Source organism: Castanea sativa, chromosome 6 (genome assembly GCF_040712315.1).
Source record: "Castanea sativa cultivar Marrone di Chiusa Pesio chromosome 6, ASM4071231v1".
Lineage (NCBI taxonomy): Eukaryota > Viridiplantae > Streptophyta > Magnoliopsida > Fagales > Fagaceae > Castanea > Castanea sativa.
In genome coordinates, this window is record NC_134018.1 from 33,224,504 (window position 1) to 33,296,592 (window position 72,089).

General features: G+C 34.6%; 5 protein-coding genes across 6 annotated transcripts; 4 read left to right on the top strand and 1 right to left on the bottom strand.

Annotated features, from left to right (window-relative positions):
* The first annotated feature begins 11,037 nt into the window (after positions 1–11,037).
* LOC142638539 (uncharacterized) lies at positions 11,038–13,441 on the top strand. The gene is made up of 3 exons (XM_075812563.1): positions 11,038–12,018; positions 12,167–12,697; positions 12,811–13,441. Exons 1-3 carry the CDS (start codon positions 11,227–11,229, stop codon positions 12,922–12,924), a joined length of 1,437 nt encoding a protein of 478 aa, XP_075668678.1. The 5' UTR covers positions 11,038–11,226; the 3' UTR covers positions 12,925–13,441.
* A 4,852-nt stretch (positions 13,442–18,293) lies between these two features.
* On the top strand, positions 18,294–20,244 carry LOC142639818 (cysteine-rich receptor-like protein kinase 25). Its single transcript, XM_075813956.1, has 4 exons — positions 18,294–18,759; positions 18,801–18,955; positions 19,085–19,163; positions 19,664–20,244. The coding sequence occupies exons 1-4, from the start codon at positions 18,294–18,296 to the stop codon at positions 20,242–20,244; spliced, it is 1,281 nt and encodes a 426-aa protein (XP_075670071.1).
* A 9,588-nt stretch (positions 20,245–29,832) lies between these two features.
* LOC142639819 (F-box protein At3g07870-like) lies at positions 29,833–30,880 on the top strand. Its single transcript, XM_075813958.1, has 2 exons — positions 29,833–30,778; positions 30,864–30,880. Exons 1-2 carry the CDS (start codon positions 29,833–29,835, stop codon positions 30,878–30,880), a joined length of 963 nt encoding a protein of 320 aa, XP_075670073.1.
* Positions 30,881–33,290: 2,410 nt separating this feature from the next.
* On the top strand, positions 33,291–34,611 carry LOC142638236 (uclacyanin 1-like). Its single transcript, XM_075812256.1, has 2 exons — positions 33,291–33,915; positions 34,084–34,611. The coding sequence occupies exons 1-2, from the start codon at positions 33,750–33,752 to the stop codon at positions 34,536–34,538; spliced, it is 621 nt and encodes a 206-aa protein (XP_075668371.1). The 5' UTR covers positions 33,291–33,749; the 3' UTR covers positions 34,539–34,611.
* LOC142638235 (transcription factor ILR3-like) lies at positions 34,029–39,337 on the bottom strand. Of its 2 annotated transcripts, XM_075812255.1 has the most exons (6): positions 39,025–39,337; positions 37,636–37,698; positions 36,133–36,210; positions 35,890–36,052; positions 35,418–35,702; positions 34,029–34,591 (listed from the first exon to the last, which is right to left on the bottom strand). In XM_075812255.1, the coding sequence occupies exons 1-5, from the start codon at positions 39,171–39,173 to the stop codon at positions 35,436–35,438; spliced, it is 720 nt and encodes a 239-aa protein (XP_075668370.1). In that variant the 5' UTR covers positions 39,174–39,337; the 3' UTR covers positions 34,029–34,591; positions 35,418–35,435. The 2 variants fall into 2 exon arrangements, with proteins under 2 accessions (XP_075668370.1, XP_075668369.1); XM_075812254.1 differs by lacking the exon at positions 34,029–34,591 and having other exon boundaries at positions 35,090–35,702.
* Positions 39,338–72,089: the final 32,752 nt, after the last annotated feature.

Here is a 72,089-nt window from a genome sequence, read left to right on the forward strand (position 1 = left end):
TTTTAAATATACAATGACAAGTGGTAGTGAATATTAATCTTCACTTTTTATTTAGTTAGTGGGTGATGTGACAGTTTCTCATTAAAATAAAAGGATATTCTATTTAAAAAATATTGAAGGTAAGCTAAACTCATAAACAAATATTTGTGAAAGTTTAGGGATGAAAATAATAATTTACCAAAAAAAAAAACCCTCAATCTCTCTCTTGCCTCATTTACAATGAAAATTTTCATTTGGTTTTCTTTGGCTGGAAAGTGAATAAATTACTCGTGTTAGCATTCAAAAATGCAGCCAAAACGTACTGACTTCATTTTTCAATTTGTATTTATTCTCATACCTGTGACTTTCCTTTTGTGTTTGATTATCTCGTCACACGGAATAACTTTTTGATTTCGTGGTATTTCTCACCGTATATGATTGGTGGTCGTCCCTTCCCTTCTCTCTTCTTTTTTTTTTTTTTTTTTGATGGGACAGGTGGTCTTTCCTTATTAAGAAATTTTAAAGTTTATTTGGTAATCATAAGTATCAATAGTTTTGTCTCAAAAAAAAAAAAAAAAAAGTATCAATAGTCAATAAATGGATTTAATTACTCCTAAAAATTGATAGTGTTATAGACATTTCTTTTATTGATTTATTATAAAATGCGTTGGAAAAAAAAAAAAAACACAATCAAGATAAATTCATGAGTTCCAGTTAGTTCAGTTAGTAAAGTTTCTGATAATTGAATAAGAGATCTGCGATTCAATTCTTGCCTACATCAGAAGTCACAATCAATTTGGTTTTTACATTTTGGTAGCAATCAATTTGATCCATGATATTATCAACTTGCACTCAATTTAGTTCTTATTTTTAACTTACCAACGAAAAATGCATACGTGGCAAATGGTATGCATAGTTGGCATACTTAAAACTTAGGTGGCAACTAAAATAATAATATAAAATGACACATTAGCATATGAGCAAAAATAATAATTTATCAATTTAAAGAAATTAAAAAAATTAAAAGAAAAAACATGAATTTAGATCTACTGTTGAACATGAACCCAGTCAGAATCCAAAAAATCAAACCCAAATCAAATCCACAAATCTCATCTCTTTAATTCAAGTTGGAAGTTGAAGTCTAAAAGAAGAAGAAGGCGAAGAAAGAATAGACAAAGATGAAGAACAAGGTGATCTTACAACTTCTCAAAACCTCTGACTCCAAACTCTTCAGCTAAAATCTATTTCTATCCACTCATACTCTCTCCTCGTATTGAAAATTCGAAACTGTTACTCTCTCGCACAAACCAAAACATTAATTTTTTTAAAAAAAGTGTTAAATCCAAACTCTTCAAACACAAGGTGTTTTATATTTTGATAATAATAATGCGAAAACAAGGGGATTCAATAAAAATTTTCTAATATTTGTTTGTGGGTTTTAAGTGTATGCAATTTGTATTTGTTTGGATGGTTGAGATCCATTAGTTCATGTGTTTGATAATTTAAACCCAGTGTTCTAAATTCTAAAAGTAACGTGTGAGCGAATAAAAACAGGTCTCGTGAACCTCCATGGGTTACAACTAATAAGTCTCACACAATTTATTTGTCATTAAATAACTGGGAATAAACACTCCACAATGATTAGCTCAAAAAATTGATTTCATTGATTACAAATATTACAAGTAAAATTCAAATGTCCCCCCTTCCCCCAAAAAAATTCCCTTGTCCCCTTGGTGTTGTACACTCACACTTATCAGATTGACCACCTTTTTTTTCCTTCAGAAAGAAGAAGCTCCACTTCTTCTCTTTCTCCCTCCTTATTTATAGGTATACTCCTTGTTCATATCCTTACAGCTGTCCTGTTGCCAGCTCAATTCTTAGGGATATTTTTATTACTTTATTGGTTTCCACCGTTTCCTTATCCTTGAATTCCGTCATTTGGGGGATATTTTTACTATTCAGGCTATCTCATATGTATTTAATGCGGCAGAGGTTAGGTAAGGTCTCCCTCATTAATGTGGAGGTAAAAATCTTCAACCTTCTTGCGTGTTCTGAAGTTTTCCGTGGTTCTAAGTACCATCAAGGAGCTACATGTGGTTCATCCGTGCACCTCGTTTCAAGAAAGGTTAGTTCCTCACCTTTTCCACGAGAACTATTTTCCCGTGGTGTTTTGCCTTCTTGGGTATAGGGCATGGTTCAGCTTCCTTCAAGCATGTAGGTTAGGCCCAGTTCGTTCCCGTGGCCTAGTCCGTCATTGGGCTTAAGGCCTGGACGAGGTTTTTTCTACTCCCCACTTAATGTGTTGGGCTTTTTTGTAAGGAGTGAAATTATATTAAATGTGGCTGGTTGGTGGTGCAAAATGGTGTATGCAAGAACCTAGCATTTAGGTCGCAGTTCCATGCAATTCATACCAAATTAACCCACAAACCTTCACCTTGATCTTCATCTTCATCTACTCCTTCGCTCCTTTTTAGGCTTCCATTTACGACATGGATTGAAGAGTTGAGATTCGTGGATTTAATTTTTCTGGGCTTTGGGTTCATGTTCAAGAGCAAATCTAAATTCATGTTTTTTTCTTTTAATTTTTTTAAATTTCTTTAAATTGATAAATTATTTTGTTTACTTATATGCTGATGTGCTTTTATATTATTATTTTAGTTTCCGCCTAAGCTTTAAGTATGCCAACTGTACATACTGTTTGCTACGTAGACATTTTCATTAGTGAGTTAATGGCATGGATCAAATTAAGTGCAAGTTGAAAATATTATGGACCAAATTGATTGCTACCAAAATGTAGGGATCAAATTGACTATGACTCCAAATGGTAAGAACCAAAATGGTGTTTTCACCCAAAAAAAAAAAAATTGTGAGCCATAATTCTTTTTGTTTATTTAGAGTCCAGACTAGGGGTGGCAAAATCTGACACGACATGCAAACTCGACACAGCTAACCCATTTATAAACAGGTCATGGGTTGAGGCTAAATAGGTTCGGGTTATATTTGGGTTGACACGGCTAACCCATTTAATAAACGGGTCGGGTTCATATTCAATATGCGAACTCGTCTGACTAGTTTAGCTTATTAAGTTATTAGTTTTTTTTTATTATATATTATTGCTTAATTTATGGTTGTTTTTATATGTTTATTACTATATTTATTGTTGTAATTGTATTTTAATTTTAGATATATGGAAATTGATAAAATTTATATAGATTAGGTATGACCTATTAATCAAATAGATTATTAAACGGGTTATTTGTATTGACTTATACATGACTTGTCAATTAAACGAGTTAAATGTGTCGTGTCGGGTCAAGTCGACCTATTTAATAAACAGGTCGTGTTTTGGTTGAGGATTCCTAACACGTTTACTAAACAGGTCGGGTTCGAGTCAACTCATTTAGCCGAATACTCATGGCTTGACACGACACAAACCCGACCTGCAAACACGAATGACCACCCCTAGTCCAAACAAACTAGGTTTTCTTTTATAAGGTAAAAGATAAGGGTTAAAAAAATAAAACTCAGAATTAGTATATGGAATAGTTCAATTACTAGTAATTTTGAAGTTATTCACGGATTAATCATTAATTTTTATTTTGCATTGGAATTAAGATAATTTTACCTTCTTTCTTTTGTTCAAAAAGGATAATTTATATCATGAACGTGAAATTGAAAAAATGAGATAATTATACATGACTCTAGAAGGATAGAAATTGGATTTATTAGTTGCTTTTGTAAGTTTTTTTTTTTTGTTCATAGCATTGTTATATATTCATTCATAGTAATTAAAATTTTAATTTCCTTTTAGTGTTTGAATAAAATTTCTTTTTGAAAATTAAAATTTCTTTTTAAGTGACTTCTTCCTGCATTAAATCTTAATTCCAAATTATAATTCTATTTTGAATTTGGTCATTCGTGGCAGATTATGAATTTAGCTAAACTAATTAATTCCCAAACTCTCTTTCTCCCCTTTCATAAATTAATTCACTACATTCATGGGATATGGGTTTACCACTAACATCACACTTTTGCTTACCAATAATTATTTGGAGAATGATAAAGCTACATCAACCATTTGTAAAAATGTTGTAAAATAGTTCGTATTTGTAGCATTACTCTTCTTATTTCTTTTCCCTTTCTTTAATGCAATTCCCAAGTCTTGTCATCTCGAATTAATTTTTAAATGCTCATAATTATTGTTTTTAATGCATCTTTTGTATATGTCAAACCAGTGTTATTAAAAAAAGAAATTATGAGCATTTAAAAATTAATTCTAGACGGCAAGACTTGGGAATTGCGTTAAAAGGAAGGGGAAAGAAATAAGAAAACGAATGACATCATATCCAATGAATGTAGGAAGTTAATTTATGAAAGGGGAGAAAGATGAGAAATTATTAGATTCATCAAGAGGACTGTTAAAGTGGTCCTCCTGATTAATGAAATAATGCCACTTATACAAATGTGTGAGTCACTAGATAATGTCATATTTGCATAAATAACAACATTTTATTAGTTAGAAGAATCAGGAGGACCGCTTCACCAATCCTCCTAATGAACATAATAATTTCTCGAGAAAGAGAGTTTAGGAATTAATTAGTTTAGCTAAATTCCTAATTTATCAGATTTTCCATTAAGCACATTGACTTGTTTCGAAGAAGTTTGCGCATAAAAGACAATTTCTTTAACTAGGGTGTTAGTAAATGACTTAATTAGTGGGGTATAATATATAGCTGAATTCTATATAAGTATGGTATAATATATAGCTTCAGGATGCCAAATGAAGGTCATGGATAGGATTACCAAAGAAATTTAAAGTGAAAAGTTGTGACTCTTTGGACCGCTAAAAGACTACACCACCATCCATCTAAAAATCAGCAAAGAAACTCTTTGAACTGCTACAATTGGTTCCTTTAATTGCACTCTCTCTTAGTAACTTCATCATCTGTTCATGTGCTATACTGCCACGAAATTTTCTGTTGTGGGAAAAAGCTTTTTAGCTGTAGAATTGTAACATCATGATGACCTTAACATAGGTAAAGACCCTTGTAATAGTTTTCACATTATGTTTCCTTATTAAGCGTTGAAGTTGATCTAGGCACCAAAAAGGGAAAGAGATATGGATTTTTGTAGCTATCATATGCTATCAAATGGAAGGCAAAATTGGTTAAAGAGATTTTCAAATTAGAGTATGTGCTTTGTGTTGATCCTCCCATGCCTTAGTATTCACTAGAACATCACCAAAGTGGATATTCTTGGCGTTGGAATTTGGTGGAGTAGTAGAAAGTGAAACCATTGTTGACAAAATGTCACCCGATTGTATTACTTTTGATTGATGACGGTATTTTTCATTAAATTTGGTTGAATGTACCTTTTGCTGAAACTCCCAGTGGTGATTTCTCTTTGGATTGACTATTGTGTTCTGAAAATCTATAGTGAATTGAGTTTGCTGATGTTATAAAGTTTGACTATTTCCCACATTCTTGATAAATATTTATAGCATGGATCTATCCTTGTTCACCAAAAAGTTCAAAACTCTTGAAGTAGCAACACTAAAAAACAAAGTACCACCTTTGTTAGCAACAGAGGTCTTGAGCTATTCCAAAACATTGAAGCTAACCTTACTCGGCACTTAATTGATGTTAAGCTAAGCAAAAACTATGCACCAGAAGTAGACGAATACTATCAATAAAAGATAAAAGACAAATATCATACTTTAAAGGCCAAAAACGTATTGACCTCTTGTGATGGATTAATTGATTAATTAGCCAAATTTATTAATTAATCAAATTAACATGCAAACGCGTGGTAGCACAAATAAATCACCAATTAAACTAAATATGCAGTGGAAAATAAATGACACGGTGATTTGTTTACGAATGGGGAAAACTTACACGACAAAACCCCTACCGGGTGATTTTAAGGTCACCACTCCCGAAACTCCACTATTATCACAACAAGCAGTTACAAGTAAAGGAATTCCAAGTACCTTACCAACCTACAATTGAACCCTTACCCCAATACCCAATCGGACTTGTTTTGTAGTGACAGTTTCTCCTTTCAATGCACGGCTCCCAAGTACGTGACTAACCAATTGCGTGGATTCCAGTACATGACTTCAATCACCAACCAAAGAAGATTGTTGGCTGCAAAGTTTTTCAATTCATCCACACGATGAAAATCAAGAAGATGCTCAGTTACAAAACCTAATGGTATAAAGACACAGCAACTTCTTCACAAGAGAGATAAACTAGGGCAAGAATTTCATCTCAAGTAACAATTTGCATGAATAAGGATTTCTCAATGCTTGTGCAACTTGCCACCCTTTGACGGCCCTTAGAATAATCCTTTTATATGTCTAGGGTTAGGAGAAAAGAAGACCCAAAGACACATCCACGGATTAGAATAAAAACAGAACTTAGAATCTGTTTTTCTTAAATCTCGACAACTACAAGTGTCGAGCAGTTGTCGAGCCTCGAGGCTAGAATAGCTTCTTAAAGCTCGATAGATGCAACTGTCAAGCCAGCTGTCGAACTTTAGTGAAGAGCACTTCTAAGCTTATTTCTTAGACAGACTTGCATGGTTTTAACACTTGATCTTGAAATCTTATTTCTTGAAGTATTAACCACATCCTAAACCTACCCAATTACAAGTAAAGTGCGTTTTGATAAAGGATTAACCAATTACATAAATAATGAACAACATATGTTTTAAACAAGTGAAACACATATGTCGGCAGTGGTGATTTGGTGATGAGTGGGAGAAGGTGATAGTGGCGTCTGAACTTGCTTCGCCAGTAGGCTTTATGCTCGGCAGGGACATCCCCTAAGTGATGTTGCGCATTTCGAGCTTAACCTGCTCGGATGACGTATTTGTTGGAGGGGGCGTGACTTCATGCTTGCCGGCCATTCCGTAGACGTTTTTACATATGATCGACATAAGGCTTCCATACGTGTTATTACCTCCCTGGACTTCTAAGTAGGTTTGAAGGGGGGAGCCGCCCGTACAATGTGCATTCTTTTACTCTATATCTATATTATTATTTTTTTTTTGAGAAACATATTTGTATTTAATTAAGAGGGGAATAATGGTAAGGAATTTTTTTTTTTTTACATATCAACGGAAACTAATTTTTTATTTTGCCTATTTGTTATGTTAGTAATTTTCATTCAAGAGATAATTGTAAGGATTAAATTAACATAACATTGAAATATTAGGAACCAAATTGAAATATAATATAAAGAATAGAGATTAAATATGCAGTTTTATAATAAAAAAAGAAAAGAAAAAAAAAACTGTCCAACTTGAGACTCAAATTTTCGGGTTGGGTAAAGGTTTCAACCAAGCAGACCCAATTTTTATCAGGTTGGGTTGTGGTTTGCCGACCTGACCTAAACAAATATCACTCCCAATATTATTATTATTATGGACCAAGTCCAATTATAGTGGACTAAGTCGGGGGGATAAAACATAAAATTGTACTGTACTCTGTACGCACAAGACCACAACACATGTACTAATTTTTTTAATATTAAAAATAAAATAATATTGAAAATGAAGTGCCGTATCGTTGGTTGGAAATGTTAGTCGGTGTTCCATATTGAGGAAAATGAGCCAGGTGGATTTGCAGATTTTGGACTCATCTCAACGATCCAAGGGGCTTGGATGGACGGGCCCAACCCAGGAATGACCTTGCACATGGGAAGCGGACTCTGGCATTCGCAAGACGCAACTACACGCTACGTAACACGTTGTACCCTTGACTTAAATTTCTTTCGATAATTAATAAAGTTCGTACCCCGACTTTATTTATTTATTTATTTTTTAACTTCCCTTTAAATTGTGCAAGCAAAAATATTTATTTATTGCTCTACTCTGTGGCGGAACGGAAGATATCTCATCATAAATTCTTACGGCTTATCAAGCCGATTTTTGGTTTTTTTCTTAAAATAAATTACAAATTACATTTTTAAAGTTTAAGAGTGTTTGAATTTTATATTTTGAAGTTTTAGAATTTAAAATATAACTTTTGAAGTTTGGAGATATTTGAATCTCACACTCTGATGTTTTAGGAAGAGTCAAGCTTATAAATATATATCAATTATTAAAATATACGTCCAAATTTAATTTCTTATACCAAAAATACAAAAGGGAGAGAGGATTTTTGAAAAGTCAAGGGCCCTCCTAGACTCGCCTCCGTCCACCTCCGTATATAACTTTTTAAATCCTCTCATTTTTAAAGTACAAGTATATATACTTTTAACACAATAAACTAAATAAGCTGATGTCAAACGCACACTAAGGCCACGTTTTATATATTGAATGAAGATTATAATAGGAACTGTAATATTTATTATTGGAAATAAAATGTATTGTAATGGAATAACTATACATTTTCATAAGTTTGGTTATGAGATATAATATTAGAATAAAACTTAAAATATATTTTAGGAAATATCTTACTCATAGAATTATATTTCCTAAAAAGTAATATTTTTCAATTAGTTATTTTTTGATAATTTTTGTTTTTATTGTGTGCATGTGGAAATTAAGTTTATTTATTTGGAAATATATTAATTTTGAAAATTATTATATATACTATGGAATAATTATTACAACTTTTTAAGAAAGGAATGATTTTTCTTTATTTTTAAAAAATAGCTATTCATAGGGAATGACTATTTAGTGTAATAAAAATATAATTAAATTATAGGAATAACTATTATATTACTGTGCCTATTACAATTTGCTAAACATACCCTAAGTGTTTGTTTGGGATGCACATATAATTCACCTTGTTGCTTATTTTTTCTACTATTTGTAGGTCTCATGTTTAGTCACTTACTTATTTTATTTAACTTTTGCTTATTTTTCCTACTATTTGTGGATAATGTAAGCTACTTACTTATTTTATATAACATGTACCTTTTTATCTACAGTATTTTCAGCAATAATTTAAAAAAAGTTGTTTCTAAACTGACATTAATTCATTGACAATTTTGGACTAAGTCTCCTTAATTCATTGATTTTTTTTTTTTTTTGAAACTTGGTATCTTGAGTTTAAGTCGTTGTTCTCTAAATTGTGCAAGAAAAAAAAATTTCTTTGTTGCTTTACTAAAATTTCCTTAATTCATTGACAATTTTTTTTTCAAAAATTTTAAATTTAAACTTCGTACCTTGAGTTTAAGTTGCTGCCCTTTCATTTGTGCAAGTAAAAAGATTTCTTTAATGCACTACTAAGTCTCCTTAATTCGTTGACAAAGTTTCTGCCCTTTAAATTGGGCAAGCAAAAATATTTTTTTATTGCTCTACTAAAGTCTCCTTAATAATTTAAAAAATAATTTTATATTTAGAGCCCGTTTGATAATGTTGTCTTAGTATCATTGTTTATGCATTATGAAAATACGATTGGTCAAAAAAATATTATAAAAATACGTGTTGTATTGTTTAAACGTTACCAAACAGACCCTTAACTTCAGGCCTTGAGTTTAAGTTGCTGCCCAAACAAAAATATTTCTTTATTAGTCTGCTTAGACTCCTTAATTTATAGACATTTTTTTAGAAACTTCGTACCTTGAGTTTAAGTTTAAGTTGGTGCCCTTTAAATTGTGAAAGCAAAAAAATGTCTTTATTTCTCCACTAAAGTTCCCTTAATTCATTGACAAATACTTTTTTTTTTTTTTAACTTCGTATCTTAAGTTTAAGGTGGTGCCCTTCAAATTGTGCAAGCAAAAAGATTTCTTTATTGCTCTACTTAAGTCTCCTTAATTCATTGACGCATACTCTTTTTTTAAACTTCGTACCTTGATTTAAGTTGGTGCCCACCTACATTTTTTTTTGGGTGAAACTTTGCACCTTGAGTTTAAGTTGCTGCCCTTTAAATTGTGCAAACAAAAAGAATTTTTTTATTACTCTACTAAAGTTTCCTTAATTAGTTGACAAATACCATTTTTTTTTACATTTAAATTTCGTACCTTATTGGGTTTAAGTTGCTGTCCTTAAAATAAAAAATTATTAGGTCCTCTTAAAGTATGATAAATGCGTACTCCTCATTCTCATATGAATGGTAGGTCCTACCATAAATTTAATTAGTGAGACCCACCATTTATGTGAGAGGAGGAATTACGAATTTATAGTACTTTGAGAATACACAATAATTTCCTCCTTAAAATTGTGCAGGCAAGCAGACTTCTTTATTACTCTACCAAGTCTCCTAAATTCATTGACAATTATTTTTTAAAACTTCGTACCTTGAGTTTAAATTGATGCCCTTTAAATTGTGGATTTGGCTTATCTCCATTCTCCAGTCCTCTGCCAATACTTTGTTAACAAAGTACTGACAAAATACTGGAGGTAAGCCAATTAGCCAAATCCTTAAATTATAGATACAAAAAAGATTTCTTTATTGCTCTAGTAACATTCTGTTCGTTCAAATGGAAATACTTATGTAAATATATTTTTCTATTTTAGGTAGCATCAGAAAAAATGGATTAAAGGAAAATTATTTTATAACTTCCTTTACTTAGCTTGGGATTAGATAGATTTGTTTTCCTTTATCTCACACAAAGCTAAATAAGGAAAGCCAAGATATAGTTTTTCAACTCATTTTAAAATTGTTAACAAATATAAGAAAATGAAATAGTTAAAAAAAAAAAGGCTTTTTTGGAAAATTAAGGAGATTTTTTTAGAAAACTATCTCATTTTCCTTAATTCATTGACAATTTTATTTTTTGAAAATTTGTACCTTGAGTTTAAGTTGCTATCCTGTTCCTTCCAAAAAAAAAAAAAAAAAAATGTTGCTGTAACTTGCGCAATTAAAAAGATTTCTTTATTACTCCACTAAAGCCTCCTTAATTCATTGACAAAAAATACTCTCCAAGGCCTACCTCAACAAGAAACGTTTTCCTCTCTCTCTCTCTCTCTCTGTCTGCAACCAATATCATCAATAGTATGACTGGACTAATTTTGTTTAATCCACCATCTGGACGGCTCTGATTGGCAAAAGGTTGGACTCTGCTGCTTGTCAAGACCTACCCCATATGTTTCTTTCCCCCATTTGGAGAAGTAACAAACTTAACACGACTTCAAGATTTCCGTCTTGCTTTCGCCGTTGATTGCGCTAGTCAACAGAAATTACTAAAGTTTCTATGCTTCACCCTTATAATATTCTGCTTTTCATTAAGAAAGCTTAAAGAACCTTAGTTCCAAGGTAGCAACAACCATCACCTCCAAGCCATTTCCTTTCCTATGATCTCCTTACTAAACATGCTGTTTGTTCAATCACCCTCCAAAAACCAATCATCTCGTTTTATCAACCTCGTTATTGTCTCGTCTTCTGTCTGTATAATCTATCTTCTTGTGTCACTATTCCTCTCATGTTCTTCAAACTTGTTACATACATATTCTTCAACATCTGAACATGTTCATGCACCCACCTCTCTTGAGCATATTGTGTTTGGGATTGCCTCTAACCGGAATTCTTGGACTAAGAGGAAGGAGTATGTTAGGCTTTGGTGGAAACCTCGCCAAATGAGAGGCTGCGTGTTCCTTGAAAGCCCTCCACCTGATCATGAACATGCCAACAATGATACTTCTGTTCCACCGGTTTGCATCTCTGAAGACACTTCACGATTTCGGTACACTTACAGGAATGGCCTCAGGTCAGCGATTCGCGTGGCACGCGTTGTTTCCGAGACTGTGGCACTCAATCATTCTGATGTGCGTTGGTTTGTGTTTGGGGATGATGACACGGTTTTCTTTCCAGACAATTTGGTAAAGACTCTCTCAAAGTATGATCATGGCCTTTGGTACTACATTGGGACTCACTCTGAGATTCTCGAGCAGAACAGGTTTTTTGGATTTGGAATGGCTTTTGGAGGGGCAGGTTTTGCTATAAGTTACCCCCTGGCAAAAATTCTGGCAAAGGTTTTCGATTCTTGTATAGAACGGTATCCACATCTCTATGGAAGTGATTCAAGGGTCTACGCTTGCTTGGCAGAGCTTGGAGTTGCTTTGACACATGAGCCAGGTTTCCATCAGGTATATATCAATTTGTTAACTCTGACACGAGTTTTGTAAATCTTGTCACATTTTGGCACTTATAAATTAACAGTTAAGTTCATCAGCAATTTTCCTTTATAATCTAGAATTAATATTTTTTTTTTCATTATGGTTTGTGAAATTTAAGGTTGATGTGCGGGGCGATTTGTTTGGTCTATTAGCTGCACATCCAGTAACACCCTTGGTATCCCTGCATCACTTGGATCACCTAGACCCTATCTTCCCAAACATGACAACCACTAAAGCTCTAGAACATTTATTTGAAGCTGCGAATGTTGATTCCCAGAGGATCTTACAACAATCAATTTGCTATGATAGATGGTTTTCATGGACCATTTCTGTTTCATGGGGTTATGCTGTTCAAATATTCCCAAACCATATATTTTTGCCAGACGTTCTCCATGTGCAACAAACATTCCAGCCATGGAAAAAAGGAAAACCTTTTGCAGAGGCCTATACATTTAATGCAAGACAACTTCATCCTGACCCTTGTAGAAGACCTATCATTTTCTTTTTTGATGGTGTATCTTCCAATAGGGATGGAATCAAGAGCAATTACAAGAAATCTTTTGTAAATTGCTCACATGACATGGCTTCACCAAGGAAACTGCAAGAGATCAGAGTGTCCTCGCATAAGTTAGACCTTGATATTAAACAGGTATTTGCTAATCAGGTTTTGTACATAAGAAGTTCAATTATTTATACATGCTTGGAATTCCATGAGATTATTGTCATTACTGATTTCTGATATGTATTCTCTTTGTAATTCAGTTGCAGGCTCCAAGAAGGCATTGTTGTGATGTGTTACCTTCTTCTGTTGGTGACGTGATGGAAGTTGAAATTAGAGAATGCAAAGAAGAGGAATTAATTTATATGCATCCATAATAGTGTTCAACCAATGCAGGTTACTTCCTATAATTTGGCATTATTGTTCCAGATGGACAGCAGACAGTAGTAGAGGCATCATTAACCATAGATCATTATCTCAGATATTAGGAAAGTGATTGGCCTAAGCCATATACACAATTTGAATATTGATCACTGTATAGTGAGCTCGTTTCATGTTCGGTTCAGAGAGCTCTCGTCCTTGAGAATTTCTCATTGTTGTTGGCTTTCTCGAATGTGAGACTATCAGAAGACCGGCAAAGCAAAAGGCCAAAAATTTCTGATTATGGGAGATCCAAGGAGAAATTTGGGAATTTTTTGCTAGCAATGATCTATTCTTTGGTTACTTTGAGGAGCTCAACAACAATCCAAATTTAATCTTACCAATATTGGGAGGTTGATATTATACCGATGTAATGAAATTTATGTATTACACACAAGAAAATTCTATATATTTAATTTACATGAATAGAACAATGTGCAATGCATCTTGTCGGCGAATATTTGCCACTTTCTCTAACATTGACACATTTGTTGCCTACAATGTACACTTTGCATTGTACTATTCATATAAACTAGTAACCATCTTTTTAGTTTTAGGAAATAAACATCCTAGTAGACTGCAAATTCAAGAGTTTAAAATAAAAACGAAAAGAAAAATATTGCAGTGATTCAATTGACTCTATTTATTTTGCAAAGCGAGGTTTATTGACCCTCTGTTCTGAAATCCCTTCTTTTTCTTTTTCTTCTTTTTACTTTTATTTTTATGGGGCTACAATGAGCCCAAATCCAAAGGAAAGCTCAAAATCATGTGGAACCTTGAGAGAGGCAAAATCTAGACCAAATGTATTGGCTAGTAAGATCCCAATATCAAAGGCAAAAGTATAACGTTTTTTTTTTTTTTTTGTTGTTGTTGCGGAAATGACCAATAGCCCCAAATCTATTACGACTAGGCAAATATATTGGCTAGTACATTATCCACTAATTATTTAGAGAGTAACAGTTTTTATTTATTTATTATTATATATTTTTATGGGAAGAGTGTCACAGTTTTGGTTGCTCTTTAGTTTACAATTTTACATGTACCTACCTGGGATGGCAAACCTTTATAAGGTGATCTCTCACTTACCATAAAAATTGGAAATTTATATATAAATATTCTTTAACTATCATTTAAAATTTTCCTTTTACTTTGAAGTGAAATGAAAGCATAGTATGGTGGAAAGTAATAGGCATCGTAAAGTAATAGATATTCTTTAGTTTGACGATGTTTATATTATAAGCAATAATAATTTCTTATGAATAACTATTCTTAAAATGAGAAATAATTATTCATCTCTAAAATGGATATAGTTGCTTACTAAGGAGTGTAATAATTTCTAAAATTAATATACACATAGAAATTATAAAAATAAAAAATCATAAAAAATAACTCATCCCTCTCTCAATTTAAAAAAAAAAATATTTTTAAGGAAATATAATTGTTTGAGTAAAATATTTCTTAAAATAAATCTCAAATTTAATTGTAATGTTATAACTCACAACCAAACTTATGAATATGTTTAGTTATTTCATTACAATAATTTATTCTTAGTAATAAAGTTAGCATTCCTGTTATAATTCTCTTTCAATGTACCAAACGAGCTCTAGCAACAATTAGAATATTAATGTTAATAGCCAAATAAATTAATTCTTTTTTGGGTTGTAATGGAACAAATTAGAGATATCCAGTTTCCATTTTTTTTTTCATCTAAAAGGGAATCCAAATATTGAGACCTTGACTTCATTTTTTAACTCTCTCTCTCTCTCTCTCTCTCTCTCTCTCTCTCTCTCTCATATTTATTTACTTTGACTACTACAACAATTGCCCTTATCGCTATCATAGTAAATAATAAATCCTTAGAATTTAATAATATTGTAATCCCTAATTTGTGTTGTTTTTGTTATCTATACTATTAATAACATGATTCCCTATTTGAGTTTCAACATTTTGTGTACTAAAATATCATCACACAAATTCTTAAACTCTCTAAGATGCCCTTATCTTTTAGTTAAATAATTTTAAATTAAGATACACAAACTAGTTAAAAGAGTAATTTACTGTTCCTAAGTTTCAGGTTTTTTCTTTAATCTTTCCTATTAAGCCTAAAATTTATGACATTATCTCTATCTCATTTTTAACATTATTTCATGTTATCTTACCTTTTTTTTAGAATGAATCTTACCCGAGGGAGTCAATCTCGTACCGGATGCTGTATCGGTTTAGTTAGCGAAATGATATATTTCGATACTGGTCAATACCGATGTACTGTTTCACGTTTACCACTATTTTATATATATATATATATATATATATATATATAAATAAAATTTTACCATAAAACATTACCTTAATTTAGAACAAATTATTTATGGTTTTAGTCTTTAGCATCAACTAAAAGAAAAAAAAAATGCAATATAAAAAACAGAAAGCTTAATTGTTTATTGCATACTAAGAAAACAAATAATACAAATAAGTTACCATTTTGCCTTTAAAAAATTACAAAATAGTTGTGTTTCGATACCGATGTGGCCAGTATTTAAACCGGTACAAAATAGCTGCGTTTTGGTACTAGTGCAAGTACCAGAATGGTAAATATTGTCTGTACCGGCTGGTTCGGTGCAACATCAACCACCTTGATCTTACCTCTTTCTTTAAAAATAAAAAACACGGTTATTTATAGATTTTTTTTAAACATTATAACACTAAACTAAAAAAACAAACAAATAAATAAAGCATTATTGCACACGTGTGTGATGAATCTAGTTATTAATATATTTTCATTGATTTTTGTAATTATTATCATCATCATCCATATTTTGGTTGTCATCATCAACTAATAATAATAATAATAATAATAATAGTAAGTTAATAGATGTTATAAATTATAGATTTAGGAAATATTTTTAGAAACTTTTATGAAATTATGAAAAGAGAAAGAAAAAAAAAAGTAACCAATTATTTGACATTTTTTATAAATATTTTTCGTAAAAGTAGTGTAAAAATTTATCTAAAATAACCAATTAACAAATTTCCTAAATAGGCATTAAAGTGATTAAATCTTTGTTAGATTTATCAAGGCAGAATCATTCCAATAGCTAGCCTATGAAGGAAGGCCCTGGCCCATGAGTTTAATGGGCCAGCCCCATCCATCATGTAAATCTACCAGTAATAATAATATAAAGTTCATAAACATAAAAATAAAGTTTCAACTTTTAACTCACGTTATTCATACCAAAAAAAAAAAAAATAAATATATATATATATATATATATATATATATATATATATACACACACACACAAATAATCGTCTAAAGTATATGTAAATAAATATCTAAACTTTTCCACAAATTATTCACATAAGTACAAATCTAAAGTTATTATCAAGTTATTAACACAAATCTATAAGTAATGATATTAAAGAATTCATTATCACATATCTAAAGATTTGAACAAAAAAAAAAATCACACAAGTTAATATAATGAAAAATTGGAACTCAAAAAACATAATTTATTTGACCATTAACATTGCTAGTTGTACTTGAAACATGGAAATGAGAGTTTACTTGAAACTTTGAAAGATTGAGGTCATCAGAATTGGGAAGAAAGACATGATCATGAAACACGATTCACATTTTAGTCGCGGGTTTTCTAGTACAAGCTTTTGACACCAAATGAAATTATGATGAGAAACACATGAGGAAAGCAGAGTCCATGTGTCATCCTTGGACTTGGCCTCTCAGTGTTTTTGTTTTCCACGACAAAAAAGTAGACTTCGTTAATCTTATAGATGACGCTATTTTCTTCCGTATCTTCTACTTTGGGTCTCTTTCTTTTAGGACCTTGTCCCTTGGATTTTTATTTGATATATACATATATTTTTTTTACTGTGTCTCTTGGTTTATTTATTTTCTTGTTAGTGATTGATTTCAACGATCTCTTGTTTTATTCTCTTGGATTATTGTTTTAGTCGATAAGTAATTTTAATAAAAGAATTCATAAAAAATATATCAATAAAAGAAGAAATCACCATCCAAAGAAAAAATATAACTCCCATAGACTATAATCCTTAGTGCTTTCCTCATTATTATGGTTTTTTATTTTATTTTATTTTATATGAGAGCTAGCCAGGAAACCGTCAGATTCCCAAAAAAACATAATATTGTTAGTTTCCTGGCAAGCTCCCTTGTTTTTTTTATTAATAAATTTATTATTTATTATATTTAAAGTTTATAATGTCTTATTCACCAAATTAGTGAAATTTGGACCAATATTTTTATTGAGTTACAAAGCCCAACATTTTTCTAGCCTGGTTTGATTCCTGCGGCCGACGAACCCATAGAGCTCTTTTTATTTTCAGTTCTCCCCATACTTAAGCATTGCATCAATCACAAATTCACAATGATCAGTATGATTTGTCTGTAGGGCAGTGCTAGTGTTTGTTACATATACACACAAACTGCTACACACTTTTTTTTTATAACTGAAATCTGAGTTTTAAATATAATTTTTAGTTAAAATTGTGACTTTAACTTACGAGGTGAGTTTGGAAAAATGTATAATAGCTTTTACCCTTGTCTATAACGCTTTAAAAAAACTCATTTGAGTCAGAAAATATTATTTTAAAGAAAACAATCATTTTGTGCCTCTTAGCCTACTTTGTTCTTTCATTATTTCCCTAAATTTTCCAATCGAATTACCATTGACGGTATATAATCAGCACCTAATTGTTAGTGGTTTAGGCCAGCCGCCGTAACAGTGATTTTAAGGTTGTCTGTAGCAGATTTTTATATTTTAGTGAGAAGTGAAGCTTTTTCCTAGTCTTTGCTCTGACTATTAAATTTGTTGCCTGTTTTACTAGAATGACTTCAACATGGCACATAAGATTCTAATTGTAATTTTGTAGAGTATTGAGTACTGGGTTCTTCTTCTTTACATTGATTTGACTCATTTGGATCTTATGGATGGATTTGCATGAATATTCAGGGGGGAATAAGTAATATATATTAGATGAGGATTAATATAATGGTTAATAGAGACATGATCATAGCTGGGTTGCCAAAAGGTCCAAAACTAAGTTCTAACATGTCATATTCGAGAAAAATTCAGCTCGTTCAGATTGTCTGAACCTTGTCATCTGTATATATTTTACATATGAAAGTCATATTAAATAATAGACCATGGATGTTTATGAATCTTCTTAGCTATAAAGTATGAGAGAGAGGCACAGTTTGTTCATGTCATACTGCTAACTAGCTATCACACCACATATTTTTCTTCCTTTGCTGCCTCTTCTACTTCACCAAGTCTCCTTCCCAACTTATATAATGCAATATTTTGCAGTGGATGTTGTCCATTTGATTTTATTTTCATGTCTTCTTTATTTATGTTCCACCAGTGTAGCTCAAGATTATGCGTATGTCAACTGTAATACTGCTAATAATTACACCTCTGGGAGTGTCTATGAGCAAAACCTAAACCTTACTCTTACATTTCTTGTTGCCAATTCTTCTATAAATGGATTCTATATCACTAGTGTGGGCCAGAACCTTGATGCAGTTTATGGCCTAATACAGTGCATAGGTGATCTCTCTGACAAGGATTGCCAAACTTGTGCATATACTGCAGCAACAGAGATCAGGAGAAACTGTAATAATCAGAAGGAAGCTTCCATAGGTTTTAATAATTGTTCATTACAGTACTCGGACAGGCGTTTTTTCCCAACTGTCAATAGTGCTCCAATATGGAGAGCAGTTAATGTGAATGATGCAACTGACTTCTTTTTAAGCAAAAGTTGGAATTTTTGGTGCAAAATATTTCATCTGATGCTGCAGCCAGTCCTTCAAAGTTTGCTGTTGGGGTCATAGGCTACACTGCTTATGTAAATATCTATGCTATGGCACAGTGCACCAGAGACTTGTTAGATAACCGCTGCTTGACTTGCCTACAAGGGCTTATCAGTTATATGCACGGATGCTGTGATAAAAAAGTAGGCAGTCGTTTATACACTCCGAGTTGCAATCTTCGTTTTGAGATATATTCGTTCTTTCTCTCACCATTACCATCTCCTCCACCTGAATTATGATCTAAATCTTCTTTATCCCCTTCATTGCCTGAGAACAATGCAACTACTACTAGAACTACATCAGAGAACAATGTAACTACAACTGGAACTTGTAAGACAAGTAATCATGCTGGTATGTTTTTTGCTCATTCATTTCAAATCTCTTGAGGGTTTACCAACAAGTATTTCATTGATCCGGAGTGTGAAAACAAATTTATCACCTTTTGTGTTAACTTAGTATGTTTCTGGTTGCATGAATGATGAAACTATTTCATGCTTATGTGAGCAGAAAACAAGAACAGCTCAGGAATTTTTGTTTTGGTGGTCATCCATTAGCTGTTGCATTGGTTATGATATCTATAATCTTCGGCTACTTCTTATGGAGAAGAACCACAAGAAAAAGAGTTGGTATATCACGTTATATCTCTTGCAGCATTCAATCAAATTGTTAGCTGTGAAATTTAAATTTCATTCTTCTCGTCTTATCAATAAACTTTGATGTAATAAAAATTTATTCCTTGGAACATTACATGATATTAGGAACACTTTTAGTATGCATTACATAAGTGAGTTTCTAAATTAAGCTTTCTGCTATCTGAATTCATATATGTTTTATATTGTATTGTCAAATAGAGAGTGTTCATGAAGGTGGAGAAAAGAGCAGTGAATCGCTTTTGATGGGTTTAAGTACACTTAAAGTTGCAACAAGAAATTTCTGTGAGGAATATAAACTTGGAGAAGGTGGTTTTGGTCCTGTTTACAAGGTACTTGGTTATCTACGATGCATATGCTATCTTTTCCCATTTCTATCTTGTAGATTGAATGCACTGCCTGTATACACCAGGGGTAAACTCTTAGATGGAAGAGAAATAGCTGTTAAAAGGCTATCAAGGAGCTCAGGGCAAGGTCTAGAAGAACTTAAAACGGAAGTAGTGTTGGTTGCCAAATTGTTGCATCGGAACCTGGTAAGGCTATTAGGCTTCTGCTTAGAAGATGGAGAAAAGCTACTTGTCTATGAATACCTACCTAATGGGAGCTTGGACAAAATTTTGTTTGGTATGAATAATTTCATGTTTTTGGTCACTAGGGAAAATCCTGAATCAGATTTGGTAACAAAAGATGCTGGAGCATCATCTCAACAATTTGAACCCAAACCAGAACCATCCAAGCAATCTATTAATGAGGTTACAATTACTGATTTAGATCCTCGCTAGCAAAATATTAGGAACCATTGTTTAAGACTGTGTACTATATATATAATTGAACTGTTGGAGCTAGCAATTCAGTGCTGGTCCTATTCTTGGTCTAGAACTAATTAGACCACAAGTTAGGTATTGAATCTGCAGAATATTGTAAGTAGATCATGGATTTTCTCTGTTATATTCATAATTAGGTTAACCCCAAATAGAATTGAAGGGTTCAACTTGACACACGCATGGCCGAATTGGAGCATGCTATATATATATATTTTATACAAGGTAGAAATTCTACTCTAGTATAATCTAAGTGTATATGTGTGTAAAGCTCCCTCATGTAGACTTAAACCCCGGCCCTTACCCCCCACACCTCATGAACACTTATACTTATGGTGTAACCATTATACCAAGGGTGTGCGGTGGTCATGCCATATATATTATATATTGTTGGATTGTGGTTGCTTTAAATAGATATGTTCTCACTATAGCAAGTGAATACACTCATTAATTATTAAGATAGTTTTATTTACGTTAAGTTTTATTATTAAAATATCAAGTGACCTATTAATTGTTAGAATAATTTACTTTAGATAAATTTTTTTTTTTAGAATACTAAATATTTTTAATACACATATAGAAGGTCTTAAAGAAACTTACAGTGATGTATATCCAAAAGGGTCTAACTCTTGAATATACAGCATAGACTTTAAACCTCTTTAACTCACACTCATTTTTCAATGTGAGATTAACCCATTGTTTTTTCTTTTGAGAATACTAAATATTTTTAACACACACACACAGGGGGAGAGGGGAGAAGGTCTTAAAGAAACTTACAATGGTGTATATCCAAAAAGGCTTAATTCTTGAATTTTAAGAAATTTAAAATATTAAGACCAAAAGTTTAAAGTAGTTTAAAATAAATAATTTGGTGTGTGTATTACAAGTTGTAAAATTAATGTTGACCTTGTGTAAGTTTCACAATTTTGTATGTCATTATATACACACACACATAAACCCTTTACTAGAATTTCGCCATCATTAGTAACTATTTTAATAACCTTTTTAAATTATGCCTTATTACACTTGCTCCTAAATTATGTGAATACATATTTAACCCATTAAACTATTATATGTTTAACACTTTGCAGCCTAAAGTAGATGGAGTTTATTTAACTATTAACTTTGATGTGAATTTACACTCACATGCAACTTGCAGACTCTTGCATAAGTGACATCACATGAAAAGAACGAATTGCCCCATTTTTAATATCTTAAAACACTCATGTGTCTCAACACTTTACATTAATTCTTGCATTGCATCCTTTGCCTCCTACCACGATTTCGAAAACCCTAAATACCCAATTCTTCAATCATCAATCCGGGCCACCAACACCACCTCACCTAAAGGGCTTTTTGGTAGTATATTTTAAATAACAGTTTTCAATGTTTAAACAACATTATTCTTATTTTCACACATTTTTTCACTCACACATATTTCTAAAAAATACAAATAACGTTCTAGAACAATATTATCAAATGGGCCCTTAATTGTACGTTTAATTAAAATGCTACAGTAGCTTGGTTAATACTTTCTTCTTTTCATGTGTGATTATTGATGGCACTTACTTGGAAATATTTGTTGTTGTAGCTTCTTTTGGGACTTTTACTGTGCATCGTTCTCATGATTGTTTCATACTTAGGTTAGGTGCTCAAGACAAATGTTATTGATTTTCATGATAAAAGTTGGTGATCATACTTTACTCAATAAAGGTTTAAATGATTTGAGATTCAAGTAATCTGTTAATGAGAAAAGTTGGAGAGACCAAAATATTTCCTTCTTCTATGTTGCATGAGTACAAATTTTTGTGACCATCAGCCAGACTGACTTATAAACGATTTCCTTCAATCTCTCTTATAGGGAAGAGAACACACCATGGCTATAATTGTTTTTATCGACGGACAAAAAGAACGTCTGATCCTGAAAACTTTATAACTTTAGCAAAATCTAATATATGAATCTCAATTTTTACTATATCTCTGCAACTGTGATCTGTTAACAGTATTTCAAGTGTGAAATGTTCACCGCAAGATTAAATTAACGAGGGACGTGATGTTTTAAAGAGATTAAAGAAGGGTAATTCTGTCTTTTCATGTGATGACACGTATGCATAATGTCACTCGTGCAACTAATTTCCATTTAAAATTAACGTTTAAATAAACTTTGGGGGCAAATGTGCAACTTAAAAAGTTACCAGAGTAATAGTTTTTTTTTTTTTTTTTTATGAGACTTGAGTAATATTTTAGCGGAGCAAGCATGCATTCTCATAGTTTAAGAAGAAGTAAGTGTAATAGGAAGTATAGTTTCTTTAAAACCTTCTCCTCTATCCCAATGTGTGTTAAAATACTTATAATATATTTGGTAACTGTTTTTTCTTCTTAGTTTCTATTTCCAAAAACAATTTTCTATTTTTGAGATTAAAAAACTTATTTGGCAACCCAAAATGGACATAAAACAAAAAGTATTTTCAAAACTCAATTTATGAAGTAAACTGAAAACATTCAAAATGTTGTTTTTAGTTTTTAATTTTTAAAAATCAATGAAAAAACGCATTTAATTTAATGAATCTGTCCCATTTAATCTCTCTCTCTCTCTCTCTCTCTCTCTCTCTCTCTCTCTCTCTCTATATATATATATATATATCAAATTATTATATATAATAAAGGCGAAACTACACTATTGGTCCCTAAAGTTTATTATGTGTGTGCAATTGGTTCCTCAAGTTTGAAGCGAGCACAATTAGTCCCTTAAGTTTTAAAACTGAGTTGTATTGGTCTTTTTACTAACTACCGTTAACGATGTTACTTACGTGGCTAATGGAACAATGACTTAGCATTTTTTTAAATGATGTGGCGTGTTTTTAATTAAAAATTAAAAAAAAAAATAGTTTTCACGTTAGATGAAATTGGAAAATCATATTGACTGGATTAAAAACAAATTTGATATTTTAAATTCCTATCAACAGTCAACACCTTCCACCAAAACTCAGCCACACTCACCCACCCAAACGCCACCAAATCTGATCCAAACCACCCAAATCCGACCTATAGACCCCAAATTTGACCAAAAAACATAGCCACCTCTACCACAGCGAACCCATCCCCACCACCATCAAACCCACACACCCCACAACAAAAAATCAGCCACAAATCAAAAGCAACCACCATCGGCTACCCACAAATCAACCACAATACCCACAACAAAAAATCAAAGCAAAAAAGGAAACCCCAGCAACCCCACTCCACCACCGTTGCATTGCACACCACCACCACTAGTAAACCCATTGCCAAAAAAAAAATCATAGACCCAGTAAACCAGCACCACCACAGACCACCATAGACTCACCACACAAAATACCTATACCAAACCCACCACCATAGCACCGCCGATCTCCACGGAACAAAACCATGCCACGAAACTCGACACCGATGGTGGCTTTAGAGTCTAAACTGAACTCGTTCCTCGCAAACCGAGCTAGCAGTTGCGATTTCCCAACCGACGAGCCTCCGATCAACACCACCTTGAACACGTAGTCTATCTTCTACTGCAAATTCGCCGTCTCTCTATCACACAAACACTTAAAAATCTACAAAATCCGATCAAATTCAAAGAGAGAGAGAGAGAGATACGATCGCCAATCAATCAAGATTGGAGCTGATTTAGCTTCAAAGAGCCAAAGGCTTTGTTGTATACAGAATTTTAGATATGGATTATTGGTTTGTGAAATTTACAGTGCATAGAGAGAGAGAGAGTTAGGGTTTGGAGGAAAACGGAAGGAAGGAAGAAGAGAAATTGGATTTTTGAAATGGTGGAATGGAAATATCAGATTTGTTTTTATCCAGTCAATATGATTTTTCCATTTCATCCAATGTGGAATTTTTTTTTTAATTTTTAATTAAAAACATGCCACATCATTTAAAAAATGTCAAGTTATTATTCTATTAGTTACGTAAATAACACCGTTAACAACAGTTGGTAAAATGACCAATACTACTTAGTTTTAAAACTTAAGGGACTAATTGTGCTTGCTTCAAACTTGAGGGACCAATTGTGCATACAGGGTAAACTTCAGGGACCAATAGTATAGTTTCGCCTATAATAAAAGTTAGGCTTAGATGCCGTGGTTGCATCAAGTGGCAGCATCAAATTGCAAAAATTTTTAAAAATTTTTAGATTTTAAGAAAAAATATATATAAGTTTTCTTCACCATAATTTCTAAGTGGATATAATTTTTCTTCAACTATTTTCTTAAATTTTTAGATTTTAAGAAAAAAAAAAAAAATATACATATATATATATATAAGTTTTCTTTGACTATAATTTCTAAGTGGATATAATTTTTTTTCAACTATAATTTTGAAGTGAATAAAAATCTTAATTTGATTAAAGTTTAATTACACTTGCTGCATTTCTAAGTGGATAAAAACAAAAATCATAACAATTAAAAGCCATGCATTAGGTTAAAGCAATTCATCTTGCACTCAAATGTGACTTAATCTGAAGATGAAGGTTATGTATAAAAAGCAGTGTCGTGCTTCCTTGGCCAATAAGACCCCGGTGAGGTTGAAACTTTAATAAAAGTATATACTTCAGGTGGCCTAGTAATTGGCATATTACATGGTGGTTTAATTAGCTTTAGACTTTTTGTTCATATAAAATTCTTCAATGTGGAGTATATATATCAAATAATTCATAATTAATACCCATCATACGGTTCCTTTGCGCTATTATTCTTTTCTTCTACTTACAACTTTACAAGTATGTATTTGTTTACTCTATTTTTTTTCCATCAAATTGAATATATTTTGTGTATTTGTTTAAGTTGATTTCCTTAAGTTAATCCAATTTAGAGAATTGTTATGTATTTTCAATTGATTTTTTTTATAATGTTAGTTTGATTGTTTAGAAATTATATAAGAAATTGAGCTTTCATGTCTAATTAACTAAGAAATTAATTTTTTAGTTTTGCGGTAACTCTTAGTCTGTGAATCTGTGATTGATGTTTGGAAAGCTTAATTTATGTACTACATATGTAGGTTGGTTAATTATGTGTTTCCGAGGCTTACTCGGTTAACTATGTTTTTTTTAATTATATATTATAATATGTTTTTAATTTTTAATCCCAATCAAAAAAAAAAAATTTAATTGCCGCTAAAGGGCTTGAATCAGGTTAGTGTCTCCATGGAACCATAACTTGCACAAACCAATGAGGCTGCATTGCAATCTCACTAGGAACTCTGGAACTAGCGTACATGTTCCAGGACATTCTTAGAAGAACAAAGTTTCTCTTCAAACTAGTTTGGAGAGAAACTCTTCAAACTTCTCATATATATATATATATATATATATTTTGTGAATTTTGAGAATCTAACTGTTAAATTTCATGTTCCTTATGTTCTTAACATACGTATTAAATTTCGTTCAAATTGGATATTATTTACTATTTGATCAATTAACTTATTTTTTATATACAACTTTAAATCACAAAAACTTGAAATTATAACATTTATTTGATGATATAGCAATTGATCTTTAATCTTCTTGAAATTTTGTAAGCATTAAGAATGTAATAAGAACATGCGATCTAACAGTTAGATTTTCAAAATTCACACTCAATATAAAGATATATGATGAGTTTGTAGGGTTTCTCTCCAAACTAGTTTGGAGAGAAACTTTGTTCTTCTTAGAATAGGTCTAAGTACTTCTAATTTATATATTATTATGTATTTCCGAGGCTTAGTAAATACTATATATATATAAAATCGCAGCCTCTAAAGCTCCCATAATTTTTCACGTTAGCACAATATTTAAATAAAATTATTTTTATTTAGTCCAAACTTAACAAGGAGTGAAACTCTATTTCTCTAACAAGTTCAACTTAAACTCAAACTCATCATTTAAAAAAAAAAAAAAAATTTGTTTAGTCCAAACTTAAGAAGGAGTAAAACTCTATCTCTCTAACAAGTCTAACTTAATCTCAAACTCATCATAATCATTTTTTTAAACAAAATTAATTTTGTTTAGTTCAAACTGAATAAGGAGTGAAACTTTACCTCTCTGATAAGTCTAACTTAAACTCAAACTCAAACTCAAACGTTGATTAAAATTTTTTTTTTTTGAATAAATCCTATATTAAGATTATCCTGAACGTGGCTTTGTTTGGATAAATATTAAAATCATCAATTACTGATAAAGTTCAACTTTTTTGGATAATAAAACAATTCTACTGCAACTTCTTTGAAAAGTAATTTTTGTACATAATCCACCAAACTCTTTTTAGCTGTCTTTTATAAGATAAAAAAACTTGCAATAATTGAGATTATTTTTTTGAATGTAACCCATCTTTCTTTTATATTTTTCTATTGTTTAGTCATATATATTTTGTTTTGTTTCAATAATTTCTAAGTAGTGAATTATCTGATATTTTAATATTTTTTGGTCTTTTAGAAATTTTAATATCTGAAGTTTTTAGTTATTTTTTTGCAATATTTGAAATTTTCTGATAAATTTTTTGTAAGCCATTGCAAGTTTGAGCAATGACTTCTTCTATAACACAAATTGAAGTCATACAAGAGCAAATCATGCAATGGTGTAATTTCTTAATCAATTTAAGATTTTATAAAATTATTTTAGTCTACCTCATAAATATGTAGGTTCCTGTGCATAGTACAGATTAGCGACTAGTGAGTTAGTATTAGAGTTCAAATCTAAGTAACAACATATTTTAGTATTTTCTATTTTTTTTTCTCCAAAAACTATCTTTTTAATTTCAACTTACCAAACATGTTTTTTATTTCAAAAATACAAAAAAAAATCTTTATAATCCCAAGAACAAGTTTTTGAAAATAGAGAACAAAAACGGTTACCAAACATAACCTTAGTATTCTAAAAAAAAAGTATATTTCAGGTGGGTACTATAATTATTAAATTTAATATTTAGACAAAAAATAAAAGAATATTAACAGCTACTGTAATTATTATATTTCATATCACAAAAAAGGAGTATTAATAATTACCATAATTATCAAATTAAATAATTAGAAAAAATAAAAACAAATCATATATATATATATATATATAGAGAGAGAGAGAGAGAGAGAGAGAGAGAGAGAGAGATGTGTTCAAGTTATACCTGGTGTAACTCTTGTAAAGTTACACATTTTTTACACCATAAATTTCTAAAAGATCTAACGGTTAAAAAAGACACCATTAATTAAATGTTATTGCTTTCTACTTTTGTCTCTCTCCTTATTTATTGTTTTTCACTTGATTAAAGGGCACTTGCCATTTTCAACAACCCATTTTTCAAATAAGTCATTAAACTCTCCCCACCCAACCCACTTGATTTCGCCATGGTTTTTTTTTTTTTTTTTGATAAAAATAACAAAGGCACGAGGACAAATCCTTCCAAAAATGATAATACAATGATTCTACACAACTTCAACTTTAAATTTAAATCCTCACAATGCCGAATCACAAGGATGAGAAAAGACTTTATTAAAATTTAAGAGTAGAAACTAATTTCTAATTCTGTATCCTATCACCATAGCCAGACAACTTCCTAAAACATATATTGGTAGAACAATTGCACTCACCCACAGCCACAAGAATCTCTAGTTAAAAAACACTTCCAAATTAATAGCAATAAACCACACGACCACAACTGCAACCACCTAGAAGAATGTGCTCTCTTAGTTTCAGTTGGCTTCGGACTGACTAGCTCGGGAAGAAAGGATGATGCCAACAATGAGACCATAGAGAGCCAGTGCTTCGGCAAAAATAAGAAAAAGAATCATCCCAACAAAAAGCTTTGGCTGTTGTGTATTGGCTATGAAGTAGATTAGTATGGTTTGTAGGTTGTTGAAAATATTGTGTGCCTTTAATTAAGTGAAAAATAATAAAACATTAAATAAGGAGAGAGAAAAAATTGCTAGTCTTAATTAGGAGTGAGGTGAAAAGTTATAGTATTTAATGATATTTTTTTAACAGTTAGATCTTTTAGAAATTTACGGTGTAAAAAATGTGTAACTTTACAAGAGTTACACCAGATGTAACTTGAACTTTTATATATATATATATACCATTTTTCTAATAATAGTTGGCTTCAAGAGGAGATTTGCGTTGATGTTTCCTAGTCACAAAGACTTTTTCTTGGCCACCACGTCCCTATACCATAAATGAATATGGTAGTTGACTTCAAGGAGATTTCTATAGATGTTTTGTAAACCCTGCCAGGGCGGCCCAACAAACTTTGAGGCCTAAGGCGATATGTTTAAATAGGGCATTTTGTTATTAATTAAATAATATTTAATTAGTTTGCAATATCATAATTTTTATATAACAAAAATACATTTTTTTTAGAACAAAGTTTAGTTATGAATTTGGTTGTATCTTAAAGCTATAAACTCACTCAATAAAATAAATATTACAACATATTTTAAAAATATAACCGTTGAATTGCATGTTCTTTACGCTTTTAATATATATCTCAAATTTTGTGTCAATTAGATATTATTTATTATATGATCTATAAGCTTATATTTTGTGCATAATTTTAAATTACAAAAATTTGCAATTTAAAAAATTTATTAATAACATAGCTATTGGTATTTAATTTTCTTAAAATTTTGTAAGTATGAAGGAAATAAAAAGAAGATGTAATCCAATGGTGGATTTGTTAAAATTCACATCTAATAAAAAAATATTAAGTAAGTTTGTAGCCTAAGGCTACAACTAATTTTGTAACTAAATTTTGTCATTCTTTTTATTTTGTAATATTTTCTTTTCTGAAGAAATGCTAAAACTATAACAAATTTTACTAAAAAAACTTACAAAAATTGTAGCAATGAATGTGATTAATAACACTTCAAGAAGATAATAAACAAGTTTTTAAATGAATGATGTTAGGGATATTATATATTTTACAACATGATGCTTATAAAGATGTATCACTAAGTAATTTAAAAATGCATTTAATAGGTTGTTGACGTCTACAAATTATATTAATTGTCACATCAATTTGTATAAAGGTTTTAAAGTAAAATTTATAGTATTTTTCTATCTAAATTATTTTTTGTAATTAGTGACACTTATTTGTAAACCCTATGAATTTAAAGTTGTATTATTTTTAACATTACTTAATTTTTTGTACTTTTTAAAAGTAAAAGAAAAATGTAAAACTAATTTTTTTTTTCTGTATCTCAAAAAAAATATCTAAAAATATATATATATATATATTTCAATTTTTGCCCCAAAATTTGGGGGCTTTTTCTCTAGTAGGGCCTAGGCAATTGCCTAAGTGGCCTAAGCCTGGTGCTGGCCCAGTACTCTGCTAGGAATTAACTTACCGGCCAAGACTTAACTAGGTTTCCATTGCTTACGCATTGAGTGTGGACAATGAATTGAAATTTTTTTTTATGGCAATATAATTAGTATTTTTTTTTCTCCTCTGGTGAAGGTTTACCGACTTTACCATGACTGTATTTTTCAAGCCATTGAAGAGATGTTAGGGATAAAAGTACTCCAGCAAGCCGATTCAGTAAACAAGAATGGTGCAATTCCCTTCAGATATCCTCTTTGACATCTTTTCACGACTACCCATCAAGTCACTTTTTCGATTCAAGTGTGTCTCTCCACTATGGTCCAATATCATTGATGATCCATGTCTTGCTTACATGCACCTAACTCGATGTGTTCAAGAACCCAAAATCTTACTTCTTGATCATCACACACCAGATGTAACGTTTACAGAAGCTGGGGTCTTCTTGAAGGCTAACATGAATTTAGTCCCAAAGTTTGCAAATTCAAAAGCATATTTCTTAGAGGGTTGTTGCAATGGTTTGCTTTGTTTTACAAAACGTTGTGATGATAGTGTTTTGGTTTTGTTTAATCCTCTTAGGCAAGAAGTTCTAGCACTACCACCATCTACATCCTCTCCTCCATTAGGCAAGAGAAAATATGGATTAGGGTTTGATTGTTTAACCAACAAGTACAAGATTGTTAGTGTGTTCTTCCGGGAAGGTGGTTATGAAAATCCAGACTACAATTTGGGTGCTGAAGTATACACTCTAGGTACAAGTTCATGGAGAACTATTAGCAAAGGTCCTCCTTTCCCTTTAGTTGGAAAGCCTATATTTGCATGTGGAGCTCTTCATTGGCTTGTTAACTCTCATGATGCTTTAAAGGATAAGATTGTTTCTTTTGACGTTGGGAAGGAGGAGTTTGGCTTGATTTCTCTACCAAAAATTTGGGTCGGTCATTTGTTTGATCTAGGAGCAAACTTGGCTATGGTTGATTTGTCATCTGATACCCACATCGAAATTTGGGTAATGAAGGAATATGGAAAGAAAGAATGGATCAAAGAATACAAGATTGATATTAATGCACCAATGGGGATGCCAAATAATTTATTGATTGAAGTTATAGGACTATGGGAACTTGGTGAAATACTATTGAAGTACTATGAAAGTTTATTTTCTTATAATCCAAAGACCGGTGAGTTAAGGTACATCCAGATTTCAGGGCTCAGTAATAACACAGAAATCTTTTGTCACATTGGTAACTTGCTATCAATTTCTAGGTTTCAAAGCAGAGTAAAGGTTTAAGGCTTCTATTTCTGTGTCAAAATTTTGATAAAAAGTATTTAATTATTTTGAATGAAATGAAAGATGCTTAATTTGATTTGTTTGGTTTAGAAACTATTGTGATTTTGCTTGTGTTATGGTATACATTTCCATGTCAATTTTGATCCTAAAGCTTGCTTATTTATTTTCAACGTTCTAGTCCATCATTAACGAGTTCACTTTTCACTTCCCCTTCTTGCTATTTCTATGTGTTCTTTTGTTATTCCATTTATATAAATATATATATATACACACACACACATTGACTGTATTATGGGTTATTATAACTTATTATTTACATTAGGTTGTAGCATGTGTGTGTGGTAGCAAGATAAATTTTTTTATTGCTGATGCAGGCCTGCATAATATTAGCTTGGAGGTACTATTTGTAGACTCATACATGGCCTTTACCTAATCCAATTAGACAGTAGCTTAGCAATAAGTTTGTTTATGATCTGTTTGAATTTTAATTTGCTTCATTTTTAACAGATGTGTTAGGTTGTTACTCATGTATGAGTAATTCTTAGGTACTTTAGAGTACACCTTATTTCTCTCATATTTACGGTGAGGTTCACTTATTAAATTTATCGTTGGGTCAATCATAAATATGAGAGAGGGGAGCCCCATTTATCTATACTCTGAAATTACCTAAGAATTTTCTTTATTTGTCTATTGGAGAAATTGAACCTGCCCTGTTTGCTGAATAGGCAAGACAACTAATATTAAAGAGGATGTTGTCTCGGTTTGGTTAAATTCAGCATGGATAAATCATATATATATATATATATATATATATATATATATATATATATATATATATATATATATATATATATAAAATAGGGTCTGGACTGGGCCATGTGACATAGTTTCAGGTGTTATAATATGGAAAACATATACATAAATTTTGCAATACTTGAGTGAAAATCATCCTCATTGCAAACCTACCCGCATGTGCTAATTATGTGTGCTGGAAATATTGATTTACTTAATCGTGGATGTGTACTTAGCACCAAAACACCTTTCTAAGTATGTCAAGATCTTTAGATTAATAACATCCTTAATGCATTTGAGATATAAAATGGCATGCATGTGGTGGTTTGCTCTGGGTGCCAGGCCAGGCCTTAAGCTCACTAAAATCCAAAGCATATGTAACAACGACAGAAAAAAAAAAAAAAAAAAAAAAAAAAAAAATATATATATATATATATATATATATAGAGAGAGAGAGAGAGAGAGAGAGAGAGACCTTTTCAACATTAAAATATGAGTCATGACTTATGAGTAGCAGATAAAATATTTTCGAATGACTTGCAATGTAAAATTGCTAGTAAAGTTTCCATGTAGAATCACTAGTGCGGAAAGTGGAAGCTGTTGGCCAAAGTAGAAGATCCATTTTGTAATTCGACCTTAAGTTGGTTACAATTTTTTTTTTTTTTTTAATTTGTAATTTCGTGTGCATATATATGGTTAGTATTGAAATATTGATATTATTAGAATTCAGATTAACAAATTTCATGACAATGTAATCTTGGTTGAGTATATAATGTGTATCATAGTTTAAGTTGTAATCCTACTCAAAAAAAAATATTAAAAGTTGTAATGTTCAAAATGCATCTTAAAGAATACAAGATTTCAATATTTCAATTGCATTGCGATCGATGTTTTTTATCCGATAGCCTTACGATCGCGTCTTGATTGATCAAAAAGAGTGCTCACTTATCAATAGATCATAGACAACGGCTCGATTGATCGAGAATGGGGAAAACTTAAAATTGACAAATTTTAGTAAGTCTGTTGTTGTCTTGGTTTTCTTTCTGTACATGCAAACATATATAAGGGCTTATCATAGCACGACTTCATAGAGGTTCAGATTGAAGAGTACTATTGGACATTGTGTGCTACCAAAAAACAAAAACAAAAACAAAAACTAAAACTTAAACCTAGTTTTCGGCTACTTGTGAGTTCAGGAGAAAAAATCTTGGCTGTTGCAAAGCTGAAACCTTCAAGTTGGTGGAGTCATTCAAAGAGTCTGACTGTGATCATTGACACAATTTTTGAAAGATGTTCAGAGGTACTGGAGCTAATTGTGGGGTACCTTGTAGTGGTTTTTTCTTTGGATATTATCCATTTGTCTTCCACTTCGTCATCATATCATGTGTTCATTGGTTATGTTTACTACTTTATATTATGCTAAAATTCTTGCTCGTAGTGATTAACCTGTGGTAATCTTATTTACATAATTGGTCAATTGGCTTAACTTGTTTAATCCACTGAATAATTTGGGTCTAAATAAGCTTTTTCAGATAACACCCTTGCCATTACTTTTACAAGGAAAAATATGCCATCTGAAGTTAATCATAGTACTTTAAACAATCATTTTTATTGCAAATGGAGATGCCTCCATTTTAATTAGAGCTTCACAATAGTCTTCTTTAGTTCTTTATATATTTCCTGCAATCGTGAGTTGGATACAGGGATTAGGTACGCCAGGTCTATGTCTATCACATGGCTGCCATAGCCACTACATGAATGGCTTTTTGCCTAGTATGTGGTTGTACATACACGAACCCTGACCTGTCCATGGTGAGAGGATTGCAAGAATAATTAAATCCCCTTGCAAGAAGTATTGACTTTCTACGTTTCAAATTATTTTTCATGACTTCCTAACTCCGTAGACCAAAAAATAACAATTTCTTCAATGTGAAAGGGCTCTCTTCCTCGTCCTATCACCTCTATTTATAGAATTCCTAGCTCAAACTGAAATCTATCCTATTGTTTCTCTGTGATTAACTTTCATCACTTTGCCATCTTTTCCAATTTTCTACTTCTAAGCCCCAGAAATGGCAATGCTGAGATCAACATTAATGAGCTTGGCTGTATTAGCCATGCTCATCAATTTAGCTATGGGGGCAAATTACACAGTCGGAGGCGCAAATGGGTGGGATACAAGCACCGACTTGCAAACATGGGCTTCATCTCAATCATTTTTAGTTGGAGATAACCTGAGTAAGTAACATGTATTTATAAATAAGCCACTTTCAATATACTAGAGATCTATTTATGCTGTGGTTTTCATAATTGTGTATGTTATCGAAACCACATTATCCAGCCTGTAATAATTTGATTAAGCTTCATGGAGAAAAGAGAGTTAGAGCTGACTAAATGTATTCACAGTTTTTCAGTACTCACCAAACCATGATGTGCTTGAGGTTTCAAAGTCAGACTATGACTCTTGCCAGGCAAGTAACCCAATTCAATCTTACAGTGGTGGCACCACCAACATCCCACTCTCTTCACAAGGCAAGAGATACTTCATCTGTGGAACAAGTGGACATTGTAGCCAAGGAATGAAAGTTCAAATAGACACTCTTGCAACATCAGCCCCACCGCCCGAATCTCCTTCAAGCAAACCACCAACTTCATCGGTGACTCCATTGGTTCCTACTCCAGCTCCAGAAAGTCGTTCTTCCTCACCAGCTCAAACGCCAAAATCCACCCCCAGGGTACCATCTCCGGCACCATCTGCAATTTCAGCAAAACCACCTTCCTCATCAGCTCACAAAGGCGGTTTTCTTGTCAACATCACAATGGGGATCATCTTTGTAATGACAATGCTTCAGGCATACTAAGCATTCGACAATTTCTTTGTGAGGAATATTTATTGTGGCCAAATATTATTTACCTGACGCATTTTGGAAACAAGTTCATAGCACAAGCAGAATGTTATCTCACGATTAAATTACTGATACAGAATAGCGTGAAACAACCTTTAAATAAACAATTTAATGTTGAGATTTCTTGTTCGTTTATCAAAAAGAAAGGGAAACAAAAAATTTCTACAAATCCTCTTTCTGCAAAACCCTCTCTAACTACACTTACCGTTGAAGAATTTGACATGACTAAATTTTCTTTAACATTAAATACAGGCAAATAACACAGCTGTAGTTTTTTAACTGATTCATAAATATAATCCACACTACTGGAAGAATTACAATATATTATATATGATTCTCTACCTCCAAGTTTGAAGTTTAAACCAGCCTACACCAAACCCGAACCAAAAGGCTAAAAGATAAATAACTATACTGCCATGGATTGACTACTAACCTACTACTCAACAAGCTCAACTGATGCAAGTTTAGGCACTAGATTAGTAAGAAACCAATAGGTGATGCAAAAGAAACGACTCCATATTGTGAATATATACAATAATCCTAAAATGATACATATCGGAACCGAAATATATCATTCCTATGTCCAATCTGTACCAATTTGGTATATATAACATTGCACTATACTAGGACATGTGAGATCACTCAAAGAGTTCCATATGATTAACTCATGACATGCAATGTCTTTTCCTCCTAAGCAATAAAATGGGATTGCTTCCTAATAAATTATATTTCTTTACAGTACATGAAACTAAAAACACACATCCAATTGTAATCAATAACCCAAAAAAAAAAAAGCATCTTAGCTTTACAGGTAAATGGTATTATGAGCCAAACCATGGAAGGCCTTCCATTTTATGCAGCTGGAGGGCGAAGTACTTGATCCAATGATGTATCAACTGCAGCAGGGGGCATGAATTGCCACATGGCAATACTGGGGTAACCAACGAAAGGTATCAACTTGTTGCTAGAAACTTGCCCTTGGGAAGCAAATGCAGTCGACATTGCAGAGGGATGAGCCAGGAAGCCTTGTGGTGTGCTCATTGCTTTGACTTGCTGCTCCAACTTCTCTTTGTCTGCCTTGAGCCTCTGCTTCTCATCACGATGCTCATTCTTCTCAGCCTGCACAGAAAAGAGGGCAAGCAAAAGTTACATCTATGCATAACGCAGCCAGTTACCCATACATATGTGACGAGTATGCAGCTAGGGAGGATAATTGATAAAATGAAATGCAGATGACAGAGCAATTTTTAAATGAAGTAAATCCTCCAAAAAGATAAAGAAAGATCCCACTCCAAAATAATCCAACCTTCAATTCTTTAATCTTCACTTGCAAATCCTCATTTGATTCCTTCAGATTCCGAGCTTTACTTCTTAACTGGGTCACCATTCGAATAGCATCAGCCAAAATGGCAGCCTTGTCTGTTTTGGGCGGCCTTCCAGGCTCCAGGATAGAACCCAATTCTAGAAACCTTGAAATCACACCAAATTTAATGTGAGAATTAGAATGCGGAGAACACTCAATAAGAAAATATAAAGAACAGTAGCATGCCTCTCATTCAGCCAATCTCTGCGCAATTTCTCCCGGCATGCTTTCGAGGCAGATGCAGTACATGATTCAGGCCTCAACCTATAAGAAAATTTTCAGAAAAATTTAGGAAACATAATATGTGTGTGTGTGCGTGTGTGTGAGAGAGAGAGAGAGTCACCATTATTAGAAAATTATTTATTTAAAGAAAATACTCAATCACAACTATTTGCAATCAAATCATAGCTCAATTTAATGCAATATATACTTGTGTGTGTCTATAATACAAAGCTTATATTTGTGATTTCCTTTTATTTGTTGAAGGAGCATTGCAGTTTATTTTTCTAGGGGAAAAAATTGTAGAAATTGTTTAGGATAATAGAATATGAGCAACTCAATTTGTATTTGCTGGTGTTTGAATTCAAAAGGAATATCATTTCCAAAACCTTTTGTCATTATGATTCCTCTGACGCATTGGTTTAAGTATCCACTAGAAGATCATCTCTACCTATTTAAAATATAATGCACGGTTGCCAATTCAAGATTGAAAATTTACACAACTTGTATTATGTTCCTTTTCCTTTTTTTGGAAAGTATATATCAGTGTGCATTGCATATTAATATAAGTCAGCCCAATAATCGAAGAAGAGGAAACCATCTGTCAGTAGATGAAGTAGCAACTATGAAGTCTCAAGTGCAGCCAATAATTATTCCCGTAAATCTGGACCGACTAATTAAGTTTCATATTTTTGGAGGGAGCCCAACCAAACTGAATAAGTTAATTTATCAGGGTTGCATGAAACACACCATAGAGCCCATCTGTACAACTAGAACCCACAAATTTTGTGTAAAAGTTTTTTTTTTTTTTTTTTTTTGGGTGAAAGAGGGGGGCGGGGGGGAATTATCATCAACATGCCTTTGATTGTATTCCCACTATATCTATAATATGACAGAAAATTATGGCTGCAATGTTATTGGTTTTTGGTATGTTGTTGTCAAAGTATGACCCACACACACAAAGTTGAGACTAAAGATGACACCCATCTCTGTACTTTTCACACCTTTCCTATTCTTTTCATGTTTGCTAAGTTACTCAATTGAGAGAAACTCTTATTGGTTGAGTGTAGAAATGTTGGTAGTAGGTTTTCAAGAGAATTCAATTCGATCTATTTCCACTTCAACTTCATACAGAGCAAAACTTGCTTGTATAATAAAGCATAGCAATTTTGCATATGAGTGAACCACTCCCAACAGATTCCCATTCCCCCTTCAAGATCTACAACAAACCAATAATAGCGCTTTGACCATAAGAATCCTAGACTGGTCATCTCACCTAATTTTAGGATTAGAAAAGACAGAACTAGATGCCAAAAATTAACTCACAAGAAAGTTTACAATGTTACAGATCTATCTATCCATTATGAGTGGTAAAAACACCAGATTACGATCTATCATTGAATACATATACCTCATACATGGAAACATGTCATTATCTTTCTTGCACAAGAAAAGGGAAGGGATATTTACCGTTTCCGATGACCAACTTCCTTGAGGCTATCTGAATCTCTAAATGAGCAATCCACTTCCGCACTGGGAACAAATAGCATGCGGTCAGGACATCAAGAAAAACTGAGAAACATAATAATATTACTACACGTATGTATAAGATCTATTGCTCCTATTCTGAATTACATAATATAACTTCCTTTTTTTTCTACAGCTGACATTTGAGTGCTTTTGTTTTTTTGGCTTCAAAATGAAAACATGATATTACATTGAAGATAAGAATTGTTTTTGTCAATCCACCCAAACAAATAGAAAGAGAACTTTTGAACATAAAGGACTACAGCAGAGGAAACATTGCTTCACATACTGATCAGGAACTATCTTATATCGCCAATTTGAGGAGAAATCTAAAACCTTGAGCAAATTGTCAAGCCACAGAAGTAACATCAATCTATTACTACCAACAGCAGAAAACAAAAACCTCAGAAAATGGGGAGCAATAGAGCTCCCAACATGATTTTATCTGCAATTTGCAAAAGAGCTACCAGTGCACTCAATTTGACTTGGGGAATGGTTAAGGAATATCCCAAAAGACTTGCATAGTTAAAATTTGTGGTATGACATGGTAATTACAGAATATTCAGTCAACTAATTAGGAATAGATCAGATTAACAAAAGCGCCCAAGAGTACAATAATTCTACAATATTTGATTAAGGACACTTTCCTTCGTAGGGTATGCTACTGTTCATAGAAAAGTACTTCGTAGGGTAAATTGTTACTAATTTTAATTTGAAATCACCACTGAATTTTTTTTTCCTAGCTAGCAACGACCTATTACTTAGGATTTGTTATGAAAGTATTGTGGACATGGATTTCTCATTGTTCATATCCTAGTATATGATTCTCTATCATTGTTCCCTTGAGAGTTGATCAGAACACAACCGTATTGAAGTACATCTTCCTAGAGAAGCCATAACCTAGATTCTAGAACAGCACCTTCCTAGAATTCTCCAACTTATGTACACATCACCTGTGGAAAGTCAGGAAAAAAAAAGAGTTTTACAGCTTAAAACCATAATTTGCGAAAATTAATTAAACGTAAGTTGTAAACTCTACTGGTTTTCAGTCCAATTAATGAACTTATTACACATGAACACTTAAAACAGCCACATAGATAATTATTTCAACAAGCACAATTCTAAAAGTAAAGAAAATTTATTTCCCAAAACAAACTACTGCCAAATATTAGTCTTAAAACAGCAAAGAGCACGTGTTTGGACTTTATTGCATACAACCTAGGAAAAGGAAAACATAATAAAACTCCAATATTCCTACTTTCTCCTTTTGTTTTCCCTCACTTTCTCGGTAACCAAACAGGGAAGTTTAAGTTAAGCAAAACAGACCCCAACCTGGTATTGAAGGAACAATTGAGGGGTTGTGGGGCCCAGCTGAAACCACCGGAGATGGAAGACGGAAATGGGTCGCCGGGAACTGAGATTTGTTCTATAAAGCCATAGTCAAAGAGCCAATTGGAACATTCTGAGGAGTCAATTTCCATTTTGTGAGTTGGAAAATTTTAGATTGCCGACGAGCACATACCCCAATTTGGCACTAGTACTATTAGTTTAGTGGGAAAATTAAGGAGGAACTGCCGTTTGATTGGATGGAAAGACAAAGACTGTGGAAGAAAATGCCAGAAAGTTATGTCAGCACTTACCACAGTTAGCACTGTCTGAGTGTCCCACGCCACCTTCAAATAGTCAACGCCATTCCGCGCTGTTTGAAATTAACTGAAATTGTAACTATCATTTTTTTATTATTATTATTTTTTTTTTTTTGAGAAAGATCATTTTTTTAAGTTTAATGTCGTGATTTAAAGTTCTCATTTTAATTATTTAAAAAAATGTATATATTAACTTTTTAATATATATATATATATACTTTTTTTTTTTGGGTTAAGGAGATGATTTTTTTTTAATATATGTAAATAATATCTTCTTCTTTTTTTGTAAAGTAAATAACATCTATTTGAACCTGCGTTTGAGTGTCCTACTCCTCCATGATCTATGAAAATTGTTCTTATTACTTGATCAATATACTATATTGACTAAGTATGTGTTTGACAATTTTTTTTTTTTTTTGCCAATTTATATTACTATTAAATTTATTTTTGCTATTATTTATAGGTTTAGTTACACTTTTTAGTATTATTTACGAGTCTTAGTATACTATTTCAGCTAATTTTTATCTTTATTTACAGTAATTTCAGTAAAAAAAAATTTAATTTCAACCAAATAAACAGATCTCAAAAGGACAATAAATTTTGATATTATAAGAATTAAAATATAAGTTCTTTATTTGACTTTAAATAAATTTATTAATTGAATTAGCTAAAACTCATAATTAAAAATAACTTTGAGTGTCCTGATAAATTCGGGTGTATGTTTTGCATGTTTTGCAACCAGTAACATCCTGCCACTTAGGATTTGTTGTAAAAATGTTGTGAAAATGTTGTGGATATATCATTTCTCTTTATATTTTTATGATTTCATGATTTTTTTTTTTTTGCTGAATTATGTTTGCGTGAATTAGAATTCGGCCGGATGGTACCTAAAATCACGCCTAAGATTTAAAAGCATAGATTGAAGAAAAGATCGGAGGAAGAGATGTTTGACTTTGATTCTATGTTTCAACTGAAATTATTTCTCAAAAAAAAAAAAAAAAGTTTTAACTGAAGTTGGGGCGCATGAGTAGTTATTTCCTATATTGCCCCCAATATCTCGACCACTATTGGTCGTAGCCCATCAATTCTTGTCTTTTTCTTGGTTGAAGCCCATCAATTCTTGCCTCTCCTTTATTTGTTATCAAATGAAATGTGCAAATTACGAAAGAGTATTTTATTACTTACGAGAGTTTCATAAGATTTCTTTCTTATAATGTCTGTAATCAGGGCCGGCTCAAGAATATTTGCGGCCTCAGGCGAGAATTTTATAGAATCTTTTTACATCTAAATATCACTTAAATAATATTTATTTATATTTAATTCTAAATTCATTATTAATTCTTATTAATATGACTAATTTACTCAAAGTGAGCTAATGATAATTACTATATAGATTTTACAAATTGGCATATCACCAATAAAAGAAAAGTTATTCAAACATTCATTTTATTATATTATTTAGGCAAAAATACAAAATTGACCCTCTAACTTTCAATGTTTTTCATTTCAATCTTTTAACTTTAAGTTTTGTCATTTCAGTCCTCTAATTTTCAATTTTTGTCAATCCAAGCTTTTGTTAGAACTCAGTTAAGATTACCGTTAAACACACTAAGAAATGACCGCTTTACCCTTCCTTTTTTTTTAAAAAAAAATTCAGAATTATAAGAAAAACAACCAAATCAGCTACCAAATTTAGAATTAAAGGACTTCTTCTCCACTGTCAAGGCCAGCAACTCCACCCCAAATCAGCCACAACACGAACACAAATACAAACCCAGCAACACCAAATCAGCCACCAACAGACCCACCACACCTAGCAACACAAACAGAAACCCACCACACCCACGGTAGAGAAAATAAGATAGCAGAGAGAGAAGGGCAGATCGAAGTCACAGTCGGAGTCGAACTCAACACAGAGTACTGCAGTGAAGAGCGTTTTAAGGCCTTCGATCGATGGCTGGGCAAGCCGGCGAGGTGGAGGAAGAGGGAAAAAATATTGAAGGGAGAGGAGATCGATGACGGAGAAGGGGAAGGAGATTGGTGATGGGGAAGGGAAAGGGAAAGGCGGCACGGAATGGGTGAGGAGGATGATGGATGAACGGAACTGGGTCGATGGAGGTGAAGGACTGGCTGGATGGATGAGGAAGACGACGGGGTGCCGAAGGGAGGATAAGCGTGCACACGCTCGTCGTTGATGACTTGATGCGGTTCTCTCTCTGTCTCAAGTTTGATTGGGGTTTTTGGGAGAAACTTTTTTTTTTTTTTGAAACAGGGTTTTTGGGAGAGGAATGTGGTTACGTCTAAAGGGTTATACGTAAGCTCCTGGATTTTTTCCAGTCGTCGTTCCCCTTAAATTTTTTAAAAAAAAAAGAAAAAAGAAGAGGGGTAAAACGGTCATTTCTCAGTGTGTTTAACGGTAATCTTAATTGAGTTCTAACAGAAGCTTGGATTGACAAAAATTGAAAGTTAGATGATTGAAATGACAAAACTTAAAGTTAGAGGACTGAAATGAAAAACGTTAAAAGTTAGAGGGTCAGTTTTGCATTTTTACTTATTATTTAAGTAACACCGATTATATTCCGGTCACATCAGTTTGTAAATTTTTTTTCCTAAAATTTGTATTAGCTTTAGCATTTTTCATACACTTAATGGTGATTGTGTTGTATTTTTATTAGTTTTTTTTTTTTTATGGAGAAAATGCTAAACTTTTTACAAATTTTACTACAAAAAGCTTACAAATTAATGTGTCAATGAGGGGCACTTCAATAAAAGAAAAAATGAGTATTGAATTATTTTATTGGTGACATATCAATTTGTAAGACTTATATAATAAAACTTGTAATATACTAACATAACTCTAATATTTAAGGCCTTCTTAAGATTGAGATAAAATATACACTTAACTCACACTTTTTATTTTATTAAGAAAAAGAAAAACTTACCCCCCATATTTGGGGGCCTTCTTATGTCGGGGCCTTAGGCCATGGCCTAAATAGCCTAGGCCTAGGGCTAGGGCCGGCCTTGTCTGTAATATGAGTAAGTTTTACATGTTTAAATCTCACATATTGTGAGATGATAATCTTATAATACTATTACATGAGATATCATCTAGATTATAAATTAAATTGTTGAAAAAATTATTATCATTATTTTATTAGATTTAAAAAATAAGTTAAACTAAAACAAAAGTATAACTTTATTGATGAAAAAAACTTAATTTATATCTATTGAAAAGATTCTTATCATGGTTCCACCCGTAATTATTTACTCTCTCTCTCTCTCTCAAATTTCTATTAAGTAGTAACTCTACAAAATGCAACACAGCCCGCACACACACAGCTGAATCGAATTTAAAGCTCAGGTCGTATCACTGAAACCATTTACGTTATTCATTTCTCCCTCCTCAACAATGATATTAGCCTAGTTTTGTTTGATTAAAAGACAAAACCTGAAAGTACTTAAACTTAATTATTTTCTAACACATCTTTTCACATAAGATTCAAATTAAAGACTATTTATAGTTGTACCATGATACTTATCAAAATGTGAAGATGAAAAAACTGATAGGTAAACTTTACTACAACACAAATTACTTTCTTTCACCCACTTCTGCTGGTCTACCGATCTCTCAAGAGTTACTATCTGCCTAATTTTTAATGGAAAAATGTTTTCATTATTAAATATTAGCCTTGGGTTTGTTTTGGACACTCAGATGCAACAGGCAAGGCGGAATAAATATATAAAGTAAATTATAAAAAGTTGTAAAAAAGATTTGCATTTAGAAAATTATCTCCTCCCACACCCCAAACCATTGATCAAAATGTATTGCCAAAATAATTGGGAAGAGCCTGTATATATGCTATCACAAGAATATCAAATAGGCTACAACTTCTAGACACTGTTTGCAAAACCGGACCGAATCGGGAGGTCGGACCTTGAAAACCGAGAACCGGGATGAAAACTATTTTTTAAGCATAAAGAACCGTATTTTTAGTTAATTACTTATGTAGGTGGACAATTGCACCTGGCCCCAAGAACGGTTACGGGCTCAGGCCCAATGAGCCTTAAACAATATGAATTTGTAGAGTGTGGGCTTGAAACCCAGGTTAGAAGTGTCTAAGGATTAAATGACAAGCCAAAGATTGCAAACACTTGAAAACAACAAGGAATATTGTAAATCAACCTGCTCGGACGTAAGCCGAGAGCTGTTCTTATATTCTCTCTTTTTCTTTTTTCTTTTTCTTTTTGATTCCAAAAAAGGGAGCGGGCCTCCATTCCTGTTCTAGGTTGCTCCTTAAATACTTCTCTTTTTGATACTTTGTACATGTGTTGCTCCAACTCCCCCTTAGCCTAGATATTTCTTTTCTCAGTGCCTTTGAATAGTAACCAGAAGTTTCCCTTCCACTGTTCAGGTGTCACTTCCCCATTAATGCGGCCAGGGTGGTAGGTGCAGGGTCTTTAATGTGGAAGTGGCAGCCTTTATCTTTGGTATTTCTCTAACATCGGTGCTTCTAGGACATTCAAGGGTTCACCCCCTTTAACCATTGGTCTTGACCGTGTCATTCCCTAACCTTTACCATGAAGTCCCGGGTTCTCCGGTGTCCGTCCGAAGGGAAATTCACCCTCGGCTAGATCCTCGGATCCTCGGCATATGGGCCGACCCGTAGTACTAACAAGTTCTAAACCCAAGAGCAGGTCGGTCTTCCTTAGCATGGCCCAAAGGCCCACATCCCCATCAGGGCCTTTTTACTCCCCACAACTTAATTTCTTGAACCCCTAAAACTGGGGTTGGACCGCATGAAGCCATGAACTGGTGTCAAGAACCGTGCGGTCCAACCCCTTAACAATTTTTTTTTTTTTATAAAAACAACTTAACACAATTTTATTCTACTTAATTAAATTATCCATCTCTTACAAGGAATAAAAAAAAATTATAATTAAAATCCTTTAAAGATATTCAACTTTACTTCAAAAATTAATCAAAATTTTTTAATGTTTTCATGGTTATTATTTTATTTTATTAACTTTCTTATTTAATTATTAAATATATGCTTGAAAATCATTAAATTTCTCTCACATATATAGATATATTAGTCAATTTTGCTAGTTTTATAAATTTAATATCTATATTTAAGCTTTAATTAATTATTAAATTAATTATGACATCATCATGGTTTGGCCCCGGTTTGACCTCAAAAACCTTGAACTTTTCCCTTTTACGGTTCAATGAAAGGTTCGGGTTTCAAAACCTTGCTTCTAGATGGGCAAAATAGATGATAGAACTAGTTAAGGTCCAAAATTTCCTATTTTTGTCTAAAATCTTAAGGGGGTGTTTGGGAGGTGAGTTTGAGTTATGTTGTTTGGATGTTTTTGATATACGTGTGAGTAAAAAAATGTAGGAAAATGTGTATAATGTTGTTTAAAATGTATGAAAATGTGTTAGAACTAAACCATTAGGAATAATGGTTTTGAACATTTAACCATTATTCTAACACTTTTTTTTAATGGGTGTTAGACTTGTATAAAGAGGTAAAGTGAAAATGATATTCAAATTAAAGACTGTTTGTTCTTGTGCTCATGATACATTATTCAATCATTTAATTAATTTTATTAAACTTATCAAAATGTGAAGATTAAAAAAAATGATGGGCAAACTTTCCAGCAGCACAAACTTCTTTATTTCACACATTTCTGTTTCTCTATCAATCTCTCAAGAGTTCCTATCTGCAATTTTTTAATGGGAAAATGTTAAACGTTATTAAATATTAGCCTTGAGTTTAGGTTTTGGACACTCAGATGGAGCAGACTAGGCGGAATAAACAATAAGCAATTACATATACATAAAACAAAGCCAGCATGCGCAACAAATGAGGCACAGTAACTTTTTGAAGGCACTGGCTATGGTATTGGTGGCAAGGCATTATGTAAGCTATGTTTCGTCATTTACTGTCTTTTTAAAATGATATAGGCCTTTTTGTATATATATGTATGTACACCCTGGAAACTGTCATTTGCAGATTCCCAGTACTGATCTGTGAGTTGGGACTAGCTAGGGGATGTTGATAAATACCAGGAGACCTTCAGTCACAGTAGAACTTTCCTCGTCTGAACTCTGAAAGAAGGCAATACTGTCTCTCTTGGATTCTAGTCCTTTCATTTTCAGATAGCTTTTGACCATGTAGGACACCTACTCCATTCAAATTACAAAATCATCATTCACCTGATAATTTCCAATCATGTTACAAGCAATGATTCATTTTCCATCAAATCATTTACGTCCGGGACCACGCTGTCCACGTTCTTGAGGAATGATTGGATATGCTATCATAATTTAGGATCCGTTTAATATTGTTGTCCAAAGGTATGAATACGAGCACCTAAAAAAGTATCGTAAAAATATATATTGTATTATTTAAATAATAAAAAATATTATTTAAACAACACGGTCAAACAATTTTTAAATTCTCCAACTATCCAACTATCCCTGTAAAGCATACTGCACAGTTTTATTCTTTTTATTTTTTTAACAATGAAATTTTTATAGTTAAATAAGAATAAATTTAATACCAACTGGATTGATTCTCAAATACAGTAAAAAATTAAAATAGAATAAAAAAAACAAAAACACCAATACCTATAGGATTTGGCTTGTCTCTGGGGCTTTTACGTATGGCAACACAAATATGATACATGTTTTAATATAATTAGTCACAGTGAAAATATATAATTATTTAGTAATTATAGTATAAAACAATCATTTTATTATATGTCATTTATCTAAAATGATTGTGGAAAATAAATTTTTCTCCCCAAAAATAAAACAATCTCTAAAATTATATTTCATTTATCTATCTCAAAAAATATATCATCATTTTATTATTTGGACTCTTTTAGTTGATATTATTCATTTTTTAGGCGGACCATATTTTTTTAAATTATGTTATTGTACGTTATGTTTTTCTAATTTTTTAGTACAATTAAACTATTTAAGTTTCAAATTTATTATTCAAAATTTTCATTTTCTTAAAATAGATTATTATTATTTATAATTTTTCTTATCCTAGGAGTAGTTTTGAACTATTAATTGGGTTTTGTTTGCTAATATAGATACATTAGATTAGAACTACATATTTCTTAGACATTTCTAAAAATATTTAAAATAATAAGTAGAAAAAATAAAGTAGACTTTATATCTAAAATTGAATACTTTAGTTTCTCAAAAAAAAAAAAAAATTGAACACTTCACTTATCGAAATGAAAGAAAATAATTTGTATAACAATATAAAGAGAACATGATCAAACAAATAAAAATTGACTACATGCACTTTCAATTATTAAGATTAATTGCCTTTAACTGGATATTTGTATTGAGCTTTATCATTTTTCACGTCATTATTCTCTTTATTATTTATTTTTTGCTTTTCGTTTATTAATAATATTAAATATATAAATATATTGAATTTACAAATTCATCTTAGGTAGTTTTAACTTAAATATTCATTTACTTTAATTTTGATGTTATAACTAAATAATAAATCAATGAAAAATTAAAACAAATATATTTTCTATACATATTCATCTTGGGTTGTTTTGATAGTTGATAATCACATTCAAATCCATAGCCCAGATAGTATTTTGATATAAATTCAAAATCTCATTTTCAAAATAACTAAGTATTATGTCCCAAAAAAAAAAAAAAAAGCTATAAGTGGGAGAGAGAAGATTTGTGATGAAAAAAAAAAACACATTGCCAAATTGTATTAGCCCAAAATAATATTATAAAAAAACTACAATGATTCATCAACCTAAAGTAAAATTGAAAGAAAGAGTAAATGAATTTTATATATATATATATATATATATATATATATATGACTTCAAATTACATCATTTTTATACCATTAATTCAAAATAGATCAAAGTCTAAAAATACACTACAGGTCACATCATCAATTTTCTAAAATTAATGTTTTATCTCATATTTCCCATTAACTTCAATAAATGCCCCTCTCAATTTCTCAAAGTCTCTTTCCATCCCCTTTTCTCTGCAACTCAAATGTATAGATCTACTATCCTTCCATTTTTGCCGCTTCCTCAACCCTTCATTTTTTTTAAGGTTCCAAATAATTCCTCGTCACTTTTTTCCTAAAGTCTCAAATGGCATAAATCCATGAGAAGAGACGGCTAGTTTGCAAAATAATAGAATTTAAAGTTCTCTACATGCATCAAATAAAATTCCCAACTCTATCCTATGCTCACTTTTTTCTTTTTAGTGTTTGCTTTTTTTTTTTTCTTTTTTTTTTTTTTTGGGTAGAGTAGAGGATCAACGTTTAATTTAGTGTTTGCTTTGATTTTTTTTCAATGGACTTAGAGAAGATAGTCTTGGATGTTCTTCAATAAACCCCTTTCCATATGTAAAACTCATGCATAAATAATTAGTTTCCATATATATGCAAAGTCCACCAAATTTGGGTGGGAAAAAAAAAAATCAGAGATACAACAATTTACAAAGTTTTCAACCAGTACTCCCAAAACTTATTCCAATCAGCCAACCAAATTAATTAAAAATAATGGAAAAAACGGCAGCAACAACAACAACAATAACATAGAAGAACCTAAAAGGTAAAACCATGAACACCCATTAATCCTATATATGATCAAGAAAACAATATGCAAAAACCAAAAATAGCAAACCTCATAATATTGACAACGAATTCACTCCCACACTCGCCGTCACATTGCCCATTAAAATTAACCCACTTAAAAAAATGCAACCCAAGAACAACAACACAATTACAATTAATCTTCTAATACTTTTCTGATTCATAGGCTGTTTTCAAATTTGTTATTGTACTAAATTAATGTATTAGGATTATTTAAAAATAATAATTGATTAGATTAAATCAAAAATCAAAGAGGAAAAAAAAACTTAAAATACAAAATTGCACCACATCAACCAAAAGTAAAGTTCTAAAGAATACAAAAATTTATCAACCTAAAGTAGAGATGCAAGAAAAATAAAATCAACCAAAAATTAAGAGAGAGAGAGAGAGAGAGAGAGAGAGAGAGAGAGATAACTTTTTGTTTGTGAGGAAAAACTATGCAAAGAATGGAAGAGAAAATGACAAATTTATAGTAAAATAGTGTGAATAAGAATAGACAAAATAAGGGAAGATGAAGAGTAATATTAAAGTAGGGGATAGTGGGGAGATGAAAAGGTAAGAGAGAGAGAAATGTTGGACAAAGTCTAAATAAAAAAAAAAAAAGTAAATGTTTAAAAAATGATTATAGAAAATTAGAAAGAAATAAGATATTGATGTGGACGCTGATGTGACTCAACTGGAGCGTAGCAATAATAAATACTACGCTTTAACTTTTATATATATATATATATATATATATATATATATATATATATATATATATAGATTACATGTTGGTTTTGTGTCCCGTATAATTCTATTGTGTTTTGAATAAAAGCTTTACTAATACCAAGATTTCTAAATTTTTCACATAATCTCGAATGAAGTATTTCAAAGTAGCCATAATAATTACAATTTTAACGAAGTCAATTTAAGTGTCTCAAGACTCAACTACACAATGAAATGAGTTGAGTAGTTTTGGTCAAACCTTGAAAGAAAAATCGTTTGCATTGAAATTTTATATTTTGAAGCAAGCCTACTGGGTTGTCCATTTTAAAAACAAGTTTTATGTTTTAAAAACAAAAGGTAGCAAGTCCCACTAAAAAAGAAATCTTGTTTGGAAAGGTAATTTCAAAAACTCAACTTCAAAATCCGTTTGGTAACATAGTGTAGATGAAAAAATGTATGAAAATGCGTGTAATGTTTTTTAAAAACTGAAAACATGTGTTTAAACTTTTATACCAAACACCCCTATTCTCAAAATCACAATGTAAACACTAAAATTGAAAACATCTTTTAGGTAGTCTTAACAAATTTTTTTCTCTTTCTCAAAGATTTTCCCCAAGACTTGTGACTCAAGCCACAAATTTGGGTGGTCATTCATTTCAAATTCTCATTTAAAGATTCTTGGAGATTTCAAGGTGCTTCTTGTATCAAGAAAACTCGAGAGTGATGCAAAAGGTTGGTGAAATGATGTACAATATTTAATGAATGCAAAGAGTCAAACTTAGAATTTCCTCATGGTTAATGAAGAAGATGATGGTAAACATTTTCTTTCCCTGTGAATTTGATGAAAACTTGTTTTGTACAAGTCAAAATTATATGGTAATAAATTCATATAGCATGGATGATAACAAGAGTTTTGATGTCCAAATATCAAGTGAAGAGCTAGGTTTAGAGTTCAAAAAATGTCAGAGCCAACTTTTGAAGAAGAAAAAATTGAAAATGTTGAATTTCATGATATCCTGCCACAAGTCAATATTGAAGACCGAGATAATGTTTTGCAAGAAGTTGGTAAAGAGGCTAAAGGGGGAAATATGGAGTTGTTGAAGAGGATTTAATTGAAGTTAAATATGAAGGTGAGTCCTTAATCCTTAAGTCTCAGGATCAAACATGCATAAAAATCTATTGACTTTTTGGGAGTAGAAAACCTTGATTTTTTCTTCAATACAGTTAATTGATGTTGTAATTCAATTAAAGGTCAATTGAAGTTCATAATTTCATTAATTAAATTTTAAAGAGGCTTTTCTAAAAAGAAAAATTTCCTGGTGGATTCCTATCTCTATTGCAGTGTTCAAACATGCTAGGTCTTGGAAGCAAAGATAGATGATCAAGTAGCCATATGAAGAGCAATAGTAACTACCACGTAACAAGTGAGTTTCTTTCTTGGACAAAGCATCCAACCCTTGGAAAAATCTTAGCAAGAATCATGGGAACTAGAATCTCACCCTTGGCTAGCGAATTAGTGTGGGATACGCTTCAATTATACTATTGTGACCATGGATCAAGCTTATCACGCTTATATCTAACCTTTATTACGCTGTGTTCTATGTCATAAATGATTTCGGATTGTTATTTAATCTATTTCTTTTTATCTTGTTTTGAAGCTATCCAAGTTTTGATGTGTTCACGATGGTAGTGCAACGACTTGTGTGTGGTTGACGTGTAATTGGTTTTCATTCGATTTGGGTCGGTGGTTACAATCGTGGTGGGTTTGGGTGTCGCTAGTTGTGATTGGACACATTGCCAAACGAATTCCATCACTTTTTTGGAGTGGGAAAACACTAGAAAACCAATTTTTAGAATTAATTCTCAAAATAAGTTTTCAGTGCTTTTAATAATAGGATGAGATTACCTTCTTTTTTTCTTTTTTCTTTTTTTTCTTTTTTTTTTGTGGGAAATACTATAAAACAAATATGTTGAAATTGTTAACCAAACAGACCCTATATATTCTTGGGCTCTATTTATTTGAGGTATAAATGGAATCAAGCTATTTCTAACTAGCTCAAGCATGGCACAAGAAAAAGATTGTTTATGTTCATTTATTGAACAAAAGAGCTAAACTCAAACCCAAATTATACTCAATTATTAATTGAGTGAAATCCAAAATATAATAATGTATTCATAAACAAACCCATGGGCATGAGTATGAGGGTCAATTTAAGTATATACAATATTAAATTTAGGAGTAATTACACTAAACCCATCGGTAGTTTGGGCGAAAATCAATTTGCTTATCCGTGGTTTGAAAAGTGTTACTTAACCTACTTGAGGTATGTTCCGTTTGTTTTCCATAGCCCACCTCTATTAAAATCAGAGGTAAATAGGTAATTTTGCTCAAATTTTGTCTCTCTCCTCCCAAAACAAAAAATAGCACAAAATACAAGAGAAACAAGATCAAAAAGTGGTATTTCATGATGAACATGAAGAATATACCCAAAAAAAAAAAAAAAAAAAGAACACCTATAGCCCCTCACGACATCTCTATCTCTCTATTTTCTCCCTCTCTTCCCTCTCTTTGACCCACAGCCCCTTACGGCACCACTGTTAGGATTAGTGCCCTTAAATCCCATTGTATGATGCTATGTGATGATGCAAAGAAGATCAGTAGGCTAGATGCTTCGGACTTGAAAGGACTACTGGTTGTCTTTGCGGCCTGAGAAAAGAAAGAAAAGCGAATCAAAGGCAATTGGGGCTGCCGGCCAAAAACCCTCCGATGACAAAGTTAGTTTTTTTCTCTATGTTATCTGAGTTCCAACTTTTTTGGAGTGAAAAAATGAACATACCTTGGCCTTGTCTGAAACAGCCTTTATATAGTGTTCTTATAGGCGGTTACCAAAATTGGGACTTCTCCTAGATTCAAGGAGAGGTAGAAATCAAACGTAACTTGCATAACCGTTTAGAAGTTATGCTTTTGCCTCCACAACGGATACCTGGCAGTTATGCGTGGGATAAGGAATTACCGCGTTGTATTCGGAGATTTTTCTAAGTATGATACTCTCGTCCCAGAATTCCTTAGTCGAGTACGTTTTAGCACAAGCGCAGAGGCTGCCTCGTCTAACAATCACTCCTTCAGGACAAGGTTATCCGCGCTTTGGACGAGTGTCTATTTTCTGGTGGTACCTACCTCGTCCAGAACTCTTCCTATCTGGACGAGGTAGCTACAAGTAGGTTTCGAGGGGTGTTCACAATTCCAAACGGGCCATGGACGACCTTTATGGACGACTTGGAGATAGGCAAAATCAGTACCCCATCAATTGCCCCCTGTTTAAGGGTCGTCCAAAGCTCTTCGGTTTTTGGACACACTTCAACATATTATCCCACGTGCCTCAAGGTAGAGGGTGGGGCTTTAACGGCCACCAAATTGTGCCACGTGTCACCACTTACTTGGTTAACCGTCATGTCGATTTGAGTTTTTGAGGAAGTTGCCACGTGGTTCTCCCTGATTGGATATTTCGTTTCAGGCCTTACTTTTCAACGCCTATAAATAGTGGATTTCCTCCCATACCCTCTCCATTTTTCAAATTTCCTTGTTTGACATCTCTCGTCCGTTGCCTCGTCTAGGAGTATTCCAGCGTCCCGTCGTCTAGAGCCAGGTATTTTCTCTACGCTCGTCTTTAGGCTTCCCTTACATTTCCACAATGTCCGAGGTTTTTTCTTCGTCTAGCAATAGTGTTAATAGGGAGATAGACGAGTATCGCAACACAACTAGCTATAGTGGTTCTAGTAGTGATGGCAGTAGTAGCGGTGGCAATACTACGAACGAGTATGTTTCTGGGGTTCCCTTAGAAGTTTTCCAGGAGGAGTTTAGGACGAGAGTGATGTCAGGGTCTAAGGCTGGCCCCTCTAGTGCACCCTCGTCCATTCAGAAGGACGAGGTTGAGACTGTTTACAGCTGTGCTTTAGGGGTCCCGGCCAGGACGGACGAGAGAAAGTTAGCATCTCTTCGAAGCTGGTACCAAATTCCAGACGAGCTAAATCCTAGATTGGCCGTCCGTGATGAGTGGTGTTGCCAACCTCATTTTGGCATTGGGGTTTACGAAGCCTATCTCCTAGGGGGTCTTAGGCTTCCTCTCAACGCTTTTGCTAGGGAGTTACTTACTAGGTTAGGTATAGGTTTATGTCAGCTAAATCCTAATGCATGGAGACTAGTTGTTTCTATGCAAGTTTTGTAGAGAGAGGTTTTCGAAGGAGATTGTCCTCTTACCGTGGACGAATTCCTTTTTTGCTATAAACCCTCTGAAATTAGTCAATCTCGTGGCTTTTATCAATTCACGGCCAGGAGAAAAGACTGCAGGATAATAAAATCTTTGGTTACCTCAGATAGGAGTTGGAAGACGGAGTTCTTCTTCGTCTCAGGTTTTTGGGCAGGACGCCCTGTTGATGTGAGCAGGGATTCATTTCCCCCATATACAGGAGAGTTAGGGAACCTTCGTCCTGAAGGTATGCTCACCACTACCGTAGCATCACCTTTATTACATATCTTTTTGGGCTAATCTCTTCGTCCTTGTTGCAGGTGTTAGAAGGCCGTCGCTGAGCAAGTTCTATCTGGGACGCGTTCAGAAGGCTCGTCTTCACCCAGAGAGGGACTTCCATACCTTGGTCAATCTTCAGCGTCTTGCGACTTGGGGACTTGGCCCCGAGCCCTCTCCAGAAGCCTTAGTCCACGAAATTACAGTCCGTCGACGTGAGTTCTCGTCTTGCACTTCCTCTTTTCTTTTTTTTACACTTATTATTATTATTTATTTTAGGGATGGCTACAATGAAGTAAAACAAAGGCAAGGGAGTCGCAGACGAGCGTCCTAAGCAAGACACAGAGACAAGGGCTCATCCTGCTACTGGCGACAAAAGGAGCCTGTCAAAGGCCATCAATCTTGAAAACCTCCCCAGCCGAAGAGCCAAGCACAAGAGGTCGTCCAAGCCTGGGGTCGTCTCTCTTGCTGTCCCTGTTCCTCCTCCTTAGTCACCGTCCGTCCAGATTTTCGATGTGGAGTCGTCTGAGCCTGTTCACCCTCCTCCGTCCAAAACCAGCGTTCCTACCTCGTCCCAGCCTCCTGTTGACGTTGCGCCCAACCTTCTTGAGAGTGAAGGCTTGGCCTGGGAGAGGTTTCAACAAGCAGTGTCTGACGAGGACGTGGCTGCATGCTATAACATGTCCTTGAAAGATTTTGAACACTTAGGTGTCCACGATATTTTCAAGGTAAGTGATATGTATTTATTCTTGTCACTGGTTTTACTCTTATGATTGTTGACTTTGCTTAATACGAAAACTCTTATTTGTTTGTGCAGGCCATGTCCAAGTTTATAGCTGCGTCCAGGCAGGCTACTGAGCTGGACAGGACGAGGCTACTACTGGAGAGGAGGATCCAGGAGGTCAAAGACGATTGCAAGGGCTAAACTGAGACTGCTGCTAAGGCTAAGGACGAGGCCAAAGGTTTGCTCAACCTCGTCGAGGAGCTAAAGGCTGACATAGTGGAAAAAGACTCTCGTCTCGACCACTTTCAGAGGAAGATCAACGAGCTGAGCAACTCCCTTGTGGGGGCTAAGGACGAAGCTGTGGAGGAGTTTAAGGCTTCGAAGCAATTCACTGACCTTCTGGACGCCAACTACGCAGCTGGATTTGAAGATTTTCGCATGGAGGCGAAAGAAAAGTTTCCAGAAGTTGATTTCAGCCCCATCGTCCTTCAACTAGGAGGTGCTACCAGTTCTTTTCTCCAGACTAGCTCTGAAGATATCAATGTTGAAGACGATGCCTCGACCAAGCCCGCTGAAGACGACCCTGATGCTTGATGCCTGTTATTTGAAGATTTTCATTATTTGTTCAAATGTTTTCCTCCTGTCTCTTTTTTTTTTCTTTCTTTTTTTAAAAAAAAAAAATGTATAAGAGTACATTTGTCTTGTTTGGAGTATTTTTGACGAGTTTATAAACAGTGCCTTTCAAGGCTTATTTCTTAAGGGTTTTTGGACGGTGGTCGTTCACCCTTTATTGTCTAATGAATGTTTATCTTCGCTTATCATTATTTTTGTTCCATGGACGAGTTTGTGTATTATTTTCTTATTCAATTGCCTTTTAAGCAATGTTCCCAAGTGTTGGGTGATTGTTTACATGATGCCCTTATGGACGACTAGCTTAGGACGATGATGATCATTTTGCCTGCTCTTTAGGCGATTACTAGTATTTTCGCGAGTTCACAATCGTCTCGACCATATGCTCGTCGTTGGGACGCATGTGTTAATGCCTACTTTCCTTCTTAGACGAGTAGGCCCTGGCTAAGGAAAGCTTGGATGAGCATGCCTTAGCATTTTTCCCTTTACTTTATCCTCATTTTTTTTTAAGGAAAGCTTGGACGAGCATGCCTTAGCATTTTTTCTTTGCTTTATCCTCATTCTTTTTTAAGGAAAGCTTGGACGAGCATGCCTTTGTCCAGAGATTTTACTTTTCTAAGGCTTTTGCCTCGTCCGTGGGTATTATCAGGGAAACTGGAATTCAAATACATAAGAAATCCAAACCATATTATTACATGAACATTGTTCACAAACTTGGCACATGCTTATAAGCTAGTGCCTTATTAAGATACTCAAGTACATAGCATCGTCTTTCATAAGCTAGTCTGTAAGTAGTGCAAAAGTTTAAGAACTAGTGCACTTTTATTCATAACACACCATAACAGTAGTAAAAGCAAAAGTAAATATAAGCAAACACGCAAATTACAACTGTAATTTTGCCACTGACTTCCCTCGTCCCTGCTCATCACTGATAGTACCTTCGCAGATGTTCCACGTTCCAAGGATGCTCTAACTTCCGCCCGTCCAGGGCTTCCAGGTAGTAGGACCCCTGCCTTTTGCAGTTGATTACCCTGTAGGGTCCTTCCTAATTGGGTCCCAGTTTTCCATGAGCTGGGTTCCTGGTCGCCAAGGAGACCCTTTTGAGGACAATGTCTCCCACACCGAACTGTCTGGGTTTTACCATGGCATCATGCTGTCTGACCATGAGATTTTTGTACCTTGCCGTCCTTTGCTCCGCATCCATTCTTACCTCATCAATAAGATCGAGGTCAAGGCGAAGTTGTTCCCTGTTGTCTTTCTCCTGGTACTCCATCACTTGGTGACTTGCCATATGGACCTCCGCTGGTATGATAGCTTCACTCCCATAGGCTAGTTTAAAAGGGGTCTCTCCTGTCGGAGTTCGTGCAGTCATCCTATAGGCCCAAAGAACACCTGCTAGCTCGTCTGGCCATATCTCTTTTGCCCCCTCAAGCCGAGTCTTGATGATTTTCAGCAGGGATCGATTTGCTACTTCTGCTTGCCCATTTGCCTGTGGATGGGAGGGTGAAGAATAGTGATTCTTGATCCCAAAATGATTGCAAAAGTCCTTGAAGGGTGCGTTGTCAAATTGACGTCCGTTGTCAGATACTAATACCCTGGGTACTCCGAACCTGCATAGGATATTCTTCCATACAAAATTCTTCACGTTCTGCTGAGTGATTGCTGCAAGAGGCTCGGCTTCTACCCACTTGGTAAAGTAATCTATTTCTACCACTAAAAACTTCATTTGCCGGATTCCTATGGGAAAAGGACCCAGGATATCCAGTCCCCACTGTGCGAAGGGCCATGGGGCTGTCATTGGGGTCTGATATTCTGACGGCTGTCTAGGCACATTGCTATAACGCTGGCATTGGTCACATACCTTGACATAGGCTTTAGCATCTGCCTGCATTGTTGGCCAATAGTAGCCAGCACGGACGATCTTATGGACAAGGGACCTTGCCCCTGAATGATTTCCACACGATCCTTCATGAACTTCCCTCAGAACATAGTTTGACTCGTCAGGAGCCAGGCATCTTAAGTAGGGTTGGGAAAAGCCTCGCTTGTACAACACCTCATTTATGAGGACATACTTGGCCGACCTGACCCTTAACTTTCTCGCTTCATCCTTGTCTTCTGGAAGCCTCCCATCTTTGAGGTAAATTATTATCGGACTCATCCAATTTTCTCCTCCTCCTATCTGCTGTATGTCAGGGATGTCTATGCTTGGCATGTACTGGATGTCGCCGAACTCGTCTATGACTCCTGCAGAGGCGGCTTTTGCCAAGGCGTCTGCTTCCGCATTCTCCTCCCTAGGAAGTTGAATAAAACTTATGGCTGAAAATTTTTGGGCAAGGCGTTTCACTTTGTTGAGGTACTTCTTCATTCGATCTTCCTTGACATCACACATCCCATTTACTTGGTTAATGACCAGTTGAGAGTCTCCTCTGATTGTTAACGACTCCGCCCCCAAGGACTTGGCCAATTCCAATCCCTTGAGTAAAGCCTCGTACTCAGCCTCGTTGTTGGTAGTTGGATACTGCAGACGGGCCGCATACTCCAGCTTGTCACCCTCAGGGGACTTCAGTACAATTCCAATCCCTCCTGCATACTGTGTGGACGATCCGTCTACATTAACCACCCACATTTCATTTCCTTCGTCCTTGTTCAGGTCGTCCTGACTGGGGGTGAATTCTGTAATGAAATCTACCAACGCCTGCGCCTTTATCGTGCTCCTTGGGAGGTACCTGACATCAAACTCGCTGAGCTCAACGGCCTACTGTACTAGCCGTTCAGCAGCTTCCAATTTGCTCATCGCCTTTTTTATGGGATGGTCTGTTAGGACGTTGATGACGTGTGCCTGAAAATAATGTCTCAGCTTCCTAGAAGCCGTGATTAATGCGAAGGCTAGTTTCTCCATCATCGGATATCGTCCTTCTGCCCCTCTCATCGCGTGGCTTGTGTAATAGACCGGCTTCTGGACTTTCCCCTCTTGTCTGACTAACGCTGAACTTACTACGTGTGGGGATACTGCCAAGTACAAGTACAACTCTTCCCCAGGTACAGACGGACTCAACAGTGGTGCCGTCATTAGATACGTCTTCAAGTCCTGGAAGGCCTTTTGACACTCGTCCGTCCATTCAAAAGCCTTCCTAAGGACTTTAAAGAATGGTAAACATTTGTCAGTAGTTTTCGATACAAACCTGTTGAGGGCGGCGATTCGTCCAGTAAGAGACTAGACTTCCTTGATATTTTTCGGTGGTTCCATGTTCAGTATCGCCTGGATTTTATTCGGATTCGCCTCAATTCCCCTGTGCGATACCATAAATCCCAAGAACTTACCCGATGAAACCTCGAAAGCACACTTGCTCGGATTTAATTTCATGTGGTACCGTCGCAACGTGTCAAAAGTCCCTTGAAGGTCGTCCAGATGTTTATCCTCGTCCTGGCTCTTCACCAGCATGTCGTCCACATAAACCTCCACATTTCGCCCGATTTGAGGACGAAACATATGGTTAACCAGCCTTTGGTAGGTCGCCCCCGCGTTCTTCAAACCGAAGGGCATTACCTTGTAGCAATACAACCCTTGGCTCATGACGAATGAGGTCTTCTCCTGATCTGCTTCATTCATCTGAATCTGGTTATACCCTGAGAAAGCGTCCATGAAGCTAAGTATCCTGTGACCTGCCGTCGAGTCCACTAACTGGTCAATGCGCGGCAATTGGTAGCTATCCTTGGGGCAAGCTTTGTTTAGATCAGTGAAGTCCACGCACATCCGCCACTTGCCACTAGCTTTCTTGACCATGACTACATTCGCCAACCAGTCTGGGTAGTGAACTTCTCGGATGAACTTCGCGGCGACCAACTTCTGCACCTCTTCCTTAATGGCATTGTCTCGCTCGGGAGCAAAAACTCTTCTTTTCTGACGCACTGGTTTCGAATAGGGACACACGTTCAGGCTATGGGTAATGACGCTCGAATCAATGCCAGGCATGTCCTCATGACTCCATGCAAAGACATCGAGGTTTTTCTTCAGAAACCGAATCAAAGCATGCTTTGCCCCCTCTTCCACGCTCGCCCCAACTCTAGTAGACTTCTCGGGCTGGTTATCGTCCAGAGGGACGTCCTCTAATGCTTCAATGGGCTCGGCCACGACCCTTCTTCCGTCTATACTCATCGCCTACATGTGCTCGTCCATGGCCAGCATAGCTAAGTAGCATTCTCTGGCAGCCAGCTGGTCTCCTTGTACCTGGCCTACTCCGTGCTCGGTTGGGAATTTGATGGATAGGTGGTAGGTAGAGGTTACCGCTTTCCAGCTATTTAGAGTTGGCCTTCCAATTATTGCATTATATGATGATGCACAATCAACAACGAGGAAATTTACCTCCTTAGTTATCTGCTGCGGATACGTTCCGACGACCACTGGCAACGTGATGGTGCCCACAGGTTGCACCTTCATTCCTCCGAATCCTACCAACGGCGAGTTCACTGGTCGAAGTTGATCTCGTCCTAGCCTCATTTGTTGGAATGCTGGGTAGTAGAGAATGTCTACAGAGCTGCCATTGTCTATCAATACCCTCCTGGTCGTATAGTCAAAGATGAGTAGGGTGATGACTATCGCGTCATCATGTGGGTGGTGAACTCGTCCTGCCTCCTCGTCCGTGAACGTAACAGTTTGTTGGTCTACCTCCCTCGTCCTAGGAGGTTGTCTAGACAGTTGGATGTTTTGCACCACCTTCAGATATGTCTTTCTTGACTTGGACGACTGCGCCGTCGAGTTTCCTTCTACAATTACCCTTATCTCTCCTAGTGAGGGGCGTGATGATTCCTCCACCTTGGCCTTCATTTTCTCATCTCTCTGGTCTTGTCCAAGGAAGTTCCTCAATTTTTCCTGTCTAATGAGATTTTCTATCTGCTGCTTCAAGTCAAAGCACTCGTCCGTATCATGCCCATGGTCCCTGTGGAAACGACAGTACTTGCTCCTATTGTGCTTGTTGGGGTTTCCCTTCATTTTGTCTGGCCACTTCAAGGACGGATCATCCTTGATTTGCATAAGAACCTGCTCTAGCGGCATAGTCAGGGGCGTGTATTACTGATTCCTCGCGGAGGAACTGGCCTTCTTACCATCCTTATCTTTCCTCTCGTCTACCCGGGCTTTCTTTGGACGGGGTCCTTGATCTGAATAACGATGGTGACCCGCTTCTGAACGTTCTGCCCTTTTTCTCTTCTTGGCTATGATAGCGTCCTCAGCATTCATAAAATTCTGGGCCAAATGGACGAGATCGGCCATGGTCTGCGGTTCCTGCTCATAAAGCTTATGAATAAACAAGTCAGAATTGACCCCATTGTGGAAAGCGGCCAGTAATAGCTTGTCATCCATCTCGTCCACCGTCAGGGCCTCCCTATTAAAACGGGTGATGAAGGATCGCAAACTCTCATTTTCCCCTTGTTCTATGGTCAGTAAACTGGAGGAGGAACGCTTGTGACGCTGTCCTCCAATGAAATTGTTGACAAACAACTTACTCAACTCTTCAAAGGATCCCACTGAGTTTGGGGGTATCTTACCGAACCACACTCGTGTCGGTCCCTTAAGTGTGGTGGGAAAAGCTCGGCACATAATCTTGTCCGGAACTCCTTGTAGGTGCATGGTCGTCTTGAAAGTTGCAATATGATCGCAAGGGTCGCGATTTCCATCATACGAATCCAAAGAAGGCATTTTGAACTTTGGAGGTAGGGGTGACTACTGATGGAAGCCGTAAAGGGGGAGTCCGTTCGGTGAACCATATCATCCACTGGGTTCGTTCGCCTCATGTTTTCCCTCATTTCATCCACGACCTTTCTCATCTGGTCCATCTCTTTCTCCAAGTGTGGCACCCTTCTTGAAGCGGTACCCCTTGTTTGATCTTCGGACTCTACATTTTCCCCTCCTCCTTCCTGACTTGGGGCCCTTCCCTCCATGTGCCCTTCTTGACGCTGCCTCTTGAGGTTGATCTCCCTATTCAACTCCTGGTTTTGTCGTGTCAGTTCTGCCATAGCGGCAGCCATGGATTGTATGTGCTGAATAGAAGGCAGTTGCATTACAGGTGCTGATCTGCGATTGCGAAGGGGATTGCTGGATGCATCCCTACTCTCCTGGTGGCCTGGGCTGGTAGCCCTTGATCTTGTTCGAACCATTCAGCCTTTTGTCTGGGATAGAACAACTTTTTACAACAAAACACGATTGAACCAAAAAGGACTGAGTAATGTTTTTCCCCACAGACGGCGCCAACTGATGATGCAAAGAAGATTAGTAGGTTGGATGCTTCGGACTTGAAAGGACTACTGGTTGTCTCTGCGGCCTGAGAAAAGAAAGAAAAGCGAATCAAAGGCGACCGGGGCTGCCGGCCAAAAACCCTCCGATGGCAAAGTTAGTTTTTCTCTTTATGTTATCTGAGTTCCAACTTTTTTGGAGTGAAAAAATGAACATACCTTGGCCTTGTCTAAAACAGCCTTTATATAGTGTTCTTATAGGCGGTTACCAAAATTGGGACTTCTCCTAGATTCAAGGAGAGGTAGAAATCAAACGTAACTTGCATAACCGTTTAGAAGTTATGCTTTTGCCTCCACAACAGATACCTGGCAGTTATGTATGGGATAAGGAATTACCGCGTTGTATTCGGAGATTTTTCTAAGTATGATACTCTCGTCCCAGAATTCCTTAGTCGAGTACGTTTTGGCACAAGCGCAGAGGCTGCCTCGTCTAACAGCCACTCCTTCAGGACGAGGTTATCCGCATTTTGGACGAGTGTCTATTTTCTGGTGGTGCCTACCTCGTCCAGAACTCTTCCTATCTGGACGAGGTAGCTGCAAGTAGGTTTCGAGAGGTGTTCACAATTCCAAACGGGCCACGGACGACCTTTATGGACGACTTGGAGATAGGCAAAATCAGTACCCCATCACTATGTATGATATTATGTATGACATGATGTATGATTTTATATTGTAACGTGAATATGGGACATTGTCATATAGTCCATGAGATGCATTGTATGTGATTTATGTGAAAAGTCAGAGAAGATGTAAATCACAAGTTCTTTGTAAACTCAGAATTTATAGTTCGTAGTCGGTGATGAAATTGGGCATTTCATCTGCGAAGACTATAACATGTCAACTAAGATGATTTGTCTTGATCATGGAAGTGGAAACTTCTAGTTGATATGTTGATATGTTTTAAGAGTTGAAACATATTGAACTGGACCGCTGTGAGATTTATTATTCTTCTAACGACTGTCAAATGAATAATAAATCTCACGACTTCTATTTGCATGAACTCTTAATCCTGAGAGAATAATGGACCCGATCATGAAGTGTAGGTTGCTTTGATATATTAGGAGTGAGATCTGAAGTGACGGTCAAAACCTCAGTATGTTGGGCAGCCACATTTAGTGTTGATGGAACATATATTCTCAAGATGGAATTCATAGTCTCTTGATGGAGATATAAAATATTCCCTTGAGATAAGTTTAATGGGTTCAGTTATTCAGAGAGTTAGGCCTAACCACTTTAGTAAGAAATTACTAAAGTATATATTTATGAAATTGGATTTCATAAATATATAATGAATAACTTTAAAGAATTAAACCGGGTACTCAAGGATAAGATGTAGTAATTTACAAAGTGGCAGTCTATATTTATGACTTTGTGTTACTACGAATATTTTATGAAGGGGTTACGTGTATAATAAAGTCTTGGGATATAATTTATTAATAAGGCCTAGAGTGCAATTATATTTATATAGTGGTATTAAATATAATTAATGGTAACTTTGGACTTGTCAAGAGTTGACGGAAAAGCTCAAGGCCCATTGGAGCTAGTGTCTTATTGGTCCTTTTTGGTCCCACTCCAAGCCACACACTAAAGCCCAATTGAAAATGCCCAATAGGCCGGCCCAATTAGATAATCAGTTAGTTATAAAGGGAGAAACATACAGAATTTTTATAAGAAGAGATTAGAAAAGAAAAAGAAACGGTGTGTGAGAGAGTGTGAGACACACTTTCATTCTCCCTTTGAAAAACTGATTGAGAGACCACACATCTTGGGCGTAAAGTGGAATTGGAGTGAAGATTAAAAGTGTTCCCAAATGCTTCTAATCTTTTTTTTGAATTTCTCCACATTAAGGTACGCTATCTTGTTCTTAAATTCTGAAATTTATGTAGTGCACGTTATCAATCATGAATGAAATAGATCCTTAGTTCGTTGCTTCCGCTGTGGGTTTTGCATGAGATGCAAAACCATAATTTTTCCTTCAATTGGTATCAGAGCCAGGTTTTCATATCATGATTGTATAATATGTGATTAAATTTTAGAATTTAAGAAAAACCGTTGTCTTTGTGTTTTTAATTTTCTGCATCATATGAATATAATGAAGAGAATTGCATCACTTGTATATACATATCCGTTTCTTCACAAGGATATATTGTTTTTTGTGTGAAGCCGTGTCTTGTAGTAAAGTGCTTGGAAATGAATACAATTGAGTGTTGATGCATTGATTGTTATATTCATAGCTGATGTACGGATTGCCATGCTTTATGGTAGTTATTAATTGATGAAGTAACTGCTTAAAAAAAAAAAAAACTGCTTCAGTTTTTGTACTGCTTGGGTTCTTAATGTCATGGTTTGAATTTGTTGCACGGGTTGACTACATTGCATGGTTTGACCATTCTTTTGCTTTGAAAGAAAGTGAATCCGTGTGGCATTGCTGGTTTTTTGGCTTGCACCTTTTTGGACTACATGACAATGGTTTGACCATTGTATTTGTTTTGAAGAAAGTGAATCCGTGTGGATTCTATTCTTCTGACAACAATATATATATATATATATATATATATATATATATATATATATTATTGTGGGGAGTAAAAGGACCCAAATGGGCATATGGGTCTTTGGACTGTAACATGGAGGGCCGACCTGCTCCAAAGTTAAGAATTTGTTAACTCTGTGAATTGGCCCATACGCCGAGGGTCTGAGGATACAGCCGAGGGAAAGCTTCTCCTCGGACAGATCCAAGAGAACTCAAAGCTTCATTATGAAGGTCAAGGCACAGCTCTGGAAAGACTAATGGTTAAAGGGGGAAACCCTGAATCTTCGAGGTACACCGGTGTTAGAAAAATACCAAAAGAAAAGGCTGCCACCACCACATTAAAGACTCTGCACCTACCTCCCTGGCCGCATTAATGGGGAAGTGACCCCTGAACAGTAGAACTGAAACTTCTGGTCACTATTCAAAGGTACTAAGAAAAGAAATATCTAGGGGGAAGGGGGTTGGAGCAACACGTGGATAAAGCATCAGAAAAAGAAATATTTAAGGGGGATGAACGCCAGAGAAAGGGGGGGTCGGTAACAAAGAAAGAAATTACGAATTGTAACTTTTAAGAGAGAAAGAGAAATAATACAGAAGTAGTCCTCGGCTTACGTCCGAGGAGGTCTATTTGCAATTATCATTTGTTATTTACAAGTGTTTGTAACTTTTAGCCTGTTATCAAGTTCTCAGTACCTCTAACCTAGATTGGAAGCCCACACTCTACAAATTTTATTGTTTAAAGCTTATTGGGCCTGAGCCCGTGATTGTCTTTGGGTCCAGGTGCAATTGTGCACTTACAATTATAATATATATATATATATATATATATTATATTATAATATATATATATAATACATATATAACGTAATGTAATTAAATATATATTATATATATTAATTTGTATATTATATTATATATAATATAATATATATTTTTATATATAAAAAAGATTTTTATTACGTTATATATATTTATATATGTTAATGCTAGTTTAATGAAATTTATTCCTAATTAGATTAGGATTATATTTTTCACGTGTCTAGCATTATTATCATTCTTGATCTTAAAAACCTTTATTTTAAAATATCTAATGGGAGAGAGATTCAAGGGTTGGATCTCACGGTCTCCATTGTTGGTTCATAGTAGTGTGAAATATATATTTTGTCTTTGCCTCGAGCTTAGCATTTCATGCGGAGAGTATTTATTTCATGGTCCTACAAGATTGAATTTCTTGGTTTATAGTGGTTTGATAAACACCTTGTCTTAGCTTCGAGCTTTGCATTTCATGCGGAGGGTGTTTTATCATGGTACTACAAAATAAGCCTGTTAAAGGGATGAAATGTGGTTACACATAATTCTAGACAATGGTATACACTAGACTAAGTATTATAGTATCCTCTAGGCTGAGTTCTTACTATTATTACTTAGAGGCTAAATGTAAAACGACATATTATTAGTGTTTGATAAGAGTTATCATGATAGCACTAATAATGAGAATAGTTCTCAATCAATCATAGTATTTTATGTTCACTCTATGCTGAGGGATATTGAATATGAGATTGAGTTGTCGTTGCATATATTATTTTATGGTTTTATTAAGGTTCCATATTATATGCTTTTATACTAAATTGATAATGTCCAATTTACTTATTATATTCATGTTTATTATTTTCAGATTTGGTCATGGCATCATTTAGCCCACTTGTTTATATTCTTAACCAAAACAAACTGACTGGATCCAACTATGTTGATTGGAAAAGAAATTTGGACATTGTTCTTACTGCTGAAGAGCACAAATATGTGCTTACTCAACCATGTCCTAACTTTCCTTCATTAGATGCTCCTCTTGAGAAAAAACAACGATATGATCGTTGGCAGAAATCTAATGAGATGGCCAAGTGCTACATCCTAGCATCTATCTCAAATGTTCTACAGCATCAAATGCAGGATGTAGAACTTGCTTCGGACATAATGCATAGTCTGAAGGAGATGTTTGGTGAGCAAGGTCGTTCTGCAAGGCAAGAAACCATGAGGCAAATTTATAATACCAAAATGGCTGCAGGAAGTTCAGTGAGGGAGCATTGTCTTAGGATGATTGCTAATCTGAACACATTAGAAGTTTTAGGTGCCGATATTGATGGAGAATCCCCAGTGGATATGATACTCCAGTCACTACCAGAATCATTCAAGGAATTCAGACTCAATTATAATATGAACAAAAAGATTTATTCTTTGTCTGAATTAATGAATGAGTTAGTGGCGGCGGAAGGCATCCTTGGTACTTTTAGTGTTGAAGCCAATATGGGTGAAGCTTCTACTTCTTAACCTAAGTCGAAAGGCAAGGGTAAGAAGAAGAAGAAGAAGGATTTCACTAAGAAAGATGGTAAACAAATTGCCTTAGGGGTTGCCAACAAAGGAAAGAAAACCAAAGGAAAGTGTTTCCATTGTGGTGAGAAAGGACATTGGAAGAGGAATTGTCCAACATACAAGGCTGCCAAGAATAAGGGTATGAAAAGTTCATTTCTTCTTGAAATATGTTTGGTACAGAATCCAATAGATTCATGGTATGTGGATTCAGGTTGTGCTAATCATATCTGCAATTCTTTGCAGGGGTTCCAGGAGACCAGAAAGTTGAATGAGGGAGAACTATTTCTTACTTTGGCTGATGGGAGCAAGATTCCGGTTGAAGCTGTTGGAGTGTTTAATTTGTGTTTTAAGTCTAGAGTTTTAATATTGGAAGACTGTTTGTTTGTACCTAATGTTCGTAGGAATTTAATTTCTGCAACTTACTTAGGTAAACATGGATATTGTGTTATCCTGAAAGACAATGTTGTAATAAAGAAGGATAAAGTGTTTATCTGTTCTGGCAATATTGTAGATGGTCTTTATATTTTAACTCCTGATAAGCATGAATTATACAATTCTGAATTAGATAGTAACTCTCATGTGGAATCATTAAAGAGAAAGTTTCCTTCTACTAGTGATGCATATCTATGGCACTTGCGTTTAGGTCATATTAATTCAAGTAGGATTCAAAGACTAATCAAAGATGGACTTTTACAGCCCATGGACTTTGATGGTTTTCCAGTTTGCGAATCTTGTTTGGAAGGTAAGATGACCAAACGACCTTTTAATGCAAAAGGTAGAAGAGCGCAAGATTTGCTAGAACTAGTACATTCAGATGTATGTGGTCCTATGTCAACCCAAGCAAGAGGTGGCTATGAGTATTTCATTACTTTTACTGATGATTACTCTAGATTTGGTTATGTGTACCTAATGAAACGAAAGTCCGAAGCCTTTGAAAAGTTCAAAGAGTTTAGGGCTTAAGTTGAGAATCAATTGGGTAAACACATAAAGGTCATTCGATCTGATCGAGGTGGCGAATACCTTCTTGGTGATTTTAAGGATTACTTGACTGAAAATGGGATTATATCCCAATTGACTGCACCTGGAACTCCACAACAAAATGGTGTAGCAGAAAGAAGGAATATGACTCTTTTAGATATGGTTAGGTCCATGTTGAGTTATTCGACCCTACCAATTTCTTTTTGGGGATATGCCTTAAATACTGCAATGTATCTTCTGAATTTAGTACCTTCGAAGTCTATTCCTAAAACACCTGTAGAGTTGTGGAATGGGCATAAGCCTACTATGAGATATTTTCACATTTGGAGTTGTCCAGCACATGTGTTGAAAGGAAAGTCTGACAAGTTACAGTCTAAAACAGAAGTGGTATTTTTTGTAGGGTATCCAAAAGGAATAGTTGGAGGTTTATTCTATAGTCATAAGGATAATAAAGTATTTGTTAGCACAAATGCCAAATTCTTGGAAAATGACTATATGAATAATTTTACTCCTAAAAGTAGAGTTGTCTTGGCTGAAATGAATGAACCTGTAGTTGAACAACCAATGGATGAAACTAGGGATGATGTGGCTGTATTAGATACACCACAAGATACTACTCATGAGATGTCTAGTACACAGGTGCCTCGTCGTAGTGGGAGAATTGTTCGGCCTCCTATAAGATTCATAGGTTTGGGAGAAACTTATGAGGCTATCTCAGAAGAGGCTGAATCGGATCCTTACACTTATGATGAAGCTATGAGTGATATAGATGCACATCATTGGGTCCAATCTATGAAATCTGAATTGGATTCTATGTATTCCAATCATGTATGGGATCTTGTAAAGGCGCCTAACGGCATTAAACTTGTTGGTTGCAAATGGGTTTACAAGAGAAAGAGAGGGATAGATGGAAAGGTTGAAACCTTTAAAGTAAGGCTAGTGGCGAAAGGGTATACACAAAAAGAAGGTATTGATTATAATGAAACTTTTTCGCCAGTAGCCATGCTTAAATCTATCAGAATTCTCTTATCCATTACTGCTTATTATGATTATGAGATTTGGCATATGGATGTCAAGACTACATTTCTTAATGGCAATCTTGAAGAAGAAATATACATGTTGCAACCAGAAGGTTTCATAGCGAAGAACCAAGAGCATATGGTATGCAAGTTGAATAGGTCCATTTATGGACTTAAACAAGCATCTAGGTCATGGAACATCAGATTTGATCAAGCAATCAAGTCATTTGGTTTTGAACAAAATCTTGATGAACCATGTGTGTACAAAAGGCATCGAGACAAAGTAGTAATGTTCCTGGTGCTTTATGTTGATGATATTCTACTCATTGGGAATGATGTAGGGGTAATGTCATCGGTTAAAGTTTGGTTGTCAAGCCAATTTGATATGAAGGACTTTGGTGAGGCTAACTTTATTCTAGGGATCAAGCTTTGGCAAGATCGCAAGAATAAGATGTTAGGCTTATCACAAGTTGGATATATAGATAAGGTCCTAGAACGGTTTAGCATGCAAAACTCCAAGAAAGGATTGCTTCCTTTTAGACATGGAGTTCCTCTGTCTGATGACCAAAGGCCTAAGACTCAAGAGGAAGAAAATATTATGAGACAAGTTCCTTATGCTTCTGCAGTGAGAAGTCTCATATATGCCATGCTTTGTACTAGACCAGATATTTGTTATTCAGTTGGCATGGTTAGCCGATATCAATCAAATCCAGGACCAAAACATTGGCAAGCTGTAAAGCATATTCTCAAGTATCTTAGGAGAACGAGAGATTATATGCTTGTTTACCATAGTGAGGATTTGATTCCCATTGGCTATACAGATTCAGATTTTCAGTCAGATCTAGATTTCAGAAAATCCACTTCAGGATGTGTTTTCACCTTGGGAGGTGGAGCCATAAGTTGGAGGAGCGTTAAGCAATCTTGTATTGCGGACTCCACCATGGAAACCGAGTGCGTTGCTGCTTGTGAAGCAGCAAAGGAGGCTGTTTGGCTCAAGAAATTCCTTTCTGATCTTGGTGTTGTGAGAATGGAGAAAGTTCCCATCACATTGTTTTGTGACAATAGTGGAGCGGTTGCACAATCCAAAGATCCAAGGAATCACAAGAAAGGAAAGCACATTGAGAGGAAGTACCACATCATTCGAGATATTGTTGCTCGTGGAGATGTTGTGGTAGCAAAGATTGAAAGTGCAAATAATCTAGCAGATCCCTTTACCAAAGCCTTGCCTCAAAGGACTTTCGAGTCACATTTGGAAGGAATGAGAGTTAGATTAGTGCACAATTGTCTTTAGGGCAAGTGGGAGATTGTTAGGATTAGTGCCCTTAAATCCTATTGTATGATGCTATGTATGATATTATGTATGACATTATGTATGACATGATGTATGACATGATGTATGACTTTATATTGTGATTGATAAAGTTATTTTATTATTATCTAAAATAATGGTAACGTGAATATGAGACATTGTCATATAGTCTATGAGATGCATTGTATGTGATTTATGTGAAAAGTCACAGAAGATGTAAACCACAAGTTCTTTGTAAACTCAGAATTTATAGTTCGTAGTCGGTGATGAAATTGGGTATTTCATCTGCGAAGACTATAACATGTCAACTAAGATGATTTGTCTTGATCATGGAAGTGGAAACTTCTAGTTGATATGTTGATATGTTTTAAGAGTTGAAACATATTGAACTGGACCGCTGTGAGATTTATTATTCTTCTAACGACTATTAAATGAATAATAAATCTCACGACTTCTATTTGCATGAACTCTTAATCCTGAGAGAATAATGGACCTGATCATGAAGTGTAGGTTGCTTTGATATATTAGGAGTGAGATCTGAAGTGACGGTCAAAACCTCAGTATGTTGGGCAGCCACATTTAGTGTTGATGGAACATATATTCTCAAGATGGAATTCATAGTCTCTTGATGGAGATATAAAATATTCCCTTGAGATAAGTTTAATGGGTTCAGTTATTCAGAGAGTTAGGCCTAACCACTTTAGTAAGAAATTACTAAAGTATATATTTATGAAATTGGATTTCATAAATATATAATGAATAACTTTAAAGAATTAAACCGGGTACTCAAGGATAAGATGTAGTAATTTACAAAGTGGCAGTCTACATTTATGACTTTGTGTTACTACAAATATTTTATGAAGGGGTTACGTGTATAATAAAGTCTTGGGATATAATTTATTAATAAGGCCTAGAGTGCAATTATATTTATATAGTGGTATTAAATATAATTAATGTTAACTTTGGACTTGTCAAGAGTTAACGAAAAAGCCCAAGGCCCATTGGAGCTAGTGTCTTATTGGTCCCTTTTGGTCCCACTCCAAGCCACACACTAGAGCCCAATTGGAAAGGCCCAATAGGCCAGCCCAATTAGATAATCAGTTAGTTATAAAGGGAGAAACATACAGAATTTTTATAAGAAGAGATTAGAAAAGAAAAAGAAACGGTGTGTGAGAGAGTGTGAGACACACTTTCATTCTCCCTTTGAAAAACTGATTGAGAGACCACACATCTTGGGCGTAAAGTGGAATTGGAGTGAAGATTAAAAGTGTTCCCAAGTGCTTCTAATCTTTGTTTTGAATTTCTCCACACTAAGGTACGCTATCTTGTTCTTAAATTCTGAAATTTATGTAGTGCACGTTACCAATCATGAATGAAATAGATCCTTAGTTCGTTGCTTCCGCTGTGGGTTTTGCATGAGATGCAAAACCAGAATTTTTCCTTCAACCGCCACCATCACCACCACTCATTGTTGTGTCAAACCAACCCAGCCACCAACTCACAACCAACGCACAGCAAAACTCACCATCGATTTGCCACCAGCCACAATCCCCCACCACAAACCTAGCAACCATCAATCACCAATCTACCACCATCCATGATCCACCATCACAAACTTAGTTACCATCAACCACCGATCGACCACCATGAACCCAACCACGATCCACTACCAAACCCATTAACAAGAAAAAAAATCAAAAACAAAATCTAGCAACCCAGACCAAAACCACGATCCACCCATCAAAAACAAAATAGAAAACAAAACTCATTAAACCATGACCACAATCCACCTAAAGAGGGGAGGTGTGGCGGCGAATCTAGCAACCCAACTACTATGAAACCCAGACAAAATCTAGCCACACCAACAATGACCCACAATCCACCACAAAACCAACCAAAATCCACTGCCACAAACCCACTACCATAGCCAAAATCCACCACCATCAAACCCACAAACCATTAAACCCGAAACCCATATTGAATACGGCGAAACTCATTGCTTGGGTTGGTGAGAGTGAGGAACTGAAGAGAGAGTCAGCTCACCTGGCCAAACTCATCCTTAAAACCCACGACCACATTTTCGCAAGCAGATCGAACCTTCTCTCAGCGTAGTACCTCTCCTTCAATTGCTCAGACTTCACTTTCTCTCCCTACAGTCCTTACTGGCACCAAGCCAAGAAGATCTGCGTCACTGAGTTGCTCAGCTCGAAACGGGTCAGCTCGTTCTAACTCGCTAGAGTCGAGGAGGTGAATCGGTTGCTGGGCTCCATGTCAGCTTAGTTGGGTCTGAACTCGACTTGGGTAAGATGTTTTTCGTTGTGTTTGGGAAGAAGTTTAAGGAGGAGAGTGGGGAGGACGAAGGACAAAAGCATCATTTGGTTGGGGTTTTGACCAAGACACAGGCCTTGTTTGCTGGGTTTTGTTTGGGTGACTTTTTCCCGGGTTAGGACTGGGTTAACTCATTGAGTGGGTACATGAAAAGGTTGAACAAGAACTTGGAGAGGAACATGTGAAGGAACAAGGAGTGAGAAGTGGTAAAGAGGATTTTGTTGACGTTTTGCTTCAAGTACAACAAAGCGAGGAGAGAGACATAAAATTTTCACAAAATTTCTCTTGCATTTTTGTGCTATTTTTTGTTTTGGAAGGAGAGACACATAAAATTTGAGCAAAAATACCTATTTACCCCTGATTTTAACAAAGGTGGGCTACGGAAAACAAACGGAACAAACTTAAGTGGATTAAGTGACATTTTTCAAACCACGAGTAGGCAAAGTGATTTTCACCCAAACCACCGGTGGGTTATGTGTAATTACCCCTTAAATTTATAACAAGTTTATAACATAAATATACTTATATAGACTTGAGATTAAATTGTGTAAATTTGTAAGTAAATTCATAACATATCAACTTACTATTTGTGTTTAATTAATAATATAAATATTACCTATATAGTTCTATACAATATCTTATAATACAAATTTTGTGAATCTTATTTTTATAAGTTCAAAA

Excerpts from the sequence above, each read along its gene's own strand:
- LOC142638235 (XM_075812255.1), bottom strand. The coding sequence starts at position 39,173 with ATGGAAATTGACTCCTCAGAATGTTCCAATTGGCTCTTTGACTATGGC. Across the intron at positions 36,211-37,635 it reads GAAGTTGGTCATCGGAAACG|GTTGAGGCCTGAATCATGTA; the intron begins GTAAATATCCCT and ends ATTTTCTTATAG. Across the intron at positions 35,703-35,889 it reads TGAAGATTAAAGAATTGAAG|GCTGAGAAGAATGAGCATCG; the intron begins GTTGGATTATTT and ends TTTTCTGTGCAG.
- LOC142638236 (XM_075812256.1), top strand. The coding sequence starts at position 33,750 with ATGGCAATGCTGAGATCAACATTAATGAGCTTGGCTGTATTAGCCATG. Across the intron at positions 33,916-34,083 it reads TTTAGTTGGAGATAACCTGA|TTTTTCAGTACTCACCAAAC; the intron begins GTAAGTAACATG and ends ATGTATTCACAG.
- LOC142639818 (XM_075813956.1), top strand. The coding sequence starts at position 18,294 with ATGCAATATTTTGCAGTGGATGTTGTCCATTTGATTTTATTTTCATGT. Across the intron at positions 18,956-19,084 it reads ACGGATGCTGTGATAAAAAA|AACAATGCAACTACTACTAG; the intron begins GTAGGCAGTCGT and ends TCATTGCCTGAG. Across the intron at positions 19,164-19,663 it reads TAAGACAAGTAATCATGCTG|AGAGTGTTCATGAAGGTGGA; the intron begins GTATGTTTTTTG and ends ATTGTCAAATAG.
- LOC142639819 (XM_075813958.1), top strand. The coding sequence starts at position 29,833 with ATGGTGCAATTCCCTTCAGATATCCTCTTTGACATCTTTTCACGACTA.
- LOC142638539 (XM_075812563.1), top strand. The coding sequence starts at position 11,227 with ATGATCTCCTTACTAAACATGCTGTTTGTTCAATCACCCTCCAAAAAC. Across the intron at positions 12,019-12,166 it reads ATGAGCCAGGTTTCCATCAG|GTTGATGTGCGGGGCGATTT; the intron begins GTATATATCAAT and ends GTGAAATTTAAG. Across the intron at positions 12,698-12,810 it reads TAGACCTTGATATTAAACAG|TTGCAGGCTCCAAGAAGGCA; the intron begins GTATTTGCTAAT and ends TTTGTAATTCAG.